This window comes from Solanum dulcamara, chromosome 3, assembly GCF_947179165.1.
Source record: "Solanum dulcamara chromosome 3, daSolDulc1.2, whole genome shotgun sequence".
Taxonomy (NCBI): domain Eukaryota; kingdom Viridiplantae; phylum Streptophyta; class Magnoliopsida; order Solanales; family Solanaceae; genus Solanum; species Solanum dulcamara.
The window spans coordinates 40,609,795-40,681,883 of NC_077239.1; the positions used below are offsets into that span (position 1 = coordinate 40,609,795).

A 72,089-nucleotide genomic window follows, 5' to 3' on the forward strand; every position below is an offset into this window, starting at 1 on the left:
TGTATGTACAGCTGTACTGATATAACTTATGATTTGTGGTGTTCCATGTGTCGTGGCAGCCTTGTCTATTCGCATATATATGTATTATGGAAAGACCCTATATGTTACAACAGCCTTGTCGGGTTGTATGTTTTGTTTTACCTGTTAGTGCATTTTAATTACAGACAGGAGACCGGTTATGTATAGTTGGCAGGGGTACATGTGTGTGACCAGTTTGAGCACTTGTCACAGCCTACGGGGTTGGGCCGTGACAAAAGTGGTATTAGAGTAGTTCTTTCTTAGAGTGTCCATAGACCGTGTCTAGTAGAGGTTTGTTTATCGATGTGTTGTGCACCACATCTATAAACAGAAGGCTACAGGACATTTAGGATGTTACTTTCTTTCATATATAAGATCATGCGATAGAGCCGAGTCATAGGAAATGAAATTCTTCTTACTAACCAGTGATTTCATAAAAAGGACAACTTCGATAAAAGAAAGTAGTTGACGATATTGGGAGTTACATAGCACGCAAACAAGTAAAGGCACGAAAGATACGTGTCAGGTAAGGCATTGAAATATGATTGAAATGTAAAGTAAAAATGGAAAGGAAAGGTAGATAGGACAGTGTAACGGGTGCGGTGCGTGTTGGAAATATGAGGTAAGTCCATCATTTTATACTACTATTAATATTGGGCGCCCCGTGTGGCTGCGGTATGAATATATATGTTGGTCTTATGAGGTTTTATTAGGATTTCCTGCGTGCAGGTTTTTGGGATAGTAAGGAATATAGAGGAAACTCTGCCCAATTGTTTTTAGAAATAAAAAAAGAAGGAGGTATAGGATTGAAATAGGCCTTGAAAAGTAGTGCCTATCGTAACGATAAGAGTTGATAAACCTACTAGTGTGACTGACCCTGAGAAATAAGCTAATTGTTGATTTAATGGTAATAATAGTTAGGATGACCTCTCACTAACATATCATTATGTTGCAGTGATGTCTCCAAGAAAAGCAACAACTGCCCAGAAGGGAAAGTCAATAGCGGAAGAAACGTGTCAGACCCCGAAGGTTACCAAGACTCGTGCCCAGTCTATGTCGGGGATTGTGTTCTAGTAGGCAAGCCCTAATATGCCGCCACCTCTAGAGGAGCCTAGGGTAGCAGTTGTCGCAGATCCTGAGGACTCAGTATTTAAGCCTTCAGCCCTACAGCCAGGGCTAGAGGATAGGGCAATGAGAGATGCAGTTTTATTGTTGACCAGAATAGTGGCAGGGCAGGCTCAAAGGCATGGGCGAGGGAGAAAGGGGCAATACAAAGGGTGACAGCCCGACAGAGGTTGTGATAGAAGCCAACATAAGAAAGCTAGGTTGATTGGTGATTTAGGGGAATTCCAAGGAGGAAACCCTCAGCAGTATAGTGAATACCCTTCCCAACCAACCTGGAGTGCACCCCTTTAGTTCCCAGGTTGGAGATTTGATAGCATGGGATGTCTAGGAGTCGGTCAGAACTCTAGGGTGCCAGGTCCACATATGGTCAACAGTTCACGTCAGTCAAGGCCACCTTTGCCTCGGTGTCCTTATTATGATAAGACTCATTTCGAGGAATGTCTCGGGGCTACAGGTGTTTGTTTTACATGTGGCCGTCAAAGCCATTTCAAGAGAACATGTCAATTCAGAAGCAGGCTAAGTGGTACAGCTCTGCCTATGGGGACAGTTGCGGGTTCTTCTTCTTCAGTGGCTACACGCCCTATAGGGCAAGGTACTTATATATCAACGGGCCGTGGTAGAGGCCGTGGTGGACCTTGTAGTTCTAGCAATCCTTCGAGTCGCATTCATACTTTAGCTAGAAGGCAAGACCAGGAAATGCAACCAAATATGGCAACAGGTATACTACAAATCTTCTTCCAGGATACACGTGCATTAATAAACCCAAATTCCACTTTATCATATATGTATCTCCTTTTGTTGCTAGTAGGGTCGGCATGGAACCTGAATTAATCGACCTGTTTGAGGTATCAATACCAACAGGAAACTTTATTATGGAGAAGCAAGGTGAGAGTAGATACTTGTCATACCTTGGCTAACTTACAGGGGAGATGGTAAGGAGATTCTAACGGAGGCACCTAAGATAGACATATGTAACTAAATACGAGAGATGGAATAATGGAAGAATGTATAGTTGTAAAATTGAAGGCGTAAGTGCAACGAATGGTGATAGAATGGACCTATTGTTAAGGCAAACTTGATATGTTATTGAGGAAGTGAGCATCGGGTGCACGACAAGGGTGAAAGCTCTTGAGACATAAACAAGGATTGTGTATGTATGATGCCATCTTAGAGAATAGTGAGACCCTTCAAGGATAGAGAAGGTAGGGTTGCAGAACAACTGCTACACTGTGAAGTCATTAGGAGAATAAGTGGTATCAGTTGGGATTAAGATAGTATTATGACCAAGTTTGAAACATGTGTCATCAGAATATAAGTGCCCTAGAAGGGGATATTTGAAACGATGGTAAGCACGATTAACTTTGAAATTCAGGTATATGATATGTTGAGGGCCTATGCGGTTGGCCCCAAAGGTAACTCGAACAATTGCCTACCATCTGTCAGGAGTACCTACGATATTAACTATTATTCTAGTATCCGGATGGCCCCATATGAGATTTAGTATGGCAGAGGTATAGGTCGCCAATTGGTTGGTTTAGCATTAGTCACAGTTGTGGTTTAATAGGCGGTATACAAGGTAAAGCTTATTCAAGGAAAATTATAAGGTGCCCAAAGCCGACAGAAGCTATATGCAGACAATCAACGTCGCTCTTTGGAAATTCAAGTGAGCGATTGGGTGTTTTTGAAGGTGTCTCCCATGAATGGAGTAATAGGGTTCGGCAAGATGGGGGAAGCCGAGCCCGAGATACATTGGTCTTTACCAGACCATGTGCGAAATAAGAAAAGTTGCCTGTGAAGTGGCCCTACTATCTGGCTTAAAAATAATACGCCTAGTCTTCCACCCGTCAGTGTCCCGTAACTGTATAAGTGAACCCTTCCAGAATATATTCCGTGGATAAAGTCAGCATAATAAAGAAGTTATCCTGCGAAGATCAACCTATCACCATCCTGGATCGATAGATTAGAAGATCGTGGACTAGGATGTGACTTCCGTCAAGATATTGTAGCAAGACAAAAACCAGAAAAAGGATGACCTGGGAAGTCAGAAAGGAGATAGGAAGAAAATATCTATACTTGTTCACTATATACAAAGGTAATATAACCTCCTGACTGAATTGAGAGACGACGATTAAACAGAACCCCCAAAATCCTCGTAAGACTCTGTGAGTTGAGTTAACATTTGAGGATGAATGTTCTAAAGGGGGAAGGAAGTTACACCCCGCACTATTAAACCTTGAGACGTGTTCCTAACCTTCTTGAAAATGGCCATGAGACCCCTACTGTCCACACACATCAAATAACTCTGAGGAAGGGAGAATTTGATACCCCATAATGGAGAAGGTTGGAAATAGGGTCAAGAGAAGTCGGAAGGGATTGGTGGCCAAGTGATGAGTCGTAGGACTCGATTTGCCTATGTAACCTACTAACTTAGACTTTTTACATACCTAAGCTACTTGAGGATGTACCAAGCTTGCGTAGCACGGGTTACATAGGCTCTTAAAATAAGAAGAGATTACGAACCCACGAGGAAGAGGAAAAGAGGACACGTGGCAGCCAATGCAGGAGTGACACGTGTCAACACATCCAGCAAGCAGGTGACCCACCTAATTGTGGTCAAGTAGGTGACCCACCTGCTTGGGGGAGGTGGGCCCCACTGCCACGTGGCAGCCCCTCCTTGCTTGCATGGACACGCTGGCCCAATAGGGGCAGGACACGTGTCCCCTTTAGGGGCTGACACATGTCACCTCTTAGGACCAACCATATGTAAGTATATGTAAGATATACTTCAGTTCATAACCCAAAAATCATCCAAGGCAAAAAAAGAACAAAAAACCCTAAACTAGAGAGAAAAAGAGGGCGGCCAAGGGAAAAAAATAGGTAAGTCCCGATTTTGCTCTGTAAATTAATTATCTAGCATATACCACAATGATATGGAAGTATTATTAGTATACAATCATGGTTTGGTGCGGCTCAAAATGGACAGAAAGCAGCCACGGCGTTTAAAGCGCGCTAGAGAAGTTTCGAGGCGCAATTTTGGTGAATTTTGACCAATTTCGGGAAAGGTAAGGTCTTCCCTTCCAATTTGAAGTTTATGGTGTATTTATAGGGTATATTATACACCCTGTAGGCTCCTGGAAGTGTAAACAAGTCATGCAAATACTCAACGTTCAAAATAAACTAAATTGGAATCGTTATAGTTAAATTGTTGTCGAAATAAGGTGTTATGCGTGTGGGGGATGCTTTTGGTTGTGTGGTGACGTGTTTCAGGGCCTAAAACAATGTTCTAAATGAGGTGGGGGAGCTTCTGGTTACAGCCACATGACTCCCCGCTTCGTACGGTCAAAGGTTTTACAAAATAGAAACTAGAAACCCTATTTTGGACATCGTAATTTCAAGCGAGTCATTTGGAGTTTATATTGTGTAATGTTTCCATGTTATATATATATATATGAGCTTCTGGCTATATTGTTGGTTGTCTGTAGGTATTAATGACATAATTGGGAATTCGGATAGGGCACGCTATATGGGAGGTGTTTTCCAATTTTTGTTATCTCCTTAATTAACTATGGAACTAGTCGGGAAGGCGAGCGAGGAAATGAACTTTACGAATACTCATAGCTAATGTAAGATGCTGAAAAGTTTAAGGATGTTGATACTCATGTTGCTTCCATGTTATCTAGGTTCACGGAACGACGAGCCAAACGGGATAACGAGTAACCCGTAAGAGGTATGTGAAACTTTCTCTTGACATATTTTGGCATAGGTAAGTAAACTCATTCTTTTTCTTCTGTTGGCATGTCCTAGTTGTAAGCTGAATGTGATACGAGCACCGGCTAATTCCATTCTTAAGTATCTCTTATTTACTACTGGATGTTGAACTCTATGGTAGTTAAACTATTTCCCTGGAAACTTCTATATGTTAAAGAGGTACGAATGTACAGACACCAAGTCTTAAAACTATTTGATAACAAATGTTCTAGTTCCATAAGTGAATTGGCCTCACATTAGAATGCGTCTAGGGTCCCTGAGATCATAACTGATATAGCCCCGGGTGACAGTTAGAGGGCACTTGAAATAATTACATTCCTACCCTGACCTCCAAGTGATGATTCGCTTGATGTCTTCATTGAGTCTAAGATAATGATTTGAACTGTGTTTTGTTTCTCACTACTATACTCGTGTATACTGTGACACTTCTTCTCCGAGTCCCGAGCTGGTTATCAGATTCATCTAATTAACTGCATTATCCACCGATCCCCTCGCTAGAGGGTTGGCATACCTATGTATATATATAATGATGATGTGTTGTAATAAGGTGGAAATGGCATGGGGCCTGATACTACAAATATGATTCATCGGATCCCTTATAGGGCCGACTATATGGTATATTTTGAGCATGCATGTTTTTATGATTCACAAAGTATAGGTATAAGTTTTTAATTCGATATTTTATTCCCTATTTCTCTATTTCAGATATACTTCCAGTTGTATTATGTTATGTTTACATACTCAGTACATATATTATACTGACCCCCTTTCTTCGGGAGGGGCTACATTCATGCCCGCAGGAACAGGTACACAGTTTATGGATCCTCCAGCTTAGGAGTCCCACTCAGCGGTCCCGAAGTGCTCCATTGTGCTGGAGCCTCACTTTGTGTACTAAACCTTGATGTATATATTTATTTTGTTCACGGGTACAGTGGGGGCCCTGTCCCATCTTATGTTACTGCTTTTCTTACTCTTAGAGGTCTGTAGGTATAGATGTGGGTTGTATGTGTATGTGAGTTGTACATGGGATGTATCTGAGTAGTCTATGGGTTGTATATGTATGTATGTACAGCTGTATAGATATAACTTATGATTTAGGGTGTTCCCTGAGTCGCGGCGGCCTTGTCGGCTCGCGTATATGTGTATTATGGAACGACCCTATATGTTACAATAGTCTTGTCGGCTTGTATGTTTTGTTTTACCTATTAGTGCATTTTGAGTATAGACAGGAGACGAGTTATGTATAGTTGGCAATAACTCTGTTGCCAACATCTTGACCTTTAGTCGGGTTTAGCCTTGCTATTCAATGTCTTTACGTTTGTAGCACCCACTCTATGATGTCATACTATTCAATGTCTCTTCAAATAATTCCCTACATTATTTTAGATATTGTGTTGACTTTTATATGTCTATTGCTGGCTTTTAGATGTTGCCATCCCATTCTAGCATGCGATCTCACCTAAAATTTAAGTGTTCACATTAACACGTAATCATGTCGGTTGGGTTCATCTCACGCTTGTATATCTCATGTCTACTTTCCCCCTTTAGGGTATGTCCATGTCATTATATGTTTATTTTTAACTTTCCAAATGCATATGAGTCCTTTCCAACATATTTGGTATACTACACCATATCCATATCTTCCGTTATATCACCTATACTTTAGGTTGCCCCCGTACGAAACCTTAATACAATTATGAGGTGCTTCAAATTCCCGATATATCGTATAAAATCTTATTTGATGATCAGTACTCGAATAGTATCCTTATGGTAGCAATGCATTTAAGCCACATTCATTCTGGAATATTCAACCTTATGTATCACCCTTCAATTTCTTTTAGAGGACTTTAACTGTCACTCTTCCTTTTAGCTCTTAACCCTAATCCTTAGGACTGGTTATCCAATAACGTTGGAGTCTCCTCCGCTCACTACTTTACACAGCTGCTCTGTGACCAGTCTATCATTTCCATTATCATGTAATCTGTTCGAAAATTTTCTTACCGAACTTGATAAGTCTTCTTTATTGTTTCTATCGCTCATCTTTCTGTTTGATGCCTATCTTTACATTCTTATCACACGGACCACATGCTATCCTTGGCCACTGCCTCAATAGGCTTTAGTGAATTCCATAACGATCCTCATTATATTCACATTATATCATGTTCGTGTTCAACTTGATAGTATAACACTTCTCAACCTTTTTTCACGATTCCTACTAAGGTTTAATTAGGCTAGGTGAGGTAAACACACTTAATCTTTATCTAAATCATCCTTAGACTCACCAGTCTTTTTCATATTCTTTTACCATACCAATATTGACCTCCTCGTTACTATAACCACAACTTCAGTTATTAACTTATTTATCAAGGTCAGCCATACTCATAGTTTAGTCACATCTCATTCTTATTATGGGAACGGCCTTGCAAGACATACTACAACCTTGTATCTCGTTCTTTCTTTATTTCTAGGAAAATTTAGGTAGAGTTTCCTTTGTATTTCTCCCTATCTCAACACATGCACGCAGCAAATACCAACAATGCCTCATAGGCCACACATGTATATATTCAAATCATATCATAACAACAGTATGAAAGTGGACTTACCTCGTATGTCCACTCAAATTGCACCTGTTAAACTTTCTTAGCTACCTTTCTTTTCAATTTCAACTTTCCATTACAATTATACCTCAATACCTTACCTAATGTATATCTTTCGTTCTTTTGCTTACCTGCGTGCTTTGTAACTTCTAATACCGTCAGTCACTTCCTTCAATCTATATTGTTCTTCTGCTGAAATAACAGGTTAGTATGAGGAATTTCATTCCCTATGACTCGAATCTATCAAACGATTTACCACATCCATGCGCTGAAGGAGGAGCTGCCACGTGGCAGTGGGGCCCACCATCCCCAAGTAGGTGGGTCACCTACTTGACCCCAAGCAGGTGGGTCACCTGCTTGCTTGAGGTGTTGCCACGTGTCACCCTCTCATTGGCTGCCCTGTGTTATTTTTTCTTCTTCCTCATAGGTTCGTAATCTCATCTTATTTTAAGAGGCTATGTCATCCATGCTATGCAATCTTGGTACGTACTCCAACAGCTTAAGTATGTAAGACTACCATGTTAGTAGCTTACATAGGTAAATCAAGTCCAACGACTCATTACTTAGCCTCCAATTCCTTCTGGATTCTTATGACTCCATTTCCAACCTTCTCTACTATGGGGTATCACATTATCCCTTCCTTAGAGTCATTTGATAGTGTCGTAGCCTATCCGGCTCACACGACAATGTCTAAGGAACTTAAGAGACATTTCGAGTTTAGAAAATGTGGGGTGTAATAGATATGATCTGATACGACCATTTGATATGATATGATCTATTACGGAGATATTCCCTACTCTGGAGTTATGATTTGATGTGGAGCTAGTGATGGGGCAGCAACCACGATTTATTCACCGAGTCCCATAATGGGGCCGGATATGGCATATGTTTGCTGCATACATTATTTGTGGTTATGAAAAGCATTTTGGTATTCTAGATATTTTGGCTCATTTTAGCACCTTCAGTTCTAGTAATGGCTTTACGTATTACAGTCCATGCTTTACATACTGGGTACATTGTCCGTACTGACCCCTTTTCTTTGGGAGTTGTGTTACATGCTTGCAGGATATCCACTCGCCTAGGATAACCACAGACCTTTAAGAGTAATAAAATAATAACATAAGGTGAGATAGGGCCCCCACTTTACCCCGTGAATAAACTAATATGCACATCAGAGTTTAGTACCCAAAATCAGGCTCCAGCACAATGGAGCGCTCTTGGACTACTGAGTGGGACTCCTATGCTGGCTGATCCCTAACCTGTGTACCTGTACCTGCGGGCATGAAACACAGGCCCCCAAAGAAAAGGAGGGTCAGTACGACATATGTACTGAGTATGTAAAACGTAACATAATACAACTGGAGGTATATCCAAAACAGAGAAGTAGGGGAACAAATTATCAAATCAGAAACGTGTACCTGTACTCTGTGAATTACAAAAGCATGCTTGCTTAATTTATACAATATAGTCGGCCCTTTCAGGGGTACGGTGAATCACATCTGTAGGACCATTATAGGCCCGATGCCATCACCACCTTATTCCAACCTATCATCATATATATACATACGTACCCAGCCCTCTAGTGAGGGACTCTGTGAGTGATGCAGTGAATTGTGCACAATAATGTACTCGGCCCGAGACTCGGTGAAAGAAAGGTTATAGTATACACGAGTAGAGTCGTGAGTAACTATATGCAATTTACATGGACGTTAGAGACTCGACTATGTAAAAGGACTAAACTATCATCTGAGGATTCAAGTAATAGTATAGTCATTCTAGTTGCCCTCTAAATGCCATTAGGGGCTCCATTAATTAGCATCTCGAGGTCCCTAGACGTATGCTAAAGTATTACTATTCATTTAAGAACTTCAGAGTATTTGCCTTCGTATAGTCATATGACTAGGAGTCCATATTTTCATTAAGTCCTTAGTATATAAACGATTCAAGGCAAGTAACTTAACTATTATAAAGGCTCAACATTCAGGAGTGAATAGAAGACGTTCAGGGATGGAATCACTTTAGAGATTATATCTCCATTAACTTACCTCTATGACATGCCAAAGGAAGAGAAGGGATAGGCTTCACATACCTCTTATAGACTTCTCTTAATCATGTTTGTGTCACTCTCCTCGAAACCTATTTAACATGGAAGTAATACAAGTATTAACAACCTTAGACTTTTCAGCAACTTAGACTACCCACGAGTATTCATAGCATTCCTCCCTTCTCTTGCCTTCTCGACTAGTCCATTAACTAGTTAAGGAGTTAACAGAAATCGGACAGCACCTCCCCTATAATGTGCCCTATCCAAATTCCCCAATAATGTTCTTAACACCTACAGCCAACCAACAACATAACCATCAGCTCATATATATGTATATTATAACAACATTACACAATATAAACCCCAAACAACTCATTCAAAACTACGATACCAAAAGTAGGGTTTTTATCCTTCCTTTCGTGAATTCTTTAATTTGTGCGAAGAGGAGGGTCGTGTGGATGCAACCAGCAGCTCCCACACACTTATTAACTCATTTACATCACCAAAATACATCACCACATGACCAACAGTCACACACCACAAGCACAACGCATTATTAGATTATAATGCAACTATAGCGATTCCAATTTCATTTATTTCGAATGTTAAACTTTTCATGACTTTTTCACCACTTCAAGCAGACCATAAGGTGTGTAATATACCCTATAATAACATAATAAACTTCAAATTAGAGGGTAATACCTTACCTTTCCCGGAATTGGCTAGAACTTGGCAAAATTGTGCTTCAGAACTCTTTTTAGCGTACTGTAGCGTCGAGGCAGTTTGCGGTCCGATTTTTGCTACACAAAACCCTAATTTTATACTACTAATACTTCCATGTCATCGTGGTATACTCTAGATAATTAATTCACAAAACAAAATCGGGACTTACCTTATTTTTCCCTTCTAGCCGCCATGTTTTTCTCCCTAGATTAGGGTTTGTTTTCTCTTCACTTTGGCTGAAATTTGGGATAAGAACTGAAGTGTATGCTGTATATACACATATATATGTGGTCCTAGGGAGTGACATATGTCAGCCCCTAGAGGTGACATGTGTCCAGCCCCTATTGTGCCACTACATCCTTGCGCTGAAGGAGAGGCTGCCACATGGCAGTGGGGCCTACCTCCCCCAAGCAGGTGGGTCACCTACTTGACCCCAAGCAGGTGGGTCACATGCTTGCTTGAGGTGCTTCCATGTGTCACCCTCTTATTGGCTGCCCCGCGTTATTTTTTTTTTCTTCCTCGTAGGTTCGTAATCTCATCTTAGTTTAAGAGCCTATGTCATCCATGCTACGCAAGATTGGTACGTACTCCAATAGATTAAGTATGTAAGACTGCCAAGTTAGTAGCTTACGTAGGTAAATTGAGTCCAACGACTTATTACTTAGCCTTTAATTCCTTCTGGATTCTTATGACTCTATTTCCAACCTTCTCTACTATGGGGTATCACATTATCCTTTCCTTAGAGTCGTTTGATAGTGTAGTAGCCTATATGAATCATACGATAATGTCTAAGGAACTTAAGAGACATTTAGAGTTTAGAAAATGTGTGGTGTAAGAGATATGATCTGATACGACCATTTGATATGATATGATCTATTACGGAGATATTCCCTACTCTGGAGTTATGATTTGATGTGGCGCTAGTGATGGGGCGGCAACCACGATTTGTTCACCGAGTCCCATAATGGGGCAGGATATGGCATATGTTTGCTGCATATATTATCTGTGGTTATGAAAAGTATTTTGGTATTCTAGATATTTTGGCTCATTTTTGCACCTTCAGTTCTAGTAATGGCTTTACGTATTATAGTCCATGCTTTACATACTGGGTACATTATCCGTACTGACCCCTTTTCTTCGGGAGTTGCGTTACATACTTGCAGGATATCCACTCGCCTAGGATATCCACCCTGTTGGTTGGCAGTGCTCCTTTGTCCGTAGCCTTATTTTTGTACTAACTTTTGTGTTGTACATTTGTACATGTTGGTTAAGGGTACGATGGGGCCCTGTCCTATCATATGAATAGGCTATCATTCTGTAGAGGTCTATAAACTTGTGATGTGGGTTAGGTATATATATTTTGGGCTTGTGTTCATTGACGGACTTAACGGCCTTCATATGCTACATCTATTTTCGTGTGCTCTCTAGCGATCTCTTTTGATTTCCCCATTTGGTTATTCTGTTAACATACTCAGTGGGGCTATGGGTACATCTGGGTGCCCAAATCGCCTACTTGTCATGGCCTACAGAGTTGGATCATGACAGAAGTGGTATCAGAGCAGTTCGTCCTTGGAATGGCTACAGACTGTGTCTACTAGAGTCTTGTTTATCTGTGTGTTGTGTACCACATCTACAAACAGGAGGCTATAGGACATTTAGGAAGTTACTTTCCTTCATATCTAAGATCGTGCGATAGAGACGAGTTATAGGGAATGAAATTCCTCATACTAACTTGTGATTTCCGTAGAAGGACAACATCTATAGAAGGAAGTAACTGATAATATTGTAGGTTATAGGGCACACAGGTAAGCAAAGGCACAAAAGACATATGTCAGATAGGGTGTTGAAATACGATTAACATATAAGGTTGAAAAGTGAAAGGAAAGGTAAATAGGATAGTGCAACAGGTGTAGTTCGAGTGGACATATGAGGTAAGTCCATTTCCATAATGTTAAGTGTGGGCGCCCTATGTGGTTGCAATATGATATGATATGAGTATATGTGTTGGCCCTGTGCGACATTGTTTGCATTTTCTGCATGTAGGTGTTGAGAGAGTAAGAAATTCAGAGGAAACCCTACCTAAATTTTCCTAGAAATAAAAGGAGAATAAGATCCATGGTTCTAATATACCTCGTCCATAATAAGAATGAGATGTGACTAAACTAGGAGTATGACTGACTTCAAGAAATAAGTTAATTGTTGTGAATTGATTGCAATAATAACTAGGAGGTCGATACTGGTATGGTAAAACAAAGTGGAAAATACTTGTGATCCTAAGAGTTGATTTCGAGACGACTGGTAGATCTAGGGAAAACTATGATGAACTATGGCTAAAAGAAGTAACAGTATGATTAAGATAAAAGTACCAGGGAAACATAATTATGATGGATATGAAGTATTAATAAGACCGCTTGTAAGATATTAAGGATAAGACTGACTAAGAAGGGTAGAATATTAAGTACCCTTACTTCACCGAGTACAATTAACCCTTAGTAGGAATCGTCAAACAGGTTAAGAAGCGTTATACTACGGAGTTGAACACAAACAGGATATAATGTGAATATAATGAGGATCATTATGGAAATCAGTAAAGCCTAGCGAGGCAGTGGCCAAGGATAGGGAATAGAAATTGCAAAACAACTAAGGCATTGTGAAATTATCAAAGGAACAAGTGGTATTCATTGAAAACAATATGATAAAAAAACGTGAAACATGTTTCATCAGAGTATAAGTGCCCCCGAATGGAGAATTGGACACGACTATAAGCACTACTTACATACTAATTAGGATGAATGAAATGTGGCTTCAGCTAAACTCCTACATTAAGTTGTATGACTCGAGTACCAGTACTTGGACTAAATTATGTACTATTTATCGAGAATACTAAGCGCCCTATGGTTGTTCTAGGGTTTCTTATAGGAGCAACCTAAAGTATGGATGATCTAACAGAAGATGTAAGTATGGTGGAGCATGTTAGATATGTTGGAATAGAATCAATTGCATGTGAATAGTTGAAAATAAACAGAGGATGACATAGGTACACCCTACAAGAGGGGGAAGTGGACAAAAGAAATATAAGCGTAAGAGAAAATAAACTAACGCTATCATATGTAAAAGGGAATGCTTAAACTTCAAATGAGATCCCATAAGGGATGTATGTGATCATACCAGCACTAACGCACCGGATTCCATCAGAACTCTGAAGTTAAGTGTGCTTGGTGAGGGTAATACTAGGATGGGTGACCCCTTGGGAAGTGAAAGATGAAATGAAATGCAAGTATGCGTACCTATTTCCTACGTCTACAGGTAATCCTACCTTTTGGAACTCTAATATTGATTGCTCAATGAAAGTATATTTTATGGAAACAGGATAGAGGAACTCTCCATATTGTCGGTATAAGATCCGAAGGAAGGTTTTAGTTCACATTTGAGGACGAATGTTCTAAAGGGGGGAATGATGTTAAACCCCATACTTTTGTACCTTGAAACGCTTCTTAAACTTCTTAAGTTTCTGGGAAGGCTATTAAGTTTCTTAGAAGTCGTCATGTGAGTCGAATAATCTATAACGCTATCAAATGAACTTAAGGAAAGGAGAAGGAGATACCCCATAAAAAAGAAGATTGGAAATAGGGTTATAAGAATCCGGAAGAAGTTGGAGGTTAAGTAGTGAGTCGTAGAACTCGACTTACTTGTGAAAGCTATTACTTGGGACATTTTACATACTAAGCTACTTGAGTAAACGTCGATATTAAGTAGAAAGTAATACATAGGCTCTTGAAGTGAGATGAGATTATGAGCTTATGAAAGAGAAATAAGGAAACGACGCGCCTACTAAAATAAGTAGGTGATGCACCTACTCATACAAGCACATGATGCACCTACTTAGGTTCAAGTAGGTGATTCAGTAGCTTGGGGTGGACACCACCCGCCATGTGGTAGCATATGATTGGTTGCATGAGATGATGTTGCTGTCTAAGGGCTTGACACGTGTCAACCTTAGAGGATGACACATTTAACTTTCCAAAAAGGTTATATACATGTGTAAATATGACTAATCTTTAATTTGGACTTCATTTTACAACTAGAAAATGTGTGAGAGAGAGGGAGAGAAAAACGTGAAGAACAAGAAAAAGAGAGCCACGAATTTGGCTCAATTAATGGTAAGATTTCGGATTTCTCTCTATGAATTAATTATTTATTATATAATAAGATTATATAGAGGTGTTTAATAACTTAAAATCTCATTTTGTGGCAGCAAGGAAGAGATACAAACAGTCCAATAAATTTAAGCATGTTAAGAGAACTTCCGAGACAAGTTTTAGCAAGGTATGGCTTGGTTATATTACCCCACGTTTTTAAGGGTTTTTACATGATATTAAGGTGTTAATAATGTAAATTTATGGTTTGTATCAGCACAAAAAGGATAGCAAACAGCCACAACATTTCAGCCACAATTAAGGAACTTCCGAGGCAAGTTTTGGCAAGCTTTGGCCAATTTCGGGTAAGGTAAGGGTTTTTATTTCAATTTGGAGTTTATGGTGTTTTTATGGAGTGTATTTCACGTTTTATTTGTTTCTGGAAGTATAGAAATAGCACAAGGGTACTTGACGTTAGAAACAAACTAAACTAAGGCCGTTATAGTTAAACCGAAGTCGAGTAGTGTATTGTGGTTGTTGTGCTATGCTTGAAAGTGGTTTGATTTTGTGTTGTAGGGATGAAAAGTGTTCTAAAATAGGTGTAGGTTCTTCTAGTTTCATCTACATGACCCTTTATTTCATATGGTTAAATGTTTTACGAAATAGAGATTAAAACCATATTTTGGTATCGTAGTTTTAAATGAGTTAGTTGGAGTTTGTGGTGTGTAATGTTGAAGTGGTTTACTTATATATATGATTCTTATTGTTATTTTTGGTTGGCTCTATGATTTGGAGGTTAAAGTGGAAGTTTGGATAGGATAATTTATAGGGGAGTTGCTGCCCGATTTTCGCTAACTTCGTAACTAGTAATGAACTAGTCTGAGGAAATGGATAAGGGATTGGTTCCTATGGGTAATTTGTGGTACAATTACAAGTTGGAAAGTCGAATGTAACTAACCTTATAATTACTTTAATGTTAAATAGGTTCAAGAGACGACGAGGCAAACGTGTTAAGAGTAAACTGTAAGAGGTATGTAAAGCTAACGTTTCCTCCTTTTGGCATGTTTTTGGCATAAGTATGTAAAGCTTATTCTTTCCCTTCGCATTTTTTGACATAAATATGAAAATCTAATCTTTCTTTTGGCGTGGTCTTTATGAAGCAAATATATGAATTCTTTTATGGTTCTAAGGAAGTTCCTATTCCTAGACCCACTAGGATGGCAATTTCTTGATTTCCAAAGGACATTTTATTCCACTTTGATACGAGTATGTAATTCAAGAAGTTCCATTTTGATGTAATCCATAGTGACTTTCAAAAGGTAATTGATATGACTCTTGTGTTGATTTTGAACGATAGCTTATTTTAATTATTCCATTGAGCCTCATAATATATTTTGAAATATGGAAATGATTTCCGAAAGACTATTTTGACATAGACCATCGTGACATATGAAAGACATGCACTATGATTATTGCTCAATTTCTCTTATATGACTTGGAATCGGAGTTACGCTATTGAGTCTCTAGCAATGTTTTGTATTTAGTTTATCACTACTCTACTCGTAGATGCCTCAATGCTTCTTTCACTGAGCCCGGGCCAGGATTTATGGAGTTATGATGTTGCCATGTACACATATGATATGATATAACCTGATATGACCATCTGATATGATATGATCTATTATGGAGATATTCCCTACTCTGGAGTTATAATTTGCTGTGGCGCCAGTAATGGGGCAGCAACCACGATTTATTCACCAAGTCCCATAATGGGGCCAGATATGGCATATGTTTTCTGCATACATTATCTGTGGTTATGAAAAGTATTTTGGTATTCCGAATATTTTGGCTCATTTTCGCACCTTCTGCTCTAGTAATGGCTTTACGTATTATAGTCCATACTTTACATACTTGGTATATTGCCCGTACTGACCCTCTTTCTTCGGGGGTTGCATTACATTCCTGCAGGTACAGACGCTCGGTTTGCTGATCCTCTCGCGTAGGATATCCAACCTATGGGTTGGCAGTGCTCCTTTGTCCGGAGCCTTATTTTGGTACTAACTTTTCTATTGTACATTTGTACATGTTGGTTAAGGGTACAATGGGGCCCAGTCTCGTAATATGACTAGGCTATCATTCTATAGACTTGTGAGGTGGTATATGAATATATATTTTGGGCTTGTGTTTAGTGACTGCCTTAAAGGCCTTCATATGCTACATCTATTTTCGTGCACTCTCCAGCGCTCTCTTTTGATTTCCTTATTTGGTTATTCTGTTAACATACTCAGTGGGGCTATGGGTACGTCTGGGTGCCCGAATCGGGCACCAGTCATGGCCTACGGACTTTGGTCGTAATAGAGGGATAGGTTTCACGAATAAAACTTTTCATCACGTAAGAGGCTTACAAGACAACAACTCAACTATCATAAGAGTTCTAACATCAAGAAGTGAATAAGATGTAAAAATCATGCTTGGGGTTCTAAGAATGGAATTGTTCCCACATTTCATACACCAACCACTTATAGCTAACACATACCAAGAGAGAAGAAAAGTTAAGATTTACATACCCTCTACTTTTTATCATCTAGGAGACAGTGAGAGACACTAACTCAATTAACATAGGAGCTCTCACTTCAAGAAGTAGGAAGGAGTCGTGAATCATATTCGGAGTTTCATGAGTAGATTTGTCCCCACATTTCAAATAAATATCATACTTATGTCAGAGACATGCTAAGAGAAAGGTGGATAGCCTCACATACTTACTACTTTCCCTAATATAGAAGGCTTGAGGGCCCTAGTTCAATTACTGTAAGAGTGCTTTCATCAAGGAGTAAGTAAGAACTGTGAATTACGCTTGGCATTTATGAGTATATTTACCCTCAAGATCATATTATTCATTACTTAACTTTGAATACATGCCAAAAGAAAAGAAAAGATAAGCTTTACATACCTCTTATAGATTACTTTTAACCCGTCTTGTCTCGTTGTTCTCCGAACAAATTTAACACGAAGATAATACTAATGTTAATAACCTTTAACTTTCAAGCTTCCAAATCTACAACCAAGAACCCATAGGAAACAATTCCTGATTTGCCTTTCTTGACTAGTCTCGACTAGTCTATTAGTTAGTTAAGAAGTTAATGGAATTCGGGCAACATGTCATCTATAACTCGCCCTTTCCAAACTTCCAATTAACCTCCAAAACTTAGTAGACATATTAATCACAACAACCAGCAGCCAATACACACTTATAACACTTCAACATTACACAAAACAAGTCCCAAACACCCCGCTCAAACTACGACTTCAAAATAAGGTTTTTAATCTTTATTTTTGTAAAGTCTTAACCACATGAAATGGGACATAATGCGGATGCAATCAGCAGCACTTATACCTATATTTAGACATTTTTCCAGACCTTCAACACTACAAAACAACTCCCAATACAACCCCAAATAACAACGACACTAGCTAAATATTAAGCCGACTAGAATACACCAAAATAGTCCCTACACGACTTGCAGCCTCCTTCAGAGGTGACGTACATATTTTCACGTCTCCAACTAATATTTACACATCCAAAATTGAATTCGGAAGCTCCGTATGTGCTGAAAATTGGTGGGGCTGCTCGCTGCACTTCTTGCTACCCCAAATATTGATTTTATGCTATTAAATGTCATCATGTAGCCGTAGGATACCTTAAATAATTAATTCATGGAGAAAAATTGGGTCCTACCTTTTTTTTTGGGCAAGGTCATCGCTACTCCCTCTAAGCTTCCTAGGGTTTCTCTTGTTTTTTTTAATACAATCTTGCTGAAGATTAAGGTGTATACAACATGTAACACCTATATATATGCATCCTTATGAGGTGAAATGTGTAATCCCCTAAGGGTGAAAAGTGTCCATCCCTTATTGGGCCATCTCATTCATGCAAGCCTTCCTAGGCAGCCAGGTGGCAGTGTGGGTCCCACCCCCAAGGAGGTGGATCACCTACTTGATCCTAAGTAGGTGAATCACATGCTTCCATATGTCACTCCCTCATGATGCTATGTGACATCTCCTTAGGCCTCCATATGTCATCCTCTTTTGTGTAGGTTCGTAATCTCGTCTTACTTTAAGAAACTATGTATTTCTTGCTACTTAAGATCGATGTGTACTCCAGTATCTTAGTTATGTAAGACGTCCAAGTTAGTGGCTTACGCAAGTAAGTCGAGTCCTACAACCCATTACTTGGCCTCCAACTCTTTCTGGATTATCATAACTATATTTCCAACCTTCACTATTATGGGGCATCACATCCTCCCTTCCTTAGAGTTATTTGGTAACGTTATAGATAATGTGGATCACATGATAGATTTAGAGAAGCTAAATAGGTGTTCCCATGTACCAAAAGTGTGAGGCATAATATCCTTCCCCCCTTTAGAACATTCATCCTCAAATGTTAATTAATCTCATAAGGTCTTACAAGGACTTTGAGAATTCTCTATAGTAGTTGTCACCCATTGGGCTCTTATTTATCCACCCAATCAATTTAGGAGTTTAGGTCACCTATAGACGTCAGGAATAGGGACAACTATTTCTTTTCTATCTCTTCTTTGACTTCCTAGGTCGTTTATTCTATATTTTTATCTTCTCTCCTTATAGGATAACTCCTCTGTTACGTGGACCTCATCCATGGGAAATACTCTGGAAGGGTCATTTATATATTTGTGGCGCATTGACACATGAAAAATTGGATGTATTGCTAATAAATTGGATGGTAGGTCCAACTTATAGGTCGCTATGCCCATCCTACTACTGATTTGATGAGGGACCAATGTATTTTGGGATAAGTTTCCCTTTCTGGCTGCATCTCACTACTTTTTTCATTGGTGAGGGATTTAAGAACTTCCAATCTCTAACTTCAAACTCTATGGGTCAACTTCAATTATCTGTGTATGACTTTTGTCGACTCTAGGCTATTAATAGTTTTTCCCCAAATAAACTTAACTTTATCAATAACTTGTTGGATCACATCTGAGCCTGTATATTTCCAAGTCGAGATTCTATCTCCTATAATAGGTTATCAGGCTTTTGATGCTTGATCTTGTTTAAGCTATTTCACAATTTCTCTTATGCCAACTTATAATACTCTAGGTATATTTCAATGTGTCTTTACTCAGATTTCCTTTCTAGTTCTCTTACCCCGCGTCATATTGAAATCCTTGCATGAGCATGTGTAGGTTCTTAGTCAGTTCTGAATATCCCTTACAATTTCCATATTAGTCTTCGTGCAGACCCTACATTGTCTCTTACCCTGCTTCGATTGATGTCAGGTTTCACTATGGCTTTTTCCCTTAATACTAACCATATCTAAATAGTTTTGCCTCAAACTATCTCATACTTTTCTTTGATGTACCCAAAATATTGCAATCATATTATTGTTACTGAGTTCTTATTTTTTTTATCAAGTAACAACTTGATCTAACCCTTAACATACCCACACTCGTAGGTTGTGGAACTATTCTTGTACAATTTGTACAAAGTACGTTCACTTTTATTCATAGTCTTTTCTTCTCTTGACTTATTCTGCTCCACATTTTTCATTATACTGATATACAGTTGCAGTCTATTTTATCATCTTTGTTTCGCTTTCTTTACTTACTCTTAAGTCATCTAATATTCTACCTTAGGAGAGACCTCTTATCCTTCCTCTTGTTCTACTTCTATGTCTCTATATAAGTAGCCAATAACTCTGTTGCCAACATCATGACGTTTAGTCAGGTATAGCCTTGCTATCCTTTAAATGTCCTTTAACTTATTCAGTGTTATTCTCTTATTGTATTCATCTCATTTGTATGCACCCACTCTATGATGTCATATTGTTCAATGTATCTACCAATAATTCTCCGCACTATTTTAGATATCATCTTGGCTTCTATCTATCTATTATTGGCTTTTAGATCTTGCCAGCTCATTCCAGCATGGGATCTCACCTAAAATTTTTAAGTGTTCACATTAACTCATCATCATATCGGTTGGGTTCATCTCATGCTTGTATATCTCATATCAACTTCCCCCTTAAGGGTGTGTTCATGTCATTGTCTGTTTATTTTTAACTTTCCAAATGCATATGAGTCCTTTCCTATATATTTGGTATACTTCACCATATACATATCTTATGTTATATCACCTATACTTTAGGTTGCCCCATATGAAACCTTAATACAACCATGAGGTGCTTCAAATTCCCGATATATCATATAAAATCTTATCTGATGATTGGTACTTGAATAGTATCCTTAAGGAAGCAATGCATTCAACCACGTTCATTTTGGAATATTTAACCCCATATATCACCCTTCAATTTCTTTTAGAGGACTTTAACTGTCACTCTGCCTTTTATCTCTTAACCCTAATCCTTAGGGTTGGTTATCCAGTAATGTTTGAGTCTCCTCCGTGCACTAGTTTACACAGCTGCTCTGTCACCTGTCTATCATTTTTATTATCATATATCTTGTTCGAAATGTTCCTTACCAAACTTGATAAGTCTTCCTTATTGTTTCTATAGCTCACCCTCCCATTTAACACATATCTTTATATTCTTATCACACGGACCATATCCTATCTTTGGACACTACCTCACTAGGCTTTACTGATCTCCATAATGATCCTTATTATATTCACATTATATCATATTCGTGTTCAACCCCATAGTATAACACTTCTCAACCTTTTTCACGATTTCTACTAAGGGTTAATTAGGCTAGGTGAGGTAAATGCACTTAATCTTTATCTAAATAATCCCTTAGTCGCACCAGTCTTTTCCAAATTCTTTTTCCATACCAATATTGACCTCCTCATTACTATTACCATCACTTCAGTTATTACCTTATTTATCAAGGTCAGCCATACTCCTATTTTAGTCACATCTCATTCTTATTATAGGCACGACCTTTCAAGACATACTAGAACCCTGTATCTCATTCTCTCTCTTTTTCTAGGAAACTTTGGGCAGAGTTTCCTTTGTATTTCTACCTATCTCAACACCTGCACGTAGGAAATACCAATAATGCCTCACAGGGCACGCATATATATATTCATATCATATCATATCGCAGCTACACAAGGCACTCAATATCAATAGTATAAAAATGGACTTACCTCGTATGTCCACTCGAATTGCACCAGTTAAACTTTTCTAGGTACCTTTCCTATCAATTTCAACTTTACATTACAATCATACCTCAACACCTTACCTGACGTATATCTTTCATGCTTTTGCTTACAGCGTGCTTTGTAACTTCCAATATTACCAGTCACTTCCTTCTATCTATATTGTCCTTCTGCTGAAATCACAGGTTAGTATGAGGAATTTCCTTCCCTATGACTCGGCTCTATCGCACGATCTTAGATATTAAGGAAAGTAACATCCTAAATTTCTTGTAGCCTCTTGTTCATAGATTTGATGCACAACATACCGATAAACAAGTCTCTACTAGACACGGTCTATAGACACTCCAAGGATAAACTTTTCTGATACCACTTCTGGCATGACCCAACCCCATAGGCCGCGACTATAATACTAATTGAATGTATGAGATCCCATGCCTAAGAACTCTATAATGATAAGTGTCTCCTATTGCATAAGCCATTTGGTATTACATTAATAAAAGCCTAGGACTATTGAGACTCCATCGATGTCGCCCCTAATGGAAGTTAGAGGATACGTGAGACGATGATAGTTTTGATCCTCAAATGATAGTCCATGACGATTGTTATACCGAATCTCAGATGATGAACTAATTTCATATGGTTCCTCATTATTTTACTCGTACAGGATGTTAATACGTCACTCACCGCATCCCATGAAAGGCTGGACAGGATAAACTCACCGCATCCCATGAAGGGCCAGGCATGATAAATTTACCGCATCCCATGAAGGGCCAGGCATGATAAATTCACCGCATCACATAAAGGGTCGGGTATGATAAATTTACCGCATCCCATGAAAGGTCGGGCATGATAAATTTACCGCGTCCCATGAAGGGCCGGGCATGATAAATTCACCGTATCCCATGAAGGGTCGGGCATGATAAATTTACCGCATCCCATGAAGGGCCGGGCATGATAAATTCACCGCGTCCCATGAAAGGCTAGGCATGATATATGATGAAATGATTATTCACCGCATTCCATGAAGGGCCAAGCATGATATATGATGCAATGATCATTTACCGCGTCCCATGAAGGGTCGGGCATGATAAATGATGAAATGACATCTTTATTGAGTCCCTCACTGAAGGGCCAGATACAGTCTGTAAGCATGCATGTGGAAATATAGTGACACACTTATAGCACTAAGTCCCATAGCAGGCCAGATATGGTATGTAAGGAAGGTATACATGCCCTCATGTCATAAGAGGCAGGTAGAGAAATTCGTTAACTGTTATATTTATTTCCTGCATCCCTACTTCAGTTGTCAGCTCAGTTATGTATTGTTATGCTTTATATACTCATTACATATATTGTACTGACCCCTGTTTCCTTGGGGGGCTGTGTTTCATGCCTGCAGGCACAGACGTTCATTTTAGAGATCCGCCAGCTCAGAAGTTCCGCTCACTTATGATTGGAGGTGATCCACTATTCTAGAGCCTAGTTTTTTTGTACTGGTCTGCTGTTGTATATATGTATTTGTTTATTCAGGGGTACGATGGGGGCCTGTCTCGCCATATGTTACCGTACTATTCTTTGAAGTCTGTAGACACGTATGTGTGGGTTGTTCATGAGTTTATTTTGGCTGTGCCTATATGGCACCTTGTAAATGCTTTTACGATATGGCAGCCTTGTCGTCTTGCATTCTCTTCTATGATACGATACGAATGAAGGAGGCTACATAAACATGAAAAAGTTTTAACCCATTGGGGTTTTGGGGGGTTGTATCACATTACTCATAGTTCAATTTGGTTATATTTGAAAGTTATATGTACGGGGGTCCAGGTTAGACCCCAGTCACGGCCTACGGGGTTGGGTCATGATAGAAGTAGTATCAGAGCAGTTCGTCCTTGGGTTGTCTGCAGACCGTGTCTAGTAGAGTCTTGTTTATCGGTGTATTGTGCGTCACATCTATAATTAGGAAGCTACATGACATTTAGGATGTTACTCTTCTTTTATATCTAAAGATTGTGCAATAGAGATGAGTCATAGGAAGTAAAATTCGTTATACTAACCTCTGATTTCAGTAGAAGGATAACATTGATAGAAGAAAATGACTGATGATATTGGAAGTTACCAACCACACAGGTAATCCAAGGCACGAAATATATGTACCAAGTAAGATATTGAAGTATGATTGAAATATGAAGTTGAAAACTGAAAGGAAAGTAGACAGAGAAGTGTAACAGATGCAGTTCGAAGTTAGACATAGGAGGTAAGTCTATTATTTTTATACTATTATTGATATTAAAAGCCTTGTGTGGCTACGATATGAGGTGATATTGAAAGCCCTGTATGGCTGTGATGTGAGATGAATATATATGTTGGCCCTGTGAGGCATTGTTGGTATTTCCTGCATGCAAGTTTTGGGGATAGTTACGAAATATAGAGGAAACTCTGCCGAAATTCTCCTAGAATTGGAAAAGGAAATAATAACATTCGGTAAGAAAAGGAAACTTAGCTCAAAATACATTAGAACTTATCAAGTTGCTCGTAAGATACACAAAGTTACTTGTAAATTGAACTTACCGCCTGATTTGGAAACCATACGCCCAGTCTATCAGATATGGATGCTTTGCAAATGTACTTGTGATCCACCAGAGTATGTCCCATAAATAAAGTCCATGAAATGGAAGAGTTATCCTACAAGGAGAAACTTATCGCCATCTTGGATTGGCAAATTAAAAGGTTACGAATTGAGGATATGACTTTCGTCAAAGAAATGTGGCAAAACAAAAACAAAGGGAGGGGATGACCTGAGAATTCGAAAAAGAGATCGAGGAAAGATACTCGTACTTGTTCCCTATATCCAAGGGTAATTTGAACTCCTAAATGCAGCGGATGGCGACTGTTATAGAGAACGCCCAAAATCTCCTTGAAACCCTATAAGACAAGTTAACATTCGAGGACGAATGTTCTCAAGGGGGGAAGGATGTTATATCCCGTACTTCTGTACCTTGAGACGTGTTCGTAAGATTTTTGAAAATCTCCATGTGCTCCCTATTATATATCACGTTACCAAATAACTCTAAGGAAGGGAGAATGTGATGCCCCGTGATAGTGAAGGTTGGAAATAGAGTTATAAGTATTTGAAAGGAGTTGGAGGCCAACTAACAAATTGTGGAACTCGACTTGCTTGCATAAGATTCTAACTTAGAAGTCCTACACACTTAAGCTACTTTAGTATACGTCGAGCTTAAGTAGCATGGAGTGCATAGGCTCTTGAAGTAAGACGAGATTACAAGCTCACGAAAGTGAAATAAGGAAATGACGCGCCTACTCGAAGAAATTAGGTGATGAACCTACTTGGACAAGAAGGTGATGCACCTACGCAGCAGCTTGGGGTGGACCCCACTACCACATGGCAGCATGTGATTGGCCGCATGGGTTGAGGTGGCACCCTAAAAGGCTGCCACGTGTCACCCTAGGAGGCTGCCATGTGGAACCTTCTAAAGAGGTGTATATATATGTGTTATGTGACCCCTAAGTTCAGTATTCATCCAATCCAGAAGCCAAAAATAGAGAGAAACGTGAGAGGAGAGAAGGAGGCAGCCATGGCTTGAAAGAGTTCAAGGTTAGTTTTTCAGCATTTTCCTCCGTGAATTAATTATCTACAGTGTTCCTCAAGCACGTGGAGATGTATATATGTGTTTTATAATACCTACGGAACTATACCTTCAGCTTTATATGTAGAACAAACAAGAGAAAGTGTGAAAGAGGAAGAGGAAAATGTTGGAGGGCAAGAAGAGGAGCTACGGGTTTGGGGCTGCCAAGGTAAGACTCGGAGTTTTATTTCATAAATTAATTATTTAAGGTATACCACAGTTATTTAATGTTTTTTATAACATAAAATTTAAATTTGGGGAAGCGGAGAAGTGGCACAAATAGTCCACACCTTTCAGCACGTTAAGGGGGTTTCCGAAGTTAATTTTCAGCAGGTTTGGGAAGCCGTTTGTTAAGGTATGGCTTGGTTATATTCTCCTAAGTTTTGGTAATATATTTTAAATTATATTAAGGTGTTAATAATGAAAAATCATGGCTTGGGGAAGCACCAAACGGATAACAAGCAGTCCACGCGATTTCAGCAAGTTTGAAAAGTTTCCGAGTTGCAATTTGGCAGTTTTGGCCAATATTGGGTAAGGTAAAGTTTATCCTCTTACGTTGGAGTTTATGTTGTTTTTATTAAGTGTATTATATGTTGTTTAAGTGGCCGTAAACGTTAAAACACCATAGAAACGCTTGACGTTCGAAACAAACTAAATTGGAATCACTATAGTTGAATTATCGTCGAAGTAAAGTGTTGTGCTTGTGGTGTACTGCTGCAGGTGTGTGGGGATTTGTTACAGGGAATAAATATGCTCTAAAATGGTTGTGGGTGCAGATGGTAATATCCACATGACCCCTTATTTTGTATAAATAAAGGCTTTGCGAAATAAAGACTAGAAACCCTATTTTGGTGTCGTAATTTTCAGCAAGTTGTTTGGAGCTTGTGTTGCGTGATGTCGCCATGTTTTATATTTATATATTGCAGGGAGTTGTTTTTGGTGTGCTATAGTGATTAGGGATTTAATTGGAAATTCAGATAGGACACTTTATTGGGGAGGTGCTGCCCAATTTTCATTAACGCCTTAACGAATTAAAGAACTAGTCGAGGAGACGAATAAGGAAATAGGTTCCATGAATGCTAAGGTGCAACTGAGGGAACTGAAAAGTTAAGGTTATTGATACTCTCATTTCTCCCATGTTAAATAGGTTCGGAGGAAGACGACGTGGGCGTGATTGAGAGAAGTCCATACGAGGTATGTGAAGCTTTCTTTTGGCATAAGTATGTAAAGCTTATTCCTTCTCTTGGCATGTTTTGGGCATAAGTAGGTAAAGCTATTCTTCTTTATTTTGGCATGTCTTAGATATAAGTTATGAATGTTTTGTATATGGAACTTGGGGATAGTTCCATTCGTAAAGCTCCTAGTACAGTCCATAATTCTTATCCACTTCGTAATGGTAGAACTTCTGTAATAGTTGAGCTATTGCCTTTTTAAGGCTTCTATAGGATAAAAGGTAATATATGTAGAGCCTATTTACTCGTGTTCACTTCTAAATTCTAAGGCTCTTAAGGTAGCTGAGCTATCACCCTCAAGCCTTCTATACAAGTAGTTGAACTGCTACCCTCGAGTGCCTATATGATCAATACTAATTGAATGTATGAGCTCCCATGCCTAAGAACTCTATAATGACAAGTGTCTCTGATTGCATAAGATATTTGGTATTACCTTAATAATTGAATGTATGAGCTCCCATGCCTAAGAACACTATAATGACAAGTGTCTCTGATTACATAAGACATGTGGCCCCTAATGGAAGTTAGAGGATACGTGAGACGATGATAGTTTTGATCCTCAAATGATAGTCTATGATGATTGTTATACGAATCTCAGATGATGAACTAATTGCATATGGTTTCTCATTAGTTTACTCATATAGGCTGTTAATACGTCACTCACCGCGTCCCATGAAGGGCTGGGAATGATAAAATCACCGCATCCCATGAAGGGCCAGGCATGATAAATTTACCGCGTCCCATGAAGGGTCGGGCATGATAAATTTACCGCGTCTCATGAAGGGCCGGGCATGATAAATTTACCGTGTCCCATGAAGGGCCAGGCATGATAAATTACCGCATCCCATGAAGGGTCGGGCATGATAAATTCACCACGTCTCATAAAGGGTTGGTCATGATAAATTTACCACGTCCCATGAAGGGCCGGGCATGATAAATTCACCGCGTCCCATTAAGGGCCAAGTATGATAAATTTACTGCATTCCATGAAGGGCCGATCATGATAAATTAACCGCGTCCCATGAAGGGCCTGGCATGATATATTATGAAATGATTATTCACCGCATCCCATGAAGGGTCGGGCATGATATATGATGCAATGATCATTCACCACGTCCCATGAAGGGTCGGGCATGATAAATGATGAAATGACACCTTCATTGAGTCCCTCACTGAAGGGCCGGATAAATTCTGTAGGCATGCATATGGAAATATAGTGACACACTTATAGCACCAAGTCCCATAGCGGGCCAGGTATGGTATGTAAGGAAGGTATACATGCCCTCATGTCATAAGATATAGGTAGAGAAATTCGTTAACTGTTATATTTGTTTCCTGCATCTCTACTTCAGTTGTCAGCTCAGTTATGTATTGTTATGCTTTATATACTCAGTACATATATCGTACTGACCCCCCTTTCTTTGGAGGGCTGTGTTTCATGCCCACTAGCACATACGTTCATTTCAGAGATCCACCAGCTCAGAATTTCTGCTTACTTATGATTGGAGGTGCTCCATTATTCTGGAGCCTAGTTTTTTTGTACTGGTCCTCTGATGTATATATGTATTTGTTTATTCAGAGGTACGGCGGGGGCTCTGTCCTGCCATATGTTACCGTACTATTCTTAGAGGTCTTTAGACATGTATGTGTGGGTTGTTCATGTGTTTATTTCGGTTGTGCCTATATGGCACGTTGTAAATGTTTTTACGATATTGCAGCCTTGTTGGCTTGCATTCTCTTCTATGATACTATACGAATGAAAGAGGCTACATTAACATGAAAAAGTTTTAACCCATTAGGGTTTTGGGGGGTTGTATCACATTACCCATATTTTAATTTGGTTATATTTGAAAGTTACGTATACGGGGGTCCAGGTTGGACACCAGTCATGGCCTACGGGGTTTGGTCGTGATAATAATACAGTTAACTACGCACGACAACATACCCGTTCTAGGACTCGGTGATAGAAGGGTTACCATATACATGAGTAGAGTAGTGAGTAACCATATGCATTTTAGATCGTATTTGAGACTCGATGGAATACTCAAAATGTGCTATCAGTTAAAAACTAAGACAAGAGTCATATCAAGTACCTTTTGATTGCCACTATGGATTAGGTCAAAATGGAACTTTTGGAATCATATTCCTATATCAAGTCATTATCAAATATCTTTTGGGAATCAAGAAGTTGACTATCCTTGTGACTTTAAAAAGAGGAACTCCCTTGGAATCATATACACTTCATCTATTTGTTTCATAAAGATCGTGGCAAAAAGAAAGAAAGGTTAGCTTTACATACTTACTACTTTCCAATGTATAGAAAAACATGAGAAGCAATAGCTCAGTTATTGTAAGAGTTCCAACATTAGAGGATAGGTAAGAAACACTTAGGAATGGAGTCACCTCAGAGATTGTATCATCTTTTACGTACATCTAGGACATGCCAAAAGAAGAGAAAGGATAGGCTTTATATACTCTCTACTTTCCTTCATGGAGTCATCATATACATATATCATCATATACTTATGTCGAGACATGTCAAAAGCAAAGAAGAGTATCTTTACATACTTATGCAAAAAATATGCCAAAAGAAAGGAGGTAGTTTCTATTACACCCCACATTCTTGAACTCGGAAGGTTCCTTAAGTTACTTAGAAGCTATCATGTGATCCACCTGAGTTACGACCCTATTGAACAACTCCAAAAAGGGAGAATGTGACACCCCATAGTAGGGAAGGTTGGAAATAGGGTCAAGAGAAGTCGGAAGGAGTTGGAGGCCAAGTGATGAGTTGTAGGACTTGATTTACCGACGTACGCCCTTAACTTAAAAGTTTTACATACCTAAGCTATTTGAGTGCATACCAATCTTGCGTAGCACGGATGACATAGGCTCTCAAAATAAGACAAGATTACAAAACCACGAGGAAGAGGAAAAAAAAGACGCGTGGCAGCCAATGAGGAGGTGACACGTGGAAGCACCTCAAGCAAGCAGTGACCCACCTGCTTGGGTTCAAGTAGGTGACTGACCTGCTTGGGGGAGGTGGGCCCCACTGCCACGTGGTAGCCTCTCCTTCAACGCATGGATGCGGTGGCCCAATTGGGCCTGGACACGTGTCACCTCCAGGGGATGACATTTTTCACTCCCTAGAACCACATATATATGTGTATATACAGCATACACTTCAGAATTTTCCTCAAAAGTTCAGCCAAAACAAGAAAATACAAACCCTAAAGTGGAGAGAAAAAAGTGACGGCTTAGGAGAAAAAATAAGGTAAGTCACGATTTCGTTCCGTAAATTAATTACCTAGTGTAAACAACGATGATATGGAAGTATTAGTAGTATAAAATTAGAGTTTGGTGCAGCAAAAATCGGTCAGCAAGCTGCCACGGCGTTACATCGTGCTAAAAAATGTTCCGAGGCACAATTTTGGCGAGTTCTAGTCAATTCTGGGAAAGGTAAGGTCTTCCCCTCTAATTTGAAGTTTATGATGTTATTATAGGGTGTATTACACACCTTTTGTTCTGATGGAATTTGGGAAAAAGTTGTGAAAAGTTCAACATTCAAAATAAACGAAATTGGAATCGCTATAGTTGAATTGTAATCGAATAATGTGTCGTGCTTGTGGTGTGTGACTGATGGTCGTGTGGTGATGTATTGTGATGCTGGAATATGAGTTAATAAGGGCGTGGGAGCTGCTGGTTTCAGCCACACAACCCTCCGCTTTGCACAATTAAAGAATTCACGAAAGGAAGGATAAAAACCCTAGTTTTGGTATCGTAGTTTCCAATGAATTGTTTGGGGTTTATATTGTGTAATGTTGCTATAATATATATATATATAAGCTGATGGTTATGTTGTTGGTTGGCTGTAGGTTCTATGTAAATGATTGGGAATTCGGATAGGGCACATTATAGGAGAGGTGCTGTCCGATTTCCATTAACGCCTTAACTAGTTAAGGAACTAGTCGAGAAGGCGAGCGAAGGGATGAATACTCGTGGGTAGTCTAAGTTGCTAAAAAGTCTAAGGTTGTTAATACTTGCATTACTTCCATGTTAAATATGTTTCGAGGACAACGACATGAACACGATTAAGTGGAGTCCATAAGATGTATGTGAAGCCTATCGCTTCTCTTCTTTTGGCATGTCATAGAGGTAAGTAAATAGTGATATATTATCTAAAGTGATTCCATCCCTGAATGTCTTTTATTCAGTTCTGAATGTTGAGCTTTTATGATAGTCAAGTTACTTGCCTTGAATCGTTTATATACTGAGGACTTACTGAATATACGGACTCCTAGTCATAGGACTATACGAAGGCAAATACTTTAGAGTTCTTAAGTGAATAGTAATACTTTAGTATACTTCTAGGGACCTCGAGATGCTAATTAATTTAGCCCCTAATGACATTTAGAGGGCAACTAGAATAACTATACTATTACTTGAATCCGCAGACGATAGTTTAGTCCTCTTACATAGTTGAGTCTCTGATGTCAATTTAAATTGCATATAGTTACTCACGACTCTATTCGTGTATACTGTAACCCTTTTTTCACCGTGTCCCGGGCCGGGTACGTTATCATGCACAATTCACTGCATCACTCACCCAGCCCCTCACTAGAGGGACGGGTATGTATGTATATATATGATAATGGGTTGAAATAAGGTGGTGATGGCACTAAGGCCATGATGATTTTATAGTTGTGATTCACCGGACCCAGGAAAGTGCCGTCTATATGATATAATTTGAACATGCATACTTCTGTGATTCACCGAGTATAGGTACATGTTTTTGATTTGATAATTGGTTCCCTTGCTCCTCTGTTTCAGATATACCTCCAGTTATATTATGTTACACTTTACATACTCAGTATAAATGTCATACTGACCCCTTTTCTTCGGGGGGGACTGTGTTTCATGCCCGCAGGTACAGGTGCACAGGTTGGGGATCCGCTAGTGTAGGAGTCCCACTTAGTAGTCCAAGAGTGCTCCATTGTGCTGTAGCCTGATTTTGGGTACTAAACTCTAATATGCATATTAGTTTTGTTCACAGGTACAGCGGGGGCCCTGTCCCGTCTTATGTTACTGTTTTCTTACTCTTAGAGGTTTGTGAATACGGATGTGGGTTGTCTGTATGTAAGTTGTATGTGTATATAAGTGTATATAAGTTGTATGTGCACTGTACATGAACTATATATGAGTGGTATATGGGTCGCATATGCGTGAATGTACAGTTGTGCTGATATGACTTATGATTTAGGGCGTTCCCTGTGTCATGGCGGCCTTGTCGGCTCACGTATATGTGTGTCACGAAATGACCCCACATGTTACAATAGCCTTGTCAGCTTGTATGTTTTCCTACCTATTGGTGTATTTTGAGTGTGATTAGGAGACAGACTAGGTATAGTTGGTCGGGTATATAGGTGTGTCCAATTGAGGCACCCGTCACGGCCTATGGGATTGGGTCGTGACAGAAGTGGTATCAGAGCAGTTCTTTCTTGGAGTGTCCACAGACTGTGTCTAGTAGAGGCTTGTTTAACGGTGTGTTGTGCACCAAATCTATAAATAGGAGGCTACAGGACATTTAGGATATTATATTTTTCTTATCTAAGATCGTGCAATAGATCTATACTTTCAGGATGTCCCTTCACTAACCGAGTTATATGTTTACAGTAATGCCTCCAAGGAAAGCGAACACTGCCCAGAAGGGCAAGTGGGTAGTAGGGGAAACTAGTAAGACCCCGAGCTTTACCAGGGCCCTTGTCTAGTCTATGCCAAGGATCGTACTTCAGTCAGCGAGCTCTACTACGCCGCCACCTCCAGAGGAGTTTAGGGCAGCAGCAGCTGCTGATCCTGAACCTCTAGTACATGAGCCTCCTATCCCATAGCATGGGGTGGAGGATAGGGCTATGAGGGATGCAGTGCAGTTGCTGACTGGATTGATGGAAGGACTGGCTCAGAGGCATGGCCCAGATGATGCTAATAGACAAGACAGCCTGAGGGTCCCTAATTTCCTATCTTGTAACCCTCCAAAATTTTATAGATCGAGAACTGTAGAGGATCCATAGGAATTTATTCGACAAATATAGCATACACTGCACATTATTAGGGCTTTGGAGACTGAGTCAGTTAAATTGACCTCGTATCCGCTATATGACGTACCCGCTAACTGGTACGAGTCTTGGGAGTTATCGAGGGGCGATGGTGTTACTCTAGCTGAATGGGATGAATTTATGGAGGCTTTTCTTAGCCACTTCCTACCTCAGAAATGAGACGATCTAGGGTAGATAAATTCTTGTAGTTGAAGAAGAACAGCAGGAGTGTTTGATACTATAGCCTTGAGTTTCACTCATTGGCAAGAAATGCCCCCACAGTTGTAGCTGATTTGGCAGATAGGGTGCATTGATATGTCATGACCTTGGATTTTTATTTGGTTGATAGTTGTATAGCCATGGCTTCTCAACCAAGCATGGATATTGCCCGGGTACAAGCGTATGCCCAAAGGGTAGAAGAGCGACATAGAAGGCGTCAGCCTGACAGAGGTTTTGATAGAAGTCTGCCTAAAAGGGCTAAGTCAGTTGGTTATCCAAGGGAATTTCACAGTGGGCGGTTCCAGTAGTTTGGTAGGTATCCCTCCCAGCTAGCTCGAAGTGTACCTCTATAGTTTCTAGGTGGACGAGTTGAAAGCGCTAGATATTCAGGGGCCGGACAAGGATCTAGAGATTCAGGTATACATGTGAAGCAGAGTTCTCGACAGTCAAGACCACCGATACCCCAGTGTCCCCATTGTAATAGGTCTCATTTTGGGGAATGTCATTGGACTACCGGTGCGTGTTTTTCTTGTGGCCGTCAGGGCCATATTGCGAGGGAATGCCCACTTACAAGTACTCCAGGTTGTATGGCTCAGCCAACAGGGTTTGTTGTGTCACGACTCAACCCATAGGCCGTGACGGGTGCCTGAATTGGACAGACCTATATACCCGGCCAACTATACCTAGTCTATCTCCTGATCACACTCAAAATACACCAATCGGTAAGAAAACATACAAGCCGACAAGGCTGTTGTAACCTGTGGGGTCGTTCCGTGATACACATATATGCGAGCCGATAAGGCCGCCACGACATAGGGAATTCCTTAAACCATAACTCATATCAGCACAACTGTATAGTCACGCATATGCGACTCATATGCCACTCATATACAGTTCATATACGGTTCACATACAGCTTATATATACTTATATACACACAACATACATACGTACAACCCATATCCATATCCACAAACTTCTAAGGGTAAGAAAACAAGAACATAAGGCGGGATAGGGCCTCTGCCGTACCCGTGAATAAACTAATATGCACATCAGAGTTTAGTACCCAAAATCAGGCTCTAGCACAATGGAGCGCTCTTGGACTACTGAGTGGGACTCTTATGCTTGCGGATCCCCAACCTGTGTACCTGTACCTGCAGGCATAAAACGCAGCCCCCCAAAGAAAAGGGGGGTCAGTATGACATATGTACTGAGTATGTAAAACGTAACATAATACAACTGGAGGTATATCCGAAATAGAGAAGTAGGGGAACAAATTATCAAATCAAAAACGTGTACCTGTACTCTGTGAATTATAAAAGCAGGCATGCTCAATTTATACAATATAGCCGGCCGTTTCATGGGTCCGGTGAATCACATCTGTAGGACTATTATAGTACCGGCGACATCACCACCTTATTCCAATCCATCATCATATATATATATATACTTACCCGGCCCTCTAGTGTGGGACTCGATAAGTGATACAGTCAATTATGCACGATAATGTACCCGGCCCGAGACTCAGTGAAAGAAATGTTATAGTATACATGAGTAGAGTAGTAAGAAACAAAACATAGTTTAAATCATTATCTGTTACTCAATGAAGTTATTATGTGAACCATCACTTGGGGATAAGGGCAGAAGGTATCTGACGTATACTCTCTAACTGTTATTAAGGACTATGTAAAAAGGAGTTTGTGGAAATCTTAGACATATATTAATGTGAAATATATTATAGCAGTCCGAGCATTGGCTATCTCAGAGACTTTCTTTTTTTACAACCAAGAGCTTAGTCGAATCAATTGTTATACAGTCATATAGAAGACTCAAAGATAGCAGCTTACTACTTTAAAGTTTAATCATTCAAAAGTGAGTGAGGGTACTGCAGTCATATTCATAACATGGGAATGGAATTATCCCCTAAAGATCATATCATATCCTGTTTATATCTAAGACATGCCAAAAGAGAAAAGATAGGCTTTACATACCTACACCAAAAACATACCAAGAGAAGCTTCACATACCTCTTATGGACTTCCCTTAACCGTGTTCGCGTCGCTGTCCTCGAAACTTATTTAACATGGAAGTAATGCAAGTATTAACAACCTTAGACCTTTCATCAACTTAGACTTCTCATGAGTATTCATAGCATTCCTCCCTTCGCTCGCCTTCTTGACTAGTACCTTAACTAGTAAAGGCGTTAACGGAAATCAGACAGCACCTCCCCTATAATGTGCCCTATCCGAATTCCCCAATCATGTCCTTAACACCTACATCCAACCAAAAACATAACCATCATCTCATATATATGTATATTATAGAAATATTACACAATATAAACCCCAAACAACTCATTCGAAACTACGAGACCAAAACTAGGGTTTTTATCCTTCCTTTCATGAATTCTTTAATTTGTGCGAAGAGGAGGGTCATGTTGCTGCAAACAGAAGATCCCACGCCCTTATTAACTCATTTACATCACCGCAATACATCACCAAATGACCAGAAGTCACACACCACAAGCACAACGCATTATTCGATTACAATTCAACAATACCGATTCCAATTTTGTTTATTTCGAATGTCGAACTTTGCAAGAATTTTCCCCCACTTCCAGCAGCCAATAAGGTGTGTGATACACTATATAATAACATAATAAACTTCAAATTAGAGGGGAATACCTTACCTTTCTCGGAATTGGCTAGAACTTGCTGAAATTATGCCTCAGAACTTTTTGTTGTGCGATGTAACATCGTGGCAGCTTGCTGTCCGATTTTTGCTGCACAAAACCCTAATTTTATACTACTAATACTTCCATATCATTGTGTTATATTATATATAATTAATTTACGGAATGAAATTAGGACTTACCTCATTTTTCCTCCTAAGCCGTCACGTTTTCCTCTCTACTTTTAGGGTTTGTTTTCTCTTCACTTTGGCTGGAAATTTGGAATTAGAACTGAAGTGTATGTTGTATATACACATATATATGTGGTCCTAGGGAGTGAAACATGTCATCCCATAGAGGTGACACGTGTCCAGCCCCTATTGGGCCACCGCATCCATGCGCCGAAGGAGAGGCTGCCATGTGGTAGTGGGGCCCACCTCCCCCAAGCAGGTGGGTCACCTATTTGACCCCAAGCAGGTGGGTCACCTGCTTGCTTGAGGTGCTGCCATGTTTCACCCTCTCATTGGCTGCCCCGCGTCATTTTTTTTTTTCCTCATGGGATCATAATCTCGTCTTATTTTAAGAGCCTATGTCATCCATGCTACGCAAGCTTGGTACGTACTCCAATACCTTAAGTATGTAAGAATTCCAAGTTAGTAGCTTACGTAGGTAAATCGAGTCCAACGACTCATTACTTAGCCTCCAATTCCTTCCAGATTCTTATGACTCCATTTCCAAACTTCTCTACTATGGGGTATCACATTCTCCCTTCCTTAGAGTCGTTTGAAAGTGTCGTAGCCTATACGGCTCACATGAAAATGTCTAAGGAACTTAAGAGACATTTCGAGTTTAGAAAATGTGGAGTGTAACATCCTTCCCCCCTTTAGAACATTCGTCCCGGAATGTTAGACAAAACTTCTCTTAGCTCTTCATACAAATTGTAGGGAGATTCTTTATTGTTTCCATAACACATACTTCTATCCAAGTACTTAATATACGAGTTTTAGGAGTTGGGGTTACCTGCTAACATCGGGAATAGGTGAGATTACTTGCGTTTCATGTCCTCATCGGCTTCCCAAGTCATTTCCTTGCGATTCTTATTCTGCCACAGCACCTTAACCGAAGCTACATCCTTAGTTTGCAATCTCCTAATCTGTCGATCCAGGATGGCGATTAGCTATTCTTTGTAGGATAGCTCTTCAATGACCTAGATGTCATCCAGGGAATGCACTCGGGATGGGTCACCTACACATTTGCGAAGCATTGATACATAGAAAATTACTTGTACGGCTTCCAGGTCCGCCGGCACGTCTAATTCATAGGCAACCTTGCCTATTTGGCAAAGTATCAAGTAAGGGACAATGTATCTCAGACTCAACTTCCCTTTCTTGCCGAACCTCATTACTCCTTTCATGGGAGACACTTTCAAAAACACCCATTCACCCATTTGAAATTCCAATAGTCGACGTCGACTGTCTGCGTATGACTTCTTTCGACTTTGGGCAGCTAATAATCTTTCCTGAATAAGTTTTACCTTCTCCACTGCTTGTTGGACTATGTCTGGACCCATTAATTACGTTTCGCCAACATCGAACCAACCGATAGATGACCTGCACTTTCTACTGTATAAAGCCTTATATGGCTTTATCTGAAAGTTGTAGTGATAACTGTTATTGTAGGCAAACTCAATAAGTGGTATATGATCATCTCAGTTGCCTTTAAAGTCAATTATACAGGCTCGTAACATGTCCTCTAGTGTCTAAATACTGCATTCGGCCTGCCCGTCAGTTTGGGGATAGAACGTTGTGCTAAGGCTTACTTGTGTTCCCAAGCCTTCCTGGAATGACCGCCAAAAGTGGGCTGTGAACTGGGCACCCCTGTCCGAAATAATAGATGTGGGAACTCCATGAAGTCGTACTATTTCCTTGACGTATATCTTCACATAGTTCTCGGCTATATATGTGGTCCTGACTAGGAGGAAGTGGGCTGATTTTATCAGCGTATCCACAATAACCCATATAGAATCCTACTTTCGAGGAGTATGAGGAAAGCCAGTAATGAAATCCATATTAATCGCTTCCTATTTCTAGGTTGGAATCTCCATCTCATGTAGTAGCCCACCCAGGTTTTGATGCTCAACTTTAACTTGCTGGCAATTCGTACATTGGGCTACGAACTATGCTATATCCCTTTTTATACCATCCCACCAATATAAACATTTGAGGTCGTGATACATCTTGGTTGATCCCGGATAAACAGAATAACGGGCATGATGTGCCTCTCCCAGTACTTACCACCGCAACCCTGCCACTTTCGATACACAGACTCTGCGTTGATATCGTAATATCTCTCCAGCTGTTATTTCAAATGGAGTCTTTTTCTTTTGGAGAGTTTCATCCCTATACTGTGCTAGGACAGGGTCTTGGTATTGACATCATTTTACTTTCTCTATGATCGAGGTCAGCAATTCTTCGAATAGAAACCCTATCATTACCTGAATCAGCTAGGCGGACTCCAAGGCTAGCAAGCTGGCAGATCTCACGAATCATCTCCTTCCATTCTGGTTGTACATTTGCCAAGCTACCCATTGACTTATGACTTAGTGCATACGCCACCACATTCGCTTTCCAAGGGTGTTATAGGATTTCAACATCATAGTCCTTCAATAATTCTAGCCACCTTCTCTGCCGTAAGTTCAATTCTTTCTGTTTGAAGATATACTAGAGGCTTTTATGGTCCGTATAAATGTCAACATGTACGCCATACATGTAGTGTCTCCATATTTTCAAGGCATGAATCACCACTGCTAATTCCAGATCATACGTCGGGAGGCGTAAGCTATTACCCTACCAGCTGCATCAAAATGCACCCTAATCCAATACCGGACGCATCACGATAAATAACAAAGCCGCTTGGTCCTTCTAGAAGAGTAAGGATAGGAGTCGTAGTCAAGTTTTCTTTTAACAGCTGGAAGCTTCGTTCACATGTATCAGTCCATTGGAATTTAGCCGCTTTTTGAGTCATTCTTGTTAAAGGCGCTGAAATGGAAGCAAACCTTTCTACGAATCTTCTATAGTATCCGGCTAACCCCAAGAAGCTACGTACCTACGTAGGGGTTGTGGGTCTTTGATAAGCCTTCACGGCCTCAATCTTCTCTGTATCCACTCAAATACCGTCAGTTCCAATAATATGTCCAAGAAAAGCCACAGACGTTAACCAAAATTCACATTTAGAGAACTTAGCATATAATTTCTGGCGTTGAAGTACCCTTAGTACCGCCCGCAAATGGTCCACGTGTTCCATCTCCGATCGTGAATAGACCAGAATATCATTAATAAATACGATCACAAACAAATCTAGATATGGTTTGAACACTCAGTTTATTAGATCCATAAATACCGTTAGAGCGTTTGTCAGCCCAAAAGACATCACCTTAATCTCATAATGCCCATATCGGGTCCTGAATGTGGTCTTTGGTATATCTACCTTTCTCACCTATACTTGATGATAGCCTGACCACAGGTCCATCTTCGAAAAACATTAGGCACCCTACAACTGGTCAAACAAATCATCAATCTTGGGGAGGGGATATCGGTTCTTAATTGTTACCTTATTCAGCTGCCTATAGTCAATACACATTCGTAGCGATCTATCTTTCTTTTTCACAAACAGCACTGGTGCTCCCCATGGTGATGTGCTGGGCCTGATAAAATCCTTCTCCAGTAGGTCCTTCAACTACTCCTTTAGCTCTGCGGGTGCCATTCTATATGGGGAGATGGAGATAGGCTGGGTATCTGGTGGCACGTCCACAGTGAACTCTATCTCCCATTCTGGAGGGAGGCCTCAAAGTTTATCTTAAAACACATCTGGATATTCATTAACCACGGGCACCGACTGAAAAGTTGGCACCTTTGCTTCCAGATTGTGTACGCGGACTAAATGATAAATGCACCCCTTGCTGATCATTTTCTTTGCCTTAAGGTATGAAATAAACCTACCCTTTAGTGATGCTGTGTTTCCTAACCACTCGACAATTGTTTCGTCAGGGAACTAAAACCGAACCATTTTATTTTTACAGTCTACATTTGCATGATAAGAAGCTAGCCAATCCATATCCATAATAACATCAAACTCCACCATATATAACTCTATCAAGTCAACCAAGGTACAATGACTATACATATTTACCAGGCAATGTATATATGTCTGCTTTACCACAATAGAGTCCCCTACTACTGTAGCAACCTCAAATGATTCTATTAACTCAGGCTTAATTCTAATTCTACTAGCAACAAAAGGAGATATATATATATATATATATATATATATGATAAAGTAGAGCATGGATCCATCAACGCATATACATCTTGAGAAAAGATTGATAATGTACATGTGACCACATTCGATGATGCTTCCTGGTCCTGTCTACTGGCCAAAGCATACATACAGTTGGAAGGACCGCCAGAACTGGAGGCTCCCCTAGGGCCTCTACCACGGCCTGCTGGTATCTGCATTCCCCGCCCCATCGGGCGCATAGCCACAGAAAAAGAAGAACCCACAACTGACCCTATTGGCTGAGCCATACCACCTGGAGTACTATTACATGGACACTCTCTCACCATATGGCCTTGACGGCCACAAGAGAAACAAGCACCTGTAGTACAACGACATTCCCCGAAATGAGTCCTATCACAACGGGTACACTGGGGCATCGGTAGTCTTAACTATTGAGAACCCTGGTTCATCTGTATACCTGAAGCTCTAGAGCCTTGTCCGACCCCTGAATACCTAGTTCTTTCAACTCGTTCACCTAGATACTATGGAGGTACACTTCAAGCTGGCTGGGAGGGATACCTACGAAACTGCTGGAACCGCCCGTTGTGAAATTCTTCTAGATAACCATCTGGCTTAGCCCTCTTCGGCAGACTTCTAACAAACTCTATGTTAGGCTGACGCCTTCTATGTCGCTCTTCTACCCCTTAGGCGTACGTTTGTACCTGGGTAATATCTATTCCTGGCTGAGAAGCCACGGCCATACAACTATTAACCAAATAAAAATCCAAGCCCATGATGTATCGATGCACCCTATCTGCCATATCAGTTACAATTGTGGGGGCATGTCTTGCCAACGATTCAAACTCAAGGCTATAGTCTCGAACACTCCTGACATTCTACTTCAACTGCAAGAATTTATCTACCCTAGATCATCTCATTTCTGGGGGCAGGAAGTGGCTAAGAAAAGCCTCTGCAAATTCATCCTATTCAGCTAGAGGAGCATCCTCGCCTCTCGATAACTCCCAAGACTTGTGCCAGTTAGCAGCTATATCACGTAGCTGATAGGAGGCTAATTCAATTGAATTAGTCTCCGAAGCTCTAATAATTCGCAGTGTATATTGCATTTGTCGAATGAATTCCTATGGATCCTCTATAGTTCTCGATCTGTAAAATTCTAGAGGGTTAAAAGCTAGGAAATAACGGAACCTTAGGCTATCTTGTCTATTAGCATCATCTGGGACATGCCTCCGAGCCTACCCTACCTTTAGTCCAGTCAACAGCTGCACTGCATAAGGTTAGTATAATGATGGAGCTTGAAACACGAATCATCAAAGTATAAGTACTCCCGAGTGGAGAATTTCAACAAATTATGAGCACGAGCTAATTACTGATTGGGATGAATGGAATGTGGCTTTGAATGCACTGTTACATTATGGATATTACTCGAGTATCAACCATTAGATGAGATTGTATACGCTACATTACGAATATTAAAGCACCCTATGGTTATGCTAGGGTTTTCTGTAAAGGCAACCTAACGTAGGGATGATTTAACAGTGTCACGACCCAACTCCGTAGGCCATGACTGGTGCCCGAGTTAGGCACCCATACGTACCCTTATCCCCACTTAGTACATTAATCAAATAAACATAGGTAATGATTAGAAGGGATCTCTAAATAGATCACAAAATAGATATAACGCACGAGGGCCGATAGGCCATAACGAAACACACAAAACCCAAAACATATATACAAAACCCACATCTCATGTCTACAGACCTCTACAGACTGATATCATAGTCATATGACGGGACAGGGCCCCGTTGTACCCTGAACAACGTATATATATATATACAACAAAAAGTGCCAGTACCAAAATAGGACTCCGAACAAAGGAGTACTGTCGACCAACATGGTGGATGTCCTAAGCGAGCGGATCAGCAAACCAATCGTCTGTACCTGCGGGCATGTAACGCAGCCCCCGAAGAAAGGGGGTCAGTACGGAAAATGTACCGAGTATGTAAAGCATGGACTGAATTCAGTAAAGTCATTACCAGAGCAGAATGTGCAAAAATGAGCAAAATATCCAGAAATATCAAATGCTGATCAAAACCTCAGATAATGTATGCAGAAAAACATATGCCATATCCGGCCCCATTATGGGACTCGGTGAACAAAGTGTGGTCGCCCTCCCATCATCGGCGCCACGGCACAGCATAACACCAGAGTAGGGAATATCTCCGTAACAAATCATATCATATCAGATGGCCATATCAAATCATATCATATCATATCATATCACAAACATATATGTACATGGCACAGCATAACTCCGTGGCATAATATTTACCACCCCATGTACATGTCATACCTGCCCCCTCACGTCGGGACACGGCGAATAATGCAGAGAAATACGCACGAAAACAAAACACGGCCCGGGCTCGGTGAAGGAAGCATTGGGGCATCCACGAGTGGAGTAGTGAGAAACTAATGCAAATTAAATCATATTTGAGACTCAATGGAATAATCAGAATGAGCTATCATTTAAAAATCGAGACGAGACTCATGTCAAGTACCTTTCGAAAGTTATCCTGGATTATATCAGAATAAATCTTCTGGAATCATATAGACGTATCGAAGCATAATAAAATACCTTTTGGAAATCAAGGGATTGTCCATCCTAATGGCTCTAGGAATAGGAACCTCTTTGAAATTATATAAAAGTCATATTTTTGTTTCATAAATACCATACCAAAACAAATATTAGCTTTACATACTTATGTCAAAACATGAAAATCGAATGAATATGCTTTACATACTTATGTCAAAAACATGCCAAAAGAAAGAAAGGTTCGCTTTACATACCTCTTACGGATTACTCTTAACTATGCTCGCCTCGTCGTCTCTTGAACCTATTTAACATGAAATTAATACTAAGGTTAATAAACTTTCACTTTCCAATTTCCAACTCTACACCCAAGTAACCATAGGAATCATTTCCTTATCTATGTCTCTCGACTAGTTTATTACTAGCTCCGAATCTACCAAAAATCGGGCAGCATCTCCCCTGTAACTTGAACATCCCCGAGTTTTCAACTCGGCCACCATGTCAACAACCATACCAACAACAACAAACAGCAGCATGTATACAATTAAATCACTTCAACTTTACACAATACAAGCTCTATACAACTCATTCCAAACTACGGTACCAAAATAGAGTTTTTAACCTTTATTTCGTAAAATATGTAATCATACCAAACGGAGGGTTGTGTGGATGCAACCAGCAGCAACCACATCCATTTTTGAGTACTTTACAGCCCTGCAACACGCAATTAAACCACCACCAAACTGCAGCACCACAACAACAACACACTACGCGACTTCGATTTAACTACTACGACTTCCATTTAGTTTGTTTCCAACGTCAAACATCCTTATACATTTTTTTCCACTTCCAGCATATTTTAAGACATGTAATATACTTCATAACATCATCATAAAGTCCAGTTCAAAACAGAAAACGTTACCTTTCCCGAAATTCACCAAAACTCGCCAAAACTTGCCTCGGAATTCCCTTTAGCGCAGCTGAAACTTAGGGACTGTTTGGTAACGTTTTGGGCTGCCTAAAACCATAAAATTTCATTACTAACATCTTCATAACATCATGATATACCCTAGATAATTAATTCATTAAACGGAATCGAAGAACTTACCTTTTTCTCCTCCCAAAATCGTAGCTCTTTCCTTGTTTCTAGCCTAAGTTTCTCTTCTCTTCTCTTCTTTCTTCCTCTTGCTATTTCGTTTTGTTTCTCTTGAAATGTCTAGATGATTATGGAAATTAATGAGTCATAAGACTCATATATACATATACAACTTTAGGGGTGACACATGTCATCCCCTAAGTGGTGACACGTGTCAAGCCCTAAGTGGTGACAAATGTCAAGATCTAAGTGGTGACACATGTCAAGGTTTCATTGGTCCAACACACCCCTCTTCTCCAATCATGGGCTGACATGTGTCATGTGGGGCCCACATGAGTCTTCTTGAAGACTTTATGAAATTCCCATTTTACCCCTAGCCTTCCACAATATTACCATAGGCCACTTTGCGAATTTTCCTTTTTGCCCTTTGCCTTTTCCAATATTTCCACACTATTAATGATCATAAATAATATTCATATCCAACTTGTATATTAAATAAATTTTGGAAGATGTTCATTCCCTTAGCTTTACCACGGCTACCTTAAAACATCCAACCGTATAAAAAACGGGATATAACATCCTCCATGAGAAATTCCAATTTTTGCCCCTTACTTTTTCTAATATTTCCAAGTTGAAATTCCAATTTTGTCATAAGAATTTTGTATCCAACAAGATCAAACATAGCCTTGTCCTTGACTTGTTACCATTATCTCAAAAATATCCTAATGTGCAAAATACGGGTTATAACATTCTTCCCCCCTTTTGAACATTCGTCCTCGAATGTTGAACTAACCTCATACGGTGTCTTCATACTTCAGGAGGGTTCCTCTTATTGTTGTCCTTTTAAGTATGCCCATTACCTATCCCTTCTTTCATATTTTTTTAAGCTGTCGGGAAGCGTACGCTATAACTTGGCTGTACTGCATCAAGACATACCCTATTCCCACACCCGAAGTATCACAATAAATAACATACCCATATGGTACCTCTGGAAGAGTTACAACTGGAGTTGTAGTCAAATTCTCTTTCAATAACTTAAAGGTTCGTTCACAGGCATGAGTCCAATTGAATTTGGCTTCTTTCTGAGTTAATCTTGTCAGTGGTGCAGAAATTGAAGCAAATTTCTCTACAAATCTTCTGTAATAACCTGTTAATCCCAAGAAGTTGCGTACCTCTGTAGGTGTCGTCAGCCTAGGACATTTCTTTACGGCCTCGATCTTCAGTGTATCTACCCGAATACCATCAGCCCCAACAATATATCCCAGAAGTGCCATAGAAGTCAACCAAAATTCATATTTGGAAAATTTAGCATACAGTTTCTAGTGTCAGAGTACTACAAGTACCGCTCTCAGATGATTTGCATGCTCTGCTTCTGACCGAGAATAAATCAGAATATCATCACTAAATATAATCCTGAACATATCCAAGAATGGTCTAAATACCCGATTTATCAGGTCTATGAATACCGCTGGAGCATTTGTCAGGCCAAAAGACATCACTCTGAACTCGTAATGGCTATATTGGGTCTAGAATATTGTCTTTGGTTTATCTGATTCTCTTACCTGCACCTGATGATAACCCGATCGCAAGTCTATTTTTGAAAACCACTTAGCACCCTCCAACTGATCAAATAAATCATCAATCCTGGGAAGGGGGTGTTTATTCTTAATGGTTACCTTATTCAGCTGCCTGTAATCAATACACATCTGCAGCGACCCATCTTTCTTTTACACAAATAATATCGGGCTCCCCAACAGTACTGAGTCTGATGAGGCCTTTTTCCGGTAAGTCTTTTAACTGCTCCTTCATCTCTTTTAATTCTGCAGATGCCATTCTGTATGGAGGAATATATATCATATGGGTATCTAGCAGCACATCTACGGTAAAGTCTATCTCCCGTTCGGGAGGAAGGACTGGAAGCTCGTCTGGAAATTTATATGAGAATTCATTAACTACGGGAACTGACTGAAGGGTTGGCGCTTCCGCTTCCAAATACTGTATGCGAACCAGGTGATAAACACAACCTTTTCTGATCATTTTTCTCGCCTTAAGGTAGGAAATAAACTTCCCGCTCTGTGATGTTGTATTAACTGCCCATTCCATCACTGGTTCTCCTGAGAATTGAAAATATACTCGAACTACTAGGTCTTACATGAGTCCTCATTCCCCGTTATGGGTTTCCTTTTTTGGTACTTGAGAATATTGTGATCCCTCTTTGGCATAATATAATATGGTCTCGCGCTTTGCCTGTGATTTCTCTCGGGAGTTTCACTTACCGGGGTTTCCTTACTTTTCACCTCCTTCTAATACTTTGATCTCTTTGTTTTCTATCTACTTACCCTCTTTATTTCCCAAATATCGCTATACTAAAATCTCCAATTTAACCTACAGTCAAATAATAGAAGAGTACGTTGCAACAGTTGTACCTTTTATTCTTATCGTCGCTCGATCTTTGGTACCCTTGCATGATTAATGCCTCCCTTACCGTGACACCAGTTGCTGGAACTCACATGTCCACCGATACAATCGTACGTCGGACATTCTACACATTCATATCTATATGGATATATTCACAATCAACTAGACTACAAAATAGCTCCAAACGTTGTTCAAGCATATCGTTGTTCTAGAGTTGTGATGTACTTTCTGTCTCTTCACCAGCCTAGTCTACATCGTCTTACGTGGCCTCTTACAGTTTCCAGCCATTCCATAAACTCTAATTTTTCCCTTAGGTTACTCTAACTTCTCATTTGTCTCTTACGTCTAATTATATAAAATTCTTCCATACTTCCCAGGGAGGTCACCCATCCTAAAATTGCTCCCACCTGAGCACTCTTAACCTCATAACTTTGATGGAATTGGGTACGTTAATGTTGATATAATCGCGTCTATTTCCTCGTTTTACCTTTATTACATTATTGGGAGTGAGTCGAGATCTTACAGATTCTGAGACGCTTTCGTAACACATCCATCTTTTACAATTACTGTTTTACCCTTTTTGATCCTCAATCTTTACTTTTTGCTTTCGTGCGTGACTATCTTTTGTCCTGGACTACCAGATTCCCGAGGGTAGTGATCGCACCATCCATCAAGGTCTCTACCAATGATTCTTCACACGGTCTCAGATACCGCAGCATATATCTATTTATTATTAGCCTCGAGATCCATCCATCTGTTATAGGATCTCATTTGGAGTGTAAGCGTTCCCATATACATATAATAGCATCAGTTGATTTTCTCTTACGCTTGTATTTCTCTTGTCCACTTCCCCCCTTTAGGGTGTACCCATGTCATCCTCTGTTCATTTTCAACTATTCATGCGCAAATGATTCTGTTTTAACATATTTAACATACCGCACCATGTCTACACCTTCTATTAGAACATCTATACTTTAGGTTGCCTCTATAAGAAACCTTAGTACAACCATGGGTTGCTTAGTATTCTCGATGAATATTACACAATCTAGTCCAAGTACTTGTACTCGAGTCATATAACTAATGTAGTAGTTTAGTCGAAGCTACATTCAATTCATCCCAATCAGTACGTCACTAGTGCTTATGGCCGTGTCCGATTTTCCATTCGGGGCAATTATACTCTGATGACACATGTTTCACATTTTGTTATCACAGTTTTTCCCAATGGATACTACTTGTTCCTTTAATAATTTCATAATGCCTCGGTTGTTTTGTAATTTCTGTTCTTTCTCCTCTAGGTATCCCACTATTTTTCAACATGGAGGTACATATACATAATACCCTTTTCTGCCTCATGAGCTTTCATCCTTATCGTGTACCCGATACTAACTCCTAATCTTACTCACGACCATATCTTGTAGTTGCTTCCTTACTAAGCTTTACTTATTTCCATAGTGATGCTCGCATATTCACAATATACCCTTCTCGTATTCCACCCCATAGTATAACACTTCTTCACCTTCCTCATAATTCTTGCTACAGGTTAATTCCAGTTGGTGAGGTAAACGTATCCAACCTTTGTCTAAATCATCCCTCCGTATCGCAGGCCCTAATGAATCACCCCAGCATTTTTCCACCACATGAAACACGTGACCTTGAATCGCCTACAAATTTATGTTTTTCCATTCACAGGTTACACCTCCAATTAGTCGACTAGGAACTGTTAAGATGTCCCCATACAACATTTTCCCAACCTCCACCAGAGAGGAACTAATATCCACTAAGCATCAGAGTACTTCCTAGTACTTGACTCACATGGTCTTGAGTCGTGAACAATTTTTTCCTAGTCCTCAAATAACAGCTGAGGGTTTTGTACTTTCCAGCAAGAATGAAACTCAATCGCTGGACACTTTTCCTTCCAACCAAAATTCTCTTTCGAATTATGACTCTCCAAGTAAAAATGGTACTCCTTTTACCGAAAACATAGAGGGAACCTCTTTCAATTTTAGTCCAATGTTATAAATTTTACCTTATCGGTATCAACTTCCAAGACATCTTCTAAACGTATGTCTCAGTCTCTTCCTTGCTTTTGTTCCATTCTCAAAAAAATAATTGGGAATAGTTTCCTCTGTATTTTGTACTATCTCAAAACCTGCACGCAGAAGATAGTAGCAAGGCCTCACAGGGCCAACATATACATTTTTTTTATATCACCTTATATCACAGTCACATAGAGCTTTCAATATCAATAACCGTATGAAAATAATGGACTTACCTCATGTGTCTACCTTACACTGCATTTATTGCACTTTCCTATCTACTTTCCTTTGAATTTTCAACTTTACATTTCAAGCTCAACACCTTACTCAACATATCGCTTTCATAGCTTTACTTACCCGTATACTATGTAGCTCCCAATATCCTCCATAGCATTCCTCTATCGATATCGTTCCTTAGCTGAAATCAAATGTTAGAAAAAAGGAATTTCATGTCCTATGGATGGGCTCTATCGCATGATCTTAGATATGAAAGAAAGGTAACATCCTAAATGCCCTATAGCCTCCTGTTTATAGATGTGGCGCGCAACACACCGATAAACAAGACTCTACTAGACACGGTCTGTAGACATTCCGAGGAAGGACCGCTCTGATACCACTTCTGTCACGACCCAACTCCGTAGGCCATGACTGGTGCCCGAGTTAGGCACCCATACGTACCCTTATCCCCACTTAGTACATTAATCAAATAAACATAGGTAATGATTAGAAGGGATCTCTAAATAGATCACAAAATAGATATAACGCACGAGGGCCGATAGGCCATAACGAAACACACAAAACCCAAAACATATATACAAAACCCACATCTCATGTCTACAGACCTCTACAGACTGATATCATAGTCATATGACGGGACAGGGCCCCGTTGTACCCTGAACAACGTATATATATATATACAACAAAAAGTGTCAGTACCAAAATAGGACTCCGAACAAAGGAGTACTGTCGACCAACATGGTGGATGTCCTAAGCGAGCGGATCAGCAAACCAATCGTCTGTACCTGCGGGCATGTAACGCAGCCCCCGAAGAAAGGGGGTCAGTACGGAAAATGTACCGAGTATGTAAAGCATGGACTGAATTCAGTAAAGTCATTACCAGAGCAGAATGTGCAAAAATGAGCAAAATATCCAGAAATATCAAATGCTGATCAAAACCTCAGATAATGTATGCAGAAAAACATATGCCATATCCGGCCCCATTATGGGACTCGGTGAACAAAGTGTGGTCGCCCTCCCATCATCGGCGCCACGGCACAGCATAACACCAGAGTAGGGAATATCTCCGTAACAAATCATATCATATCAGATGGCCATATCAAATCATATCATATCATATCATATCACAAACATATATGTACATGGCACAGCATAACTCCGTGGCATAATATTTACCACCCCATGTACATGTCATACCTGCCCCCTCACGTCGGGACACGGCGAATAATGCAGAGAAATACGCACGAAAACAAAACACGGCCCGGGCTCGGTGAAGGAAGCATTGGGGCATCCACGAGTGGAGTAGTGAGAAACTAATGCAAATTAAATCATATTTGAGACTCAATGGAATAATCAGAATGAGCTATCATTTAAAAATCGAGACGAGACTCATGTCAAGTACCTTTCGAAAGTTATCCTGGATTATATCAGAATAAATCTTCTGGAATCATATAGACGTATCGAAGCATAATAAAATACCTTTTGGAAATCAAGGGATTGTCCATCCTAATGGCTCTAGGAATAGGAACCTCTTTGAAATTATATAAAAGTCATATTTTTGTTTCATAAATACCATACCAAAACAAATATTAGCTTTACATACTTATGTCAAAACATGAAAATCGAATGAATATGCTTTACATACTTATGTCAAAAACATGCCAAAAGAAAGAAAGGTTCGCTTTACATACCTCTTACGGATTACTCTTAACTATGCTCGCCTCGTCGTCTCTTGAACCTATTTAACATGAAATTAATACTAAGGTTAATAAACTTTCACTTTCCAATTTCCAACTCTACACCCAAGTAACCATAGGAATCATTTCCTTATCTATGTCTCTCGACTAGTTTATTACTAGCTCCGAATCTACCAAAAATCGGGCAGCATCTCCCCTGTAACTTTAACATCCCCGAGTTTTCAACTCGGCCACCATGTCAACAACCATACCAACAACAACAAACAGCAGCATGTATACAATTAAATCACTTCAACTTTACACAATACAAGCTCTATACAACTCATTCCAAACTACGGTACCAAAATAGAGTTTTTAACCTTTATTTCGTAAAATATGTAATCATACCAAACGGAGGGTTGTGTGGATGCAACCAGCAGCAACCACATCCATTTTTGAGTACTTTACAGCCCTGCAACACGCAATTAAACCACCACCAAACTGCAGCACCACAACAACAACACACTACGCGACTTCGATTTAACTACTACGACTTCCATTTAGTTTGTTTCCAACGTCAAACATCCTTATACATTTTTTTCCACTTCAAGCATATTTTAAGACATGTAATATACTTCATAACATCATCATAAAGTCCAGTTCAAAACAGAAAACGTTACCTTTCCCGAAATTCACCAAAACTCGCCAAAACTTGCCTCGGAATTCCCTTTAGCGCAGCTGAAACTTAGGGACTGTTTGGTAACGTTTTGGGCTGCCTAAAACCATAAAATTTCATTACTAACATCTTCATAACATCATGATATACCCTAGATAATTAATTCATTAAACGGAATCGAAGAACTTACCTTTTTCTCCTCCCAAAATCGTAGCTCTTTCCTTGTTTCTAGCCTAAGTTTCTCTTCTCTTCTCTTCTTTCTTCCTCTTGCTATTTCGTTTTGTTTCTCTTGAAATGTCTAGATGATTATGGAAATTAATGAGTCATAAGACTCATATATATATATACAACTTTAGGGGTGACACATGTCATCCCCTAAGTGGTGACACGTGTCAAGCCCTAAGTGGTGACAAATGTCAAGATCTAAGTGGTGACACATGTCAAGGTTTCATTGGTCCAACACACCCCTCTTCTCCAATCATGGGCTGACATGTGTCATGTGGGGCCCACATGAGTCTTCTTGAAGACTTTATGAAATTCCCATTTTACCCCTAGCCTTCCACAATATTACCATAGGCCACTTTGCGAATTTTCCTTTTTGCCCTTTGCCTTTTCCAATATTTCCACACTATTAATGATCATAAATAATATTCATATCCAACTTGTATATTAAATAAATTTTGGAAGATGTTCATTCCCTTAGCTTTACCACGGCTACCTTAAAACATCCAACCGTATAAAAAACGGGATATAACATCCTCCATGAGAAATTCCAATTTTTGCCCCTTACTTTTTCTAATATTTCCAAGTTGAAATTCCAATTTTGTCATAAGAATTTTGTATCCAACAAGATCAAACATAGCCTTGTCCTTGACTTGTTACCATTATCTCAAAAATATCCTAATGTGCAAAATACGGGTTATAACATTCTTCCCCCCTTTTGAACATTCGTCCTCGAATGTTGAACTAACCTCATACGGTGTCTTCATACTTCAGGAGGGTTCCTCTTATTGTTGTCCTTTTAAGTATGCCCATTACCTATCCCTTCTTTCATATTTTTTTAAGCTGTCGGGAAGCGTACGCTATAACTTGGCTGTACTGCATCAAGACATACCCTATTCCCACACCCGAAGTATCACAATAAATAACATACCCATATGGTACCTCTGGAAGAGTTACAACTGGAGTTGTAGTCAAATTCTCTTTCAATAACTTAAAGGTTCGTTCACAGGCATGAGTCCAATTGAATTTGGCTTCTTTCTGAGTTAATCTTGTCAGTGGTGCAGAAATTGAAGCAAATTTCTCTACAAATCTTCTGTAATAACCTGTTAATCCCAAGAAGTTGCGTACCTCTGTAGGTGTCGTCAGCCTAGGACATTTCTTTACGGCCTCGATCTTCAGTGTATCTACCCGAATACCATCAGCCCCAACAATATATCCCAGAAGTGCCATAGAAGTCAACCAAAATTCATATTTGGAAAATTTAGCATACAGTTTCTAGTGTCAGAGTACTACAAGTACCGCTCTCAGATGATTTGCATGCTCTGCTTCTGACCGAGAATAAATCAGAATATCATCACTAAATATAATCCTGAACATATCCAAGAATGGTCTAAATACCCGATTTATCAGGTCTATGAATACCGCTGGAGCATTTGTCAGGCCAAAAGACATCACTCTGAACTCGTAATGGCTATATTGGGTCTAGAATATTGTCTTTGGTTTATCTGATTCTCTTACCTGCACCTGATGATAACCCGATCGCAAGTCTATTTTTGAAAACCACTTAGCACCCTCCAACTGATCAAATAAATCATCAATCCTGGGAAGGGGGTGTTTATTCTTAATGGTTACCTTATTCAGCTGCCTGTAATCAATACACATCTGCAGCGACCCATCTTTCTTTTACACAAATAATATCGGGCTCCCCAAGGTACAGTACTGAGTCTGATGAGGCCTTTTTCCGGTAAGTCTTTTAACTGCTCCTTCATCTCTTTTAATTCTGCAGATGCCATTCTGTATGGAGGAATATATATCATATGGGTATCTAGCAGCACATCTACGGTAAAGTCTATCTCCCGTTCGGGAGGAAGGACTGGAAGCTCGTCTGGAAATTTATATGAGAATTCATTAACTACGGGAACTGACTGAAGGGTTGGCGCTTCCGCTTCCAAATACTGTATGCGAACCAGGTGATAAACACAACCTTTTCTGATCATTTTTCTCGCCTTAAGGTAGGAAATAAACTTCCCTCTCTGTGATGTTGTATTAACTGCCCATTCCATCACTGGTTCTCCTGAGAATTGAAAATATACTCGAACTACTAGGTCTTACATGAGTCCTCATTCCCCGTTATGGGTTTCCTTTTTTGGTACTTGAGAATATTGTGATCCCTCTTTGGCATAATATAATATGGTCTCGCGCTTTGCCTGTGATTTCTCTCGGGAGTTTCACTTACCGGGGTTTCCTTACTTTTCACCTCCTTCTAATACTTTGACCTCTTTGTTTTCTATCTACTTACCCTCTTTATTTCCCAAATATCGCTATACTAAAATCTCCAATTTAACCTACAGTCAAATAATAGAAGAGTACGTTGCAACAGTTGTACCTTTTATTCTTATTGTCGCTCGATCTTTGGTACCCTTGCATGATTAATGCCTCCCTTACCGTGACACCAGTTGCTGGAACTCACATGTCCACCGACACAATCGTACGTCGGACATTCTACACATTCATATCTATATGGATATATTCACAATCAACTAGACTACAAAATAGCTCCAAACGTTGTTCAAGCATATCGTTGTTCTAGAGTTGTGATGTACTTTCTGTCTCTTCACCAGCCTAGTCTACATCGTCTTACGTGGCCTCTTACAGTTTCCAGCCATTCCATAAACTCTAATTTTTCCCTTAGGTTACTCTAACTTCTCATTTGTCTCTTACGTCTAATTATATAAAATTCTTCCATACTTCCCAGGGAGGTCACCCATCCTAAAATTGCTCCCACCTGAGCACTCTTAACCTCATAACTTTGATGGAATTGGGTACGTTAATGTTGATATAATCGCGTCTATTTCCTCGTTTTACCTTTATTACATTATTGGGAGTGAGTCGAGATCTTACAGATTCTGAGACGCTTTCGTAACACATCCATCTTTTACAATTACTGTTTTACCCTTTTTGATCCTCAATCTTTACTTTTTGCTTTCGTGCGTGACTATCTTTTGTCCTGGACTACCAGATTCCCGAGGGTAGTGATCGCACCATCCATCAAGGTCTCTACCAATGATTCTTCACACGGTCTCAGATACCGCAGCATATATCTATTTATTATTAGCCTCGAGATCCATCCATCTGTTATAGGATCTCATTTGGAGTGTAAGCGTTCCCATATACATATAATAGCATCAGTTGATTTTCTCTTACGCTTGTATTTCTCTTGTCCACTTCCCCCCTTTAGGGTGTACCCATGTCATCCTCTGTTCATTTTCAACTATTCATGCGCAAATGATTCTGTTTTAACATATTTAACATACCGCACCATGTCTACACCTTCTATTAGAACATCTATACTTTAGGTTGCCTCTATAAGAAACCTTAGTACAACCATGGGTTGCTTAGTATTCTCGATGAATATTACACAATCTAGTCCAAGTACTTGTACTCGAGTCATATAACTAATGTAGTAGTTTAGTCGAAGCTACATTCAATTCATCCCAATCAGTACGTCACTAGTGCTTATGGCCGTGTCCGATTTTCCATTCGGGGCAATTATACTCTGATGACACATGTTTCACATTTTGTTATCACAGTTTTTCCCAATGGATACTACTTGTTCCTTTAATAATTTCATAATGCCTCGGTTGTTTTGTAATTTCTGTTCTTTCTCCTCTAGGTATCCCACTATTTTTCAACATGGAGGTACATATACATAATACCCTTTTCTGCCTCATGAGCTTTCATCCTTATCGTGTACCCGATACTAACTCCTAATCTTACTCACGACCATATCTTGTAGTTGCTTCCTTACTAAGCTTTACTTATTTCCATAGTGATGCTCGCATATTCACAATATACCCTTCTCGTATTCCACCCCATAGTATAACACTTCTTCACCTTCCTCATAATTCTTGCTACAGGTTAATTCCAGTTGGTGAGGTAAACGTATTCAACCTTTGTCTAAATCATCCCTCCGTATCGCAGGCCCTAATGAATCACCCCAGCATTTTTCCACCACATGAAACACGTGACCTTGAATCGCCTACAAATTTATGTTTTTCCATTCACAGGTTACACCTCCAATTAGTCGACTAGGAACTGTTAAGATGTCCCCATACAACATTTTCCCAACCTCCACCAGAGAGGAACTAATATCCACTAAGCATCAGAGTACTTCCTAGTACTTGACTCACATGGTCTTGAGTCGTGAACAATTTTTTCCTAGTCCTCAAATAACAGCTGAGGGTTTTGTACTTTCCAGCAAGAATGAAACTCAATCGCTGGACACTTTTCCTTCCAACCAAAATTCTCTTTCGAATTATGACTCTCCAAGTAAAAATGGTACTCCTTTTACCGAAAACATAGAGGGAACCTCTTTCAATTTTAGTCCAATGTTATAAATTTTACCTTATCGGTATCAACTTCCAAGACATCTTCTAAACGTATGTCTCAGTCTCTTCCTTGCTTTTGTTCCATTCTCAAAAAAATAATTGGGAATAGTTTCCTCTGTATTTTGTACTATCTCAAAACCTGCACGCAGAAGATAGTAGCAAGGCCTCACAGGGCCAACATATACATTTTTTTTATATCACCTTATATCACAGTCACATAGAGCTTTCAATATCAATAACCGTATGAAAATAATGGACTTACCTCATGTGTCTACCTTACACTGCATTTATTGCACTTTCCTATCTACTTTCCTTTGAATTTTCAACTTTACATTTCAAGCTCAACACCTTACTCAACATATCGCTTTCATAGCTTTACTTACCCGTATACTATGTAGCTCCCAATATCCTCCATAGCATTCCTCTATCGATATCGTTCCTTAGCTGAAATCAAATGTTAGAAAAAAGGAATTTCATGTCCTATGGATGGGCTCTATCGCATGATCTTAGATATGAAAGAAAGGTAACATCCTAAATGCCCTATAGCCTCCTGTTTATAGATGTGGCGCGCAACACACCGATAAACAAGACTCTACTAGACACGGTCTGTAGACATTCCGAGGAAGGACCGCTCTGATACCACTTCTGTCACGACCCAACTCCGTAGGCCATGACTGGTGCCCGAGTTAGGCACCCATACGTACCCTTATCCCCACTTAGTACATTAATCAAATAAACATAGGTAATGATTAGAAGGGATCTCTAAATAGATCACAAAATAGATATAACGCACGAGGGCCGATAGGCCATAACGAAACACACAAAACCCAAAACATATATACAAAACCCACATCTCATGTCTACAGACCTCTACAGACTGATATCATAGTCATATGACGGGACAGGGCCCCGTTGTACCCTGAACAACGTATATATATATATACAACAAAAAGTGCCAGTACCAAAATAGGACTCCGAACAAAGGAGTACTGTCGACCAACATGGTGGATGTCCTAAGCGAGCGGATCAGCAAACCAATCGTCTGTACCTGCGGGCATGTAACGCAGCCCCCGAAGAAAGGGGGTCAGTACGGAAAATGTACCGAGTATGTAAAGCATGGACTGAATTCAGTAAAGTCATTACCAGAGCAGAATGTGCAAAAATGAGCAAAATATCCAGAAATATCAAATGCTGATCAAAACCTCAGATAATGTATGCAGAAAAACATATGCCATATCCGGCCCCATTATGGGACTCGGTGAACAAAGTGTGGTCGCCCTCCCATCATCGGCGCCACGGCACAGCATAACACCAGAGTAGGGAATATCTCCGTAACAAATCATATCATATCAGATGGCCATATCAAATCATATCATATCATATCATATCACAAACATATATGTACATGGCACAGCATAACTCCGTGGCATAATATTTACCACCCCATGTACATGTCATACCTGCCCCCTCACGTCGGGACACGGCGAATAATGCAGAGAAATACGCACGAAAACAAAACACGGCCCGGGCTCGGTGAAGGAAGCATTGGGGCATCCACGAGTGGAGTAGTGAGAAACTAATGCAAATTAAATCATATTTGAGACTCAATGGAATAATCAGAATGAGCTATCATTTAAAAATCGAGACGAGACTCATGTCAAGTACCTTTCGAAAGTTATCCTGGATTATATCAGAATAAATCTTCTGGAATCATATAGACGTATCGAAGCATAATAAAATACCTTTTGGAAATCAAGGGATTGTCCATCCTAATGGCTCTAGGAATAGGAACCTCTTTGAAATTATATAAAAGTCATATTTTTGTTTCATAAATACCATACCAAAACAAATATTAGCTTTACATACTTATGTCAAAACATGAAAATCGAATGAATATGCTTTACATACTTATGTCAAAAACATGCCAAAAGAAAGAAAGGTTCGCTTTACATACCTCTTACGGATTACTCTTAACTATGCTCGCCTCGTCGTCTCTTGAACCTATTTAACATGAAATTAATACTAAGGTTAATAAACTTTCACTTTCCAATTTCCAACTCTACACCCAAGTAACCATAGGAATCATTTCCTTATCTATGTCTCTCGACTAGTTTATTACTAGCTCCGAATCTACCAAAAATCGGGCAGCATCTCCCCTGTAACTTGAACATCCCCGAGTTTTCAACTCGGCCACCATGTCAACAACCATACCAACAACAACAAACAGCAGCATGTATACAATTAAATCACTTCAACTTTACACAATACAAGCTCTATACAACTCATTCCAAACTACGGTACCAAAATAGAGTTTTTAACCTTTATTTCGTAAAATATGTAATCATACCAAACGGAGGGTTGTGTGGATGCAACCAGCAGCAACCACATCCATTTTTGAGTACTTTACAGCCCTGCAACACGCAATTAAACCACCACCAAACTGCAGCACCACAACAACAACACACTACGCGACTTCGATTTAACTACTACGACTTCCATTTAGTTTGTTTCCAACGTCAAACATCCTTATACATTTTTTTCCACTTCCAGCATATTTTAAGACATGTAATATACTTCATAACATCATCATAAAGTCCAGTTCAAAACAGAAAACGTTACCTTTCCCGAAATTCACCAAAACTCGCCAAAACTTGCCTCGGAATTCCCTTTAGCGCAGCTGAAACTTAGGGACTGTTTGGTAACGTTTTGGGCTGCCTAAAACCATAAAATTTCATTACTAACATCTTCATAACATCATGATATACCCTAGATAATTAATTCATTAAACGGAATCGAAGAACTTACCTTTTTCTCCTCCCAAAATCGTAGCTCTTTCCTTGTTTCTAGCCTAAGTTTCTCTTCTCTTCTCTTCTTTCTTCCTCTTGCTATTTCGTTTTGTTTCTCTTGAAATGTCTAGATGATTATGGAAATTAATGAGTCATAAGACTCATATATATATATACAACTTTAGGGGTGACACATGTCATCCCCTAAGTGGTGACACGTGTCAAGCCCTAAGTGGTGACAAATGTCAAGATCTATGTGGTGACACATGTCAAGGTTTCATTGGTCCAACACACCCCTCTTCTCCAATCATGGGCTGACATGTGTCATGTGGGGCCCACATGAGTCTTCTTGAAGACTTTATGAAATTCCCATTTTACCCCTAGCCTTCCACAATATTACCATAGGCCACTTTGCGAATTTTCCTTTTTGCCCTTTGCCTTTTCCAATATTTCCATACTATTAATGATCATAAATAATATTCATATCCAACTTGTATATTAAATAAATTTTGGAAGATGTTCATTCCCTTAGCTTTACCACGGCTACCTTAAAACATCCAGCCGTATAAAAAACGGGATATAACATCCTCCATGAGAAATTCCAATTTTTGCCCCTTACTTTTTCTAATATTTCCAAGTTGAAATTCCAATTTTGTCATAAGAATTTTGTATCCAACAAGATCAAACATAGCCTTGTCCTTGACTTGTTACCATTATCTCAAAAATATCCTAATGTGCAAAATACGGGTTATAACAAACAGAAAATGTAGATATGGTGCTGCACATTAAATATGTTGAAGTAGAATCATTCATGTGTGAATAGATGAAAATAAACGGAGGCTGACATGGGTAAACCCTAAAAGGGGGGAAGTGGACAAGAGAAGTACAAGCGTAAGAGAAAATCAACTGACGCTATCGTATATAAATGGGAACGCTTAAACTTCAAATGAGACCCCATAAGGGATATACATGATCATACCCACACTAATGCACCGGATTCCGTCAAAACTCTGAAGTTAAGTGTGCTTGGGAGAGAGTAGCGCTGGGATGGGTGACCCCCTAGAAAGTGAAAGAGGAAATGAAAAATAAGTATCCGTACCTATTTCCTACATCTATAGGTAATCCTAACCTTTGGAACTTTGATATTGATTGCTCAATGAAAGTATATGTTATGGCAACGGGATAGAGGACCTTTCCATATAATCGGTATAAGGTTCGGAGGAAGGTTTTGGTTTACATTGGAGGAGGAATGTTCTAAAAGATGGAAGGGTGTTACACCCCGTACTTTGGTACCTTGGAACGCTTTGTAAGCTTCTTAAGTCTGGGAAGGCTCTTAAGTTTCTTAGAAGTCGTCATGTGAGTCGGATAATCTATAACGCTATCAAATAATCCTAAGAAGCTTAGAGTTATGGATGATGTCATAGATTATGTGGCTCACATGGTGACTTCTAAGAAGCTTAAGATTCTTTCAAGAAACTTAAGAGATTAAGAAGCTTACGTAACTTAGGAACCTTCCAAGGTACAAAAGTACGAGGTATAAAAGTGCAGTTCCTTGAGAAATCTTTTGATCTGCGGGTCCTAAAATTCCTTCGAGGCTATTTTCCAATAGGTTTTGATCCCCTGATCAATATTCCAAACTCATATTTTCCAAAAGATTAAGAAAAATGCATTACTTGAGCGTCCTATTCCCAAGGAATTTTTAAGGATATTGTGTGCATTTTTAGGGATGTTACATTGTATCATCATATTATCATATACATATACTATACTCGGCCCTCTAGTAAGGGACTTGTTGAATAAAGTCGTGTATACATATACCATACCCAGCCCATTATGGGACTAGTGAATGATGTAGTAAAACTGTGCATGATAACATACCCGGCCTAGGACTCAGTGAAAGATGTAATAACAGTATACACGAGTAGAGTAGTGAGTAATCATATGTATTTAGATCATCATTTAAGACTCAATAGATAACTTGGATAATTAATACTTGAGTATCAGGGTGATAGTCATGTTTAGTACTATTTGAATGTCATTAGGAACTATATTAAATAATGACTTAGGGATCATAGATGTCACGACCCAACCCCGTAGGCTGCGACTGGGGTCCGACCTTGACCCCCCGTATACATATCTATCAACTGTGGTCATATCGAATTATAAACATGCCATGCATATGAATCAAGTGTAGTCAAACCGGACTATAATAACATGATACGTACATGAGAACCCCCATGGATCATAACATTTCATATGTCTGTAGCCTCTTTCATTTGTATCATAACATGAAAGGGCATGCAAACCAACAAGGTTGTTATAACATAACAACCCGTACAATATATCGTATAGACCCAGCTAAACCAAACTGATATATACAACCCACATATACATGTCTATAGACCTCTAAAAATATTAACGAAAAAATATGGCGGGATAGGGCCCCCGTCGTACCCCTGAATAGACAATATAATTTTACACATCAATGGTCAGTATCAAAAACTAGGCTCCGATACAATGGAGTCTCCTCCAGCTAAGCTGAGCGGAATCGTAAGCTGACTGACTCCCAAAACCTGTACCTATACCTGTGGGCATGAAACGCAGCCCTCCGAAGAAAGGGGGATCAGTACAACATATGTACTAAGTATGTAAAACATAACATAATACCTGGAGGTATATCCGAAATAGAGAAGCAGGGGAACAAGTTATCAAGTCAAAAACCTGTACATGTACTTTGTGAATTACAAAAGCATGCATGTTCGAATCATATCATATAGCTGGCCGTTTTGAGGGTCCAGTGAATCACATCTGTAAAACCATCATGGCACTAGTGCCATCACCACATTATTAAAACACATCATCATATATATACATACGTACCCAGCCCTCTAGTGAGGGGCTCGGTGGACAATGCATTGAATTGTGCACGATAATGTACCCAGCCCGAGATTTGGGGAAAGAAGGGTTACAATATACACGAGTAGAGTAGTGAGTAACTATATGCAATTTAAATCATTATCAGAGAGTCAACCAAATAAGAAAGTTAAGCTTTTGTTTGAGGACCCGAGTAATGGTGTAGTCATCTCGAGTGTCCTCTAAATGCCATTATGGGCTATCTCAAAAGTAATCTCGGGACCCTAGACATGTATTAACATAGGTCCAAATCATTTATGGAATCAAAAACACTTAGTGTCGTAGAGTCTTGAAGACTTGGAGCCTGTACATTTGGTACCTCTTTAACATATAGAAGTTTCCAGGGAAATAGTTCAACTACTATCAGAGTTCGATATTCAAAAGTAAATAGGAGATGTTAAGAATAGAGTTACTCCGGAGTTCACATCATATTTAACTTACAACTAAGACATGCAAGAAAAGAAAGAGAGTAAATTCTATATAGTCTGTACTTTCCTTCAGGTGGTCATTATATACATATCTCGTACCCGGCCCATCCTAGGGCTCAGTGAACAACTATGGCATCATAATCTCATTTTCATACAAAGTATATATAAACAGAAAGGAGAGATAGTTTCCCATACACTACTATTTAGCTCTTACAAGCCTTAACAGGCAATGCTCAATTCTTGTAGAGGTGTCAACACCTAACTCTAGTTAGGGATTATGAGGCATACCTAGAGTTATCGGAATGGAATTATCCCCACATTCCACATACAATTCACTTAACGCTAAGACTTTCCAGAAGGAAAGAAAGATAGCTGTACGTACTTATTCCAAAACATGCCAAGAGAAAGCTTTACATACCTCGTACGAGTCCCTCTTTGTCACATTCACCTCGTCATCCTTTGAACCTATTCAACATGGAAGTAATACAAATATCAACCACTCTTGACTTTCCATCACCGTCAGTTGCACCTTAGTATTCATGGAATCTATTTCCTTGTTCGTTTTCTCGACTAGTTCTTTAATTAGTTAAGGCGTTAATGAAAATTGGGCAGCACCTCCCCTATAACGTGCCCTATCCAAATTTCCAATTATATCACTAAACACTACAGCAAACCAACAACAAAAACCTGCAGCATATGTTTAAGTAGATCACCTCAACAATATACAACATAAACTCCAAACGACTCGCTCGGAATTATGATATCAAAATAGGGTGTCTAGCCTTTATTTTATAACACCTTTAATTATACAAAATGAGGGGTCGTGTGGCTGCAACCAGAAGCACCCACACCCATTTTAGAACATATTTAGGCCCTACAATAAACCACCACACACCTACAGCAGTATACCACAAGCACAACACTTTACTTCGATGACAATTCAACTATAGCGACTCCAATTTAGTTTATTTCGAACGTCAAGTGTTTCTATACCATTTTCATATTTCCAGACACCTATAGGGCATGTAACACACTTCATAACAACACCATAAAGTCCAAATTAAAATAACCGTGGTTAAATTGAGTGGGCTGTTTGTGTAACTTCTCCGCTGCCACAAATTGTTATTTTATTTTATCAAACACCATTATATAAATGTGGGACACCTCAAATAATTAATTCACGGAAAGAAACTCGGAGGCATACCTCAAAGGGGCCAAACCCGTAGCTCTCCTCTTTGCCCCTCTAGCATTTTCCTCTTGTTCTTTCACCCTCTTCTAGGTGTAAAGCTGAAGAATTAATTCCGTAGACATCGTAAGATACATATATACATCTCCAAGTATTTGAGGAAAACCGTAGATAATTAATTCACGGAGAACAATTTAAGAACTTACCTTTAATTCTTAAAAGCCAAGGCTGCCTTAGTAGTCATCCAAATACACATATATACACCTCTTTGGAAAGTGCCACGTGGAAGCCTTCTAGGGTGCCACCTCACCCCTGTGGCCAATCACATGTTGCCATGTGGCAGCGGGGTCTACCCCAAGTAGGGGATCCACCTTCTTGCTTTTCACCTACTTGCTTGTCACATGCTTGCTTCACTTTCGTAAGTTCGGAAACTAGTTTTTCTCCCTTTCGTAGGATCGTCATCTCGTCTAATTTCAAGAGCCTACGTAATCCGTGCTTCGCAAGCTTTGTATATCCTCAAGTAGCTTAAGTGTATAAGACTTCTAAATTAGTTGCTTACATAGGTAAATCAAGTCTTACAATTCCCTTCTTGGCCTCCAATTCCTTCCGTATTCTTATGACTCTATTTCTAACCTTCTCTACTATAGGGTATCACATTCTCCCCTCCTTATAGTCATTTGATAGTGTCTGGACAGTGGGGATCTCCTAGCCACTTTCAAGAAGACCAGGAACACATTTCAAGGTTCAAAAGTGCGGGATGTAACATCCTTCCCCCCTTTAGAACATTCGTTCCCGAATGTTAAAATTTCCCTTAGAAGTTTATATAGAGTATAGAGGGATTCCTTTCTATTATGATAACACCCACTTCCCTCTAAATAGTTATTATACGAGTTCTAGGAGTTGGGGCTATCTGTAGATATTGTAAATAGGTACGAATACTTGTGTTTCCTGTCCTCTTCAATTTCCTAGGTCATCCCTTTTCTGGATTTCATTTTGCCATAATCCAAGATGGCGACAGGCGGCTCTTATAGGATTCTATTTCTGAACATCATCTACGGGACATACTCTGGGTGGCTCACTAGTACCCTTGTGAAGCATCCTTATCTGATGGACTGGGCGTATAGTTTCCAAATCAGGTGGTAAGCTCAACTTACCGGCAACTTTGTCCACCTTACGAGTAACTTGATAAGGTCTAACATATTTTGGGTTAAGTTTCCTTTTCTAGGTGACTCTGTTATGAACATCCAATAATTAATTTGAACTCTGAATATCGATATCGAGTATTTATATATCATTTCTGCTGACTTTGGGCTATTAGTCAATAGCTTGCTTAATCATGTTTGGCTTACCAACTTAGTCTTTCTAGCATCGACCCCACCAATAGGGGACTTACATGCCCTGCCCCACCAGTATTGTACGGGGTCATTGGGATACCAGAGTGGTAGCCATTATGGTAGGTAAACTCAATAAGTAGTGGACGATCGTCCCAGATACTCTTAAAGCCAATCGTATAAGCTCGCAATATATCTTCTAGCATTTGATAGTATGCTCAGTCTGTTCAACAGCTCGAGGAAAAATGTAGTACAAAGACTTGTGTTACACCCCACACTTTCGAGCTCAGAATGTCTCTTAAGTTCTTTAGACATTATCATGTGAGCCGGATAAGCTACAACACTATCAAACTACTCCAAAGAAAGGAGAATGTGATACCCTATAGTAGAGAAGGATGGAAATTGAGTCATAAGAATCCGGAAGGAATTGGACGCCAAGTAATGAGTCGTAGGACTCGATTTACCTACGTAAGTCACTAATTTAGAAGTATTATACACTTGAGTTGCTTATGGACATACCAATCTTACGTAGCATGGATTACATAGGCTCCTAAAATAAGACGAGATTACGAACCCACGAGGAAGGGGAAAAGATGACACGTGGCAGCCAATGGAGGAGCGACATGTGGCAGCACCTTAAGCAAGCAGGTGATGCACCTACTTAGGGTCAAGTAGGTGATGCAACTGCTTGAGGGAGGTGGGACCCACTGCCATGTGGCAGCCCCTCCGTCATAGCATGGATTCGTGGCCCAATAGGGGCTGGACATGTGTCATCCTATGGTGATGAAACGTGTCACCTCCTAAGCCAACATATACATGTATGTATTATGACTATTAACTTGTTCATTATCCAAAAAAAATCAGCCAAGAACTTAGAAAAAATCTTAGAGAGGAAAAAGGAGACCTACGACAACTAAGGAAGAAAAAGGGTAAGTCCTCCAATTTTTCCCCGTGAATTAATTATCTATGGTGTTCCTCAACCACGTGGATATGTATATATGTATCCTACGATGTCTACATAACCATATCTTCAGTGTGACACTCGAAACAAGCAAGAGAGAGTTGAAGGAAAAATTTGAAGAACAAATAAGGAGGGTTGCGGGTTTGAGAAAGAAAAGAGGTAAGGCACGATTTTGTTCCATGAATTAATTATTTACGGTATAACACGGTTGTATAAAGATGTTTAATAGCTTAAAATCATAATTTGGGGCAGCGAAGAAGTGTCACAAACAGTCCACTCCGTTTCAGCAAGGCAAGAGATTTTCGAAGCAAGTTTTGACGAGTTTTGGCCAATTTCGGATAAGGTAAGGTTTCTCCTTTAAATTTGGACTTTATGGGGTTCTTATGGAGTGTATTATATATCTTTTATACTGATGGAAGTATGGAAAAAACGTGGGGATGCTCAGCGAAAGAAACAATCTAAATTGAAGTCGTCGTAGTTAAATTGTAGTCGAAGAGAAGCGTGGTGTGTTTGGAGGATGCTGCTGGTTGGGTGGTGTTTGTTTCAGGGTATAAATGTGTTCTAAAATAGGTGTGGAAGTTTTTGGTTGCATCCACATGATTCCACGCTTCGTACAATTAAAGGTTTCGCAAAATAGAAACTATAAACCCTATTTTGGATATCGTAATTTCGAGCGAGTTGTTCGGAGGTTGTAATGTATAATGTAGCAAAGTTTTATATATATATGAGATGATGTTTATGTTGTTGGTTGTATTTATAATTAGGGACATGATTGGGAATTCGGATAGGGCACATTATAGGGGAGGTGTTGTCCGATTTTTGTTAACGCCTTAACTAGTTAAGGAACTAGTCGAGAAGGCGAGCGAGGGAATGGGGTTTATGAATACTCTTAAGTAATGTAAGATGCTGAAAGGTCTAAAGAGGCTGATGCTCGTATTGATTTCATGTTGCCTAGGTTCACGAGACGATAAGGCAACTGGGACAAAAACTAATCCATAACAGGTATATAGAGCTATTCTTCTTTTCTTTTGGCATGTCTTAGGTATAAGTTATGAATGGTTTGTATACGAAATGTGGGGATAATTCCACTCATGAAACTCCAAGTGTAATTCATAAACTGTATTCACTTTGTAATGTTAAGACTTTGGTAATAGTTGAGTTATTTCCTTTCCAGGTTACTAGATCATGAACAGTAGTTTATGTAAAGCCTGTTTGTTCTTCCTTTTAGAATATATTAGGTATAAATATAATAGCAGATGATATGAGGTGGAGGTATTTCCAGTTATAAGCTCCAGGTATAACTTGTGACTTTTATTTACTACCTGGTATTAGAATTCTTAAAATAGTTGAACTACCCTCGAGTCTCATATCTGCTGAGTAATACTTGAATGTGTCAGCTCTTATTCCTAAAGTCTCTGCGATGACAAATGTCTCTACTTCCATAAGTTGTTTAACCTTGTCTCGATACACGTCTACGATTCCTGAAACTCTAGTTGATATGCTCCGTAACGATGTTTAGAAGAAACTTAAGACGATCACTACTCTGATCTTCAGGTGATAATTCACTTGACTGTTTTATTGAGTCTCAAATGATGACTTAGTTGCATATAGTTTCTCACTACTCTACTCGAGCACACTATAACCCATCTTCCTCCAAGTCTCATAAGGGGGTCGGGAATACAGTCGTGCCTTGTTTTACTATTCATTCACCGAGTCCTGGGCCGGCTATATATATATATATGAAGTATACGAGGAGGAAATGCCATATACGATAAAGTGAAATATACAATGACGCTGTATGTTATGATGCTCGTCACCGCGTCCCGGGCCGGATATATATATATGATGATATGATGGAAAATGTGGATTGAGCTGTATGTTCTTTGGCATTGTTTTAAATTACGGATCAGGCCGAACGTTCCTCGGCATAGTTTACTATATGATGATGGTACGCTATAGACGTACACTACTCTTTCACCGAGTCCCTCACTAAAGGACCGGATACTTTATGTAGGCATGCATATGAAAATATAGGGATACATTTGTGACCCCGAGCCCTAGAGTGGACCGGATATATTGTGATGACATATGAGATAATGTCGTATACGATAATATGATGTCGTATATGACGACATGATAAAATGATATACATGATGATATGACGACACATGATTATGATGAAAAGATTATAATACCAAGTTCACTAGAGAGCCGGGTATAGGGTATGATAAGGTATAGGACTGCATGTCCTAAGCGGCAGGTATAATAATCTGTTAACTGTTATACATGTTTTCTGTATCCCTATTTCAGTTGTTGTTTCAATTATGATATGTTATGCTTTATATACTTAGTACATATGTCGTACTGACCCCCCGTTCTCTGGGGGATCTGCATTTCATGCCCGCAGGTACAAATGTTCATTTTGGAGATCGGTCAGCTTAGGAGTTCCTCTCAGCTATATCGGAAGTGCTTCATTGTCCTAGAGCCTAATTTTTGATACTGGTCATTTAATATACATATTTATTTATTCAGGGGTACAGCGGGTTCCTTATCCCGCCATATGATGCAATTATTACTCTTAGAAGTCTGTAGACATGTGGTTATTTTTAAGTTTGTGTTAGTTGTGCTCATACGACGTATTGCAAATGTTTTCATCCTATAGCAGCCTCGTCGGCTCACGTACCCTTTCCTGTTATGATGCAGGTGAATAAGGCTACAGGTTCCTGAAAAAAAGTTTTGATCTATTGGGGTTTGTATATAGCATCACATCACACACGGTTCAACTTAAGGGTAGCTGATAGATACGCATAAGGGGGTCCAAGTCAGACCCCAGTTGCCGCCTACGGGGTTGGGTCGTGACAACCTGTCCGTGCTCCCGATCTCTTCTTGGACTAATCTCCAGACGTTAATCATAATTTAAGTCCCTCTATCTGAGATATTAACTGGGGAACCCTTAAGGAACCTTACTACCTCCTTGTCCTATAACTTCACCTAGTTCCAGCTGCATAGGTAGTCTTGCTTGAAATCAAATGGGCTGATTCGTTAGCCTTCTCGCAATAACCCGTATAGCACCCTACTCTTGAAGAGAATAGAATAGGTGCGTGATTGTCACGACCCAATACTGTAGGCCGCGATTGGGGTCTGACCTGGACCTCTCGTTTACATATATATCAGCTATGATCACAGTGAACTGCAAATAAAACAATATCAAGTAACAGATCCCTATTGGGCGATCACATTTTCATAAACCTATAGCCCTTTTCGTTTGTGTCATAACATGAAAGGGCATGCAAGCCGACAAGGCTGCTATAACATAATAACATAAACCATACATCACGTAGACCCAGCTGAATCAAACTGATATACACAACTCACATATACATGTCTGCAGACCTCTAAAAATATAAATGACAACATATGGTGGGACAGGGCCCCCGCCGTACCCCCGAATGGACAAAACAATTTTATACATCAGTGGACAGTATCAAAAACTAGGCCCCGATACAATAGAGCCTCTTCCAGCTAAGCTGCATGGAATTCTAAGCTGACTAACTCCCAAAACCTATATCTGCACCTGCGGGCATGAACGCAGCCCCCCGAGAAAGGGGGTCAGTACGACATATGTACTGAGTATGTAAAATGTAACATAATACACTAGAGGTATATTCAAAATAGAGAAGCAGGAGAAATAAATTATCAAATCGAAGACATGTACCTGTACTCTGTGAATCACAAAAGCATGCATGCTCAATTTATACAATATAGCCGGTCCTTTCAGAGGTGCGGTGAATCACATCTTTAGGACCATCATAGGCCCGACACCATTACCACCTTATTATAACACATCATCATATATATACATACGTACCCGGCCCTCTAGTGAGGGGCTCGGGAAGTGATGCAGTGAATTGTGCATGATAACGTACCCGTCCCGATACTCGGTGAAAGAAGAGTTACAGTATACACGAGTAGAGTAGTGAGTAACTATATGCAATTTAAATCATTATCAAAGACTCGAAAAAATAAAAAAGTTAAGCTTTTATTTGAGGACCCAAGTAATGGTGTAGTCATCTCTAGTGTCCTCTAAATGCCATTATGGGCTGTCTCAAAAGTAATCTCGGGGACCCTAGACATGTATTAACATAGGGCCAAATCATTTATGGAATCAAAAACACTTAATCTCGTATAGTCTTTAAGACTTGGAGTCTGTAAATTTGATACCTCTTTAGCATTCCTAGAATCCATTTCCTTGTCCGTCTCTTTGACTAGTTCTTTAATTAGGTAAGGCGTTAACGAAAATTGGGCAGTACCTCCCCTATAATGTGCCCTATCTGAATTTCCAATTAAATACCTAAGCACTACAGCCAACCAAAAAAAACCACCTGCATCATATATATACATAATCATGACAATATTACAAAACACAAGCTCCAAACCACTTGCTGAAAATTACAACACCAAAATAGGGTTTCTAGTCTTTGTTTCGCAAAGCCTTTAATTATACGAAATGAGGGGTCGTGTAGCTGAAACCAACACCAACCCTACCCATTTTTCAACACATTTAGTCCATGCAACAAAAGACCACACCCCTGCAGAAGCACCTCACAAGAACACCACGTTACTCCGACGACAATTCAACTATAACGACTACAATTTGGATTGTCTCCAACGTCAAGCATTCCTATACCCTTTTTACATTTCCAGCCACATACAAGGCGTATAATAAACTCCATAACAACACCATGAAGTAAAAATGAAAAGGAAAAACCTTACTTTACCCTAAATTGGCCAAAACACTCCAAAACTGCATCTCGGAAACTTCTTGATGTGCTGAATCGGGGCGGACTGTTTGTGTCCCTTTTCCACTTCCCCAAATTGCGATTTTATGTTATCAAATACTATTATATAACCGTGGTATACCTTAAATAATTAATTCACATAAAGAAATCGGGCCTTACCTTGGTAACCCTTCAAACCCGTAGCTTTCTCCCTAGGTTCTCTAGATTTTTCTTTTAACTTTCTCCTACTTGTTTCAAGTGCAAAGCTGAAAATATGGTTCTGTAGACATCGTAAGATACATATATATATGTCCACGTGGTTGAGTAACACCGTAGATAATTAATTCACAGAGGAAAATTGGAAAACTTACCTTTAATTTTCCAAACCCATGGCTACCTTTCTCTCACGTTTTTTTTCTCTCCTTGGCTGATATTTTTGGATAGAAACTGAAGTTATACATCACATAACACACACACACACACATATATATATATATATATATATATATATATTTAGAAGGTTCCACGTGGAAGCCACTTAGGGGTGACACGTGGCAGCCCCTTAGGACGACACCTAGGCTCGTGCAGCCTATCACATGCCACCACATGGAAGCGGGGTCCATCTCCCCCCAAGCAGGTAGCTGAGTCACCTGCTTGCATGTCACCTACTTTCTTCACTTTCGTAAGTTCGGAAACTAGTTTTTGCTCCCTCTCGTAGGCTTGTCACCTCACCTTATTTGAAGAGCCTATGTAATTCGTGCTACGCAGGTTTGGTATGTCCTCCAGTAGCTCAAGTATATAAGACTTTTACATTAATAACTTATATAGGTAAATCGAGTCCTACGAATCATTACTTGGCCTCCAATTCTCTCCAGATTCTTATGACTCCATTTCCAACCTTCTCTACTATGGGGTATCACATTCTCCCTTCTTTAGAGTCGTTAGATAGTGTCGTAGCATATCCGGCTCATATGATAATGTCTAAGAAACTTATGAGATATTCTGAGTTTAAAAGTGTGGGGTGTAACATACATGACGTTGAAAATTTGGGAATCCTTAGCCTCGTATAGTTCTTCTCGACTTTCTTCCAAAATTTAACTGGCACCCTATTTTTTGGGTTTTTCTTTTCAATCCTTAGAGTTGTCTACAAGGTGGTGTCGAAATTTCCTCGCCTACTAGCCCATATAGCCTTTCTGTGGTTTGACTCTCATTAACTAGTACTATGTTGAAGAACTGTGGCATTCGAGTGCGTCGTCAGTTAGCAATTAGCTAATCCTTCTTGTCTTGCTTAAATTATTTTTACAATAACCTCAACATAACTTATAGTACTTCAGGAACATAATCTCATGTCGTTCCTCCGCCGCTAGTTCAGATTCTTCCATCTCGCACGATCACACCCACACTATCGCACTAAATTCCACCAGAATTTAAAAGTTAAGCGTGCTCGGGCGAGAGTAATACTGGGATGGGTGACCTCTCTAGGAAATTTTTGTGTTGCATTTCATTTAATCCTTGCAATAATGTGCGGGGCACTCAACTTAGCTCCAAATTTACCTCACCGTTGTCTCGCGAGTCTTTATGTTTTGCCTTGTCCTTTCCTCTGTTATCTTGCAACTAGTATCGGGGTAGACCTTTAGTTCCACTATGACCATGTCCCTTTCCTTTTTTTTGGTCACTTTGATTTAACGTCTCCTATTGTATTCACCCCTTTTTGTATGCACCTATTTATTAGGGTGGACTACTGAGTAGCGCTAAAGTTCATTCATATAGTGACTTTTAGAGCCACTTTGAGTTTTGTTTATTATTAACTAGCATAGCTTTAAAGGAATTTGACATATAAACTTGCCTATCCTATAGCAACCAGCTAGTCCTGTCCATCTTATTCAAACCATTTCACAATTTTCCTTACCCCCGCTTGTAATCTTCTTGGCACATTTTCGTGTCATTCTTTACCTTCATAAGGATATGAGAAGGTTTTCAACTTATCTTGAGAGATATCTTAGCATTTTTCCACTCATTCCACCTTCTTGCACTTCTTTCTTTTCCTCTATTCACTCTGTGTTCTTCTCATTTTCTACCACAGGAGGCTTTTTATTCCTTTTTCTTTGGTTATTTATCTATCGCAACATCATTTGCGACCAACTCTACAGCCAATATGTGGCTTTTGATCTAGCATGCTATCATTATCCTTCGTAGTGTCTCATGATTTATTCGATATCTTTTCATGGTTACACTCATCTATTTTTATACACAACCGCCTTCTAGTGTTATGTAGTTCAGGGTCTCGTCATAAACTTCTTAACGCTACCTTATGTAGCATTCTGGCTTCCATCCAATTATTGGTGGCTTCTGGACCTTTCCAAATTTGTTCAGCAAGATATTTTATTGAAGTTTAGATGTCCATCTCAAATATATTGTCATATCAATTGCCTCCTCCAACTTTTGCCATTTTCTCATTAACTTCCCCCCTTTAGAGGGTACTTGTACTTTCATCTGCTTTTACCTTGCTCTATGTCTTTATGTCCAGTCTCAATTTCGTGCAATCTCTTTCTCCAATCGACTTGGTACTGCATCAGGTCCCTATTTTTCCATACATTTTATAACCTAATTATCCACGTACGGAACCTTGGCTAAATCACAAAGCGATTGGAAA

The 72,089-nt window shown here is 39.6% G+C and overlaps 2 protein-coding genes, 3 long non-coding RNA genes and 1 pseudogene across 5 annotated transcripts; 1 reads left to right on the plus strand and 5 right to left on the minus strand.

Annotated features, from left to right (window-relative positions):
- The first annotated feature begins 13,429 nt into the window (after positions 1-13,429).
- Positions 13,430-13,546, plus strand: LOC129883888 (5S ribosomal RNA; annotated as a pseudogene).
- A 28,209-nt stretch (positions 13,547-41,755) lies between these two features.
- Positions 41,756-43,531, minus strand: LOC129881624 (uncharacterized). The gene is made up of 3 exons (XR_008765644.1): positions 43,413-43,531; positions 43,227-43,322; positions 41,756-42,608 (listed from the first exon to the last, which is right to left on the minus strand). It is a non-coding gene; the product is annotated as an uncharacterized LOC129881624 (long non-coding RNA).
- Positions 43,532-44,272: 741 nt separating this feature from the next.
- Positions 44,273-44,674, minus strand: LOC129883549 (uncharacterized mitochondrial protein AtMg00860-like). The gene has a single exon (XM_055958185.1). It carries the CDS (start codon positions 44,672-44,674, stop codon positions 44,273-44,275), a length of 402 nt encoding a protein of 133 aa, XP_055814160.1.
- A 4,302-nt stretch (positions 44,675-48,976) lies between these two features.
- Positions 48,977-50,752, minus strand: LOC129881625 (uncharacterized). Its single transcript, XR_008765645.1, has 3 exons — positions 50,634-50,752; positions 50,448-50,543; positions 48,977-49,829 (listed from the first exon to the last, which is right to left on the minus strand). It is a non-coding gene; the product is annotated as an uncharacterized LOC129881625 (long non-coding RNA).
- A 741-nt stretch (positions 50,753-51,493) lies between these two features.
- Positions 51,494-51,895, minus strand: LOC129883550 (uncharacterized mitochondrial protein AtMg00860-like). The gene has a single exon (XM_055958186.1). The coding sequence runs from the start codon at positions 51,893-51,895 to the stop codon at positions 51,494-51,496; it is 402 nt and encodes a 133-aa protein (XP_055814161.1).
- Positions 51,896-56,201: 4,306 nt separating this feature from the next.
- LOC129881626 (uncharacterized) lies at positions 56,202-57,977 on the minus strand. The gene is made up of 3 exons (XR_008765646.1): positions 57,859-57,977; positions 57,673-57,768; positions 56,202-57,054 (listed from the first exon to the last, which is right to left on the minus strand). It is a non-coding gene; the product is annotated as an uncharacterized LOC129881626 (long non-coding RNA).
- Positions 57,978-72,089: the final 14,112 nt, after the last annotated feature.

What these genes read in the sequence shown, in the direction of transcription:
- LOC129883549 (XM_055958185.1), bottom strand. Translation starts at nt 44,674, where the DNA reads ATGGCACTTCTGGGATATATTGTTGGGGCTGATGGTATTCGGGTAGAT.
- LOC129883550 (XM_055958186.1), bottom strand. Translation starts at nt 51,895, where the DNA reads ATGGCACTTCTGGGATATATTGTTGGGGCTGATGGTATTCGGGTAGAT.